The sequence below is a fragment of the Miscanthus floridulus genome, chromosome 13 (assembly GCF_019320115.1).
Source record: "Miscanthus floridulus cultivar M001 chromosome 13, ASM1932011v1, whole genome shotgun sequence".
Taxonomy (NCBI): Eukaryota; Viridiplantae; Streptophyta; class Magnoliopsida; order Poales; family Poaceae; genus Miscanthus; species Miscanthus floridulus.
The window spans coordinates 59,028,697-59,100,583 of record NC_089592.1 but is presented as its reverse complement, the minus strand read 5'-3'; the positions used below and the strand labels follow the sequence as shown (position 1 = coordinate 59,100,583).

The following is a 71,887-nucleotide window of genomic DNA, read 5'->3' as shown; positions in this document are numbered from 1 at the left end:
AGGGTCCGATCACCACTGACCGGACGCGTCTGGTTATACTTTCTCAAGTCTGGACCCTTGCTGGAGTTGACCGGACGCTGGCCCTCAGCGTCTGGTCACATTGACCTTCTAGCGTCCGGTCACACCAGACTTATCCTCCTCGGTCAAATGAACTGACCGGACCCTGCGGCCAGCGTCCGGTCGCACCAGAGCCAGCGTCCGGTCAGTATTTGACCCTCCATTCACTTCCAACTTTCGATCATATGTGAATGAAGTTTGCTCCAAAGGATCTTAGGCACTCATAGGAGCTACCTAGAGCTAGTTTTAACAAGTGTGCACCACACCTAACTCACTAGACTCAACTAGGTCAAGCTACCCATTCATACCCCCCTTAATAGTACGACCAAAGGAAAAACAAAGTCCTAAACTATTCTAAGTGTCTCTCCAACTCTAATCGACACTTAGAACTAGTCATCCTTAACCTTGTCGTCAATCCTTTGAAAACCGAAATGATTTCCATCGTAGGGGCATGACAACCTCGATTGCCCAATCGATCTCCATTACCATGACCTAACTTTATTTGCCTTTGCAAAACACACGTTAGTCATAGTAATCTTGTATTGTTATTAATCACCGAAATCCAACTAGGGGCCTAGATGCATTCAAGCGGTTTTTAAAACTGACATTATGCCATCGATTGTAAAAGAGATGCGGCCATTTTAGTGTCGAGTTTTTAATTACCCATGCAAAACTCATTTGTAGGGGTAGTTTTGATAAGAGAATCGGCTTTGTAAATTAAATTTCTAATCTGGTGTAACTGCAAGATTTTGGAGAGGGCCCTATTTGTGTGTGGTCTTTTTCATTTACGAAACCAATTAATACATTCTCTTCCTAAGTCCAAAATTAATCTCATGGAAATTGAATATGCTCACATGTCAATGAATAGAGATGTCGATATGGGTGTGTATGGTTGCCAAATGAGAGTGGCATTTGCATCGTATATCCGGATAAGGGGATACAGGCTGAGTGGAACCGTATTTCAGAGAAAGGTGTTTGGTCAGGTTGCATGAGCAGATAAAAAAATCTAGAAAGCTGTTTGGTTGCATGTATGAGCAGATGCGACCTTTATGAGCTATGAAACTGACACATGAAACCCGTACCCATCCCTGCATCCACCGGGACTGGCTAGCCAATGAAGCTCGATTCGGGCTGCTCTCTAGAGCCAGGATCCCACCATATATTGCATGAACGGAACAGGGTTGGAACAGTCAGGGATCCAAACACACTTCTTTTGGAGCATATATGGCTGAGCACATGCATGAATGGTTGAATGGTGGGAGATGGGTAACCAAACACACCCACGAAGGATAGCATCCGCCAGGTATAGGATTCCACGGGGCTATTGACTTCATTGTAAACATACATGATGATAAGTGCCTGTTCCTAAATGGCTTGACTATAATTTTTAACAGAACAACTGTGAGTGTTGTCCAACGTAATAATTCATTCCTTTTCTTACCACTGTTAGAATGAGTATATGGCTTCAACGAGAAAATCAAGAGCTAGCCAGCCGAAGTTTGGAGCATTGCATTCATTTTATAGAAGACATACTACATTTTGGATTTGGATGGTGGGCAGGATGATTATTATGGTTGCGAATTTTTCCTCCTTCATGTTCCATTACTATCAATACAATATATATACTCATCTCCATTGATGCTAAAACTGTAAAACAGTTAATGACCAGCATGCTGAAGCTAGAGTATTCATACCAAGGATTTCCATGTCCCCTTCAAGTGACATTTCGTTGCCATTCAAGTTTAAACAGAAACAATTCCTAGTAAGGCTAAGTTTTACAATAACCATAAATAAAACCCATGATAAGACCATACAGACATAGGTGTTCATCTCCCTGAACCAGTTTTTTCTCATTGTCAAGGGGTGTTTTCACGCGAGAGTACATGGGTTTTGGTTGGAACAAATAAATATACTGACCCCACTAAAAGGATGAAAAATATTGTTACATAGATTTACTAGAGTTGTGACATATGTATGTTCAATAATTTTATTTGCACTCATTTTAGATTTATTTATGTACTACCAAAACATTATATGTTTATGATATACTCCCTCTATCCTGTACATTGTATTTTAGAAATTTCAAGGCAAATTAAGAGAGAATATAAAAGACACATGTACCCTCGTTTTATTTTCTAATTAGACGGTACGTTGATGATAGTGTCTAATTAGGAAATAAAATGCGAACACTTGTGCCAAGTCGAGGACTTGAACCAAGGTAAACAAGTTCCACCGTCAGAAATCTAACCAAAATCTTAATTTATTTCTATAATATACATATGATGTTTTTTATATAACCATAAATACATATGTGTCGCACGGCATAATAATCAAAGTGTTACCGAATTGTTGACAGTTTTACAAAGAGTATTAATATTAATTAATTAAAGTGGTAAAGTTGTGCGGTGTGGCACAGAGAGATGGCATTCCCTTTTCTATTCTTTTTTGGAGGGAAGCACAGAGAGATGGCAAATACCCGATTATCTCGTCCTGTCAAGTGCACATTAGGCCCATGGAGTACTATCCATCGCCGGCTTGCAGCCAATGGGCTGAGGTGGAATGGAAATTGAACGGGCCCAATTAATCGTTCCCTCCCCCAACTCATCGAAACCTCCGCTCGCCCAATGCCGCCGCCGCCGGCGGTCCAACGGTGGGGCGGCTACCTCATCTTCCTCGGCAGCCGGAAATGAGGGCTTCATGCCAAAAGGATTTTAGTTATGTGATGTTAGGAACTTGGATCTTGGCTTTCGGATCGCTAATATGGAGGGTAGGAGATCGTCCTTGTCCCGTCCGTCTGAACTTTGATTTGAACTTCATTGCCTGGATGACATGTTTGCAGATCGATGGCAGTGAACTGCTACATGGGAAATGCTTTAATTGTGAAAGTGGGACACGATTAGGGATTGCTAAACCCCTCGTGTGGTCAATGTGCAATATAAGCTCGGATTCTTATAGTTTGTTGAAATTGTTTCTCTTGAAAAACTGGGACATCTAATTATTTGCTACTCTTACGGAGGCCGTCTCTTTGATTGTCAACTTTATGGTGACAACTACAAAAATGTCCCAAAAAAATAGTAACTCGTCTAATATTTTGCCATTTTTGCTGACGTGGCATGCCAGATCAGCCAGCCAGCTTGGGAACGGGCCGTTGACGCTCGAAGACCGAAGGCAAAAGACCATTCCACCGCTGCCGTGTATTTCTTAATAAGCGCCGTCTCCTCCCATCTGCTCAGTCCAAACGGTACGCAGCAGTAGATCATGTGTGCTGTGCTTGATGGCAGGGAAGACTATGGCTGCTGGAAAATTTTTCTTTCTAGCATCGCGGAAGAGGAGAATTTCTCCGTTTCACATTTTTGGAGGAAGACAAATATGTGCTGCAACCCCATGCTCGCATTTTTGGAGGACATGTTTTGCTCCAAAATCCTGTAATTTCCTCGAAACAATCTACCCACTTAAATATGTCTTCTCAAGAATTGCTGTGCTTCCATTGGGTAGGGATCTCATGTAACATACATTTAGTTTATATTTCCGAGAGCTTCATTTCTGGCAATACTTAGGCGAGGACGTGTATGATGTGGCCTTTTGTTTTTCATACTTTCTTGGGGATTGTCGAGCTTATTGGTGGAAGATCCTTTGATATCAGTTTAAATGTGCATGTTAATTTGCAGTTTTGCACAGGACCTTTAGACCTTTGTTTTTGTTGAAAATACAACAATATCTATTTTTTCCTAGAGCATTTACAGCAATACCAATACCATACATATGCTATTGTTTTTTTTGTACTTTTACTCTTGCAGCCTAGTAGTCTGGATGCAACTCACATTTTGATGTCCCATGGAAGCCTGGACCTCAATATTGACAGTATCAACTTCTAGCTCATGAGTTGGTGAGGAAACAGAAGATACCAAAGTGACCAAAGTAGGTGTTTTTTATAATTTTGTCATGTATTGATTATCACCGAAATCTCATGTCTATATGTCAATCCTTTCAGTTATCAGATCACAGAAATATTTTTTTCCTGTTTTTTTCATTATCTTATCCAAATCCAGTATCAGTTGATACCCACATGAGCATATTTCATCCTTGGAATGTTCCCGACTCTGCCATTTGAAATCACAAGTAATTATACTAATGTTTGTAGCGAGCATAATAACTTCTAGTATACCTATGAAGAACCTAGCTTTCACAAGAGTATATATTTTGCTAAATACCAATTATTGATAGTTGAAAGCATTCAACAACAATCATTGTTCTTCAAGAAAGACACATTTCTTCTTTTTTTTTGATAGGGTATGCAATTATTGTACAAGCATCTTCCTGCTGCTCCCTTGGGACTTGGCTCCCCATTTCTGAAAAATCCTCAGTTTTCCTCGAAGGGAGAATCCACAAAATGAATTATAATATGATAAAACCAAGAACTGATTCCATCATATTATCATATATCAGTCGATATCACTGTCATACATCGTAGGATTACAAGAATACAAGATATTACATCACTGGGGAACACACCTATTACAGAGTTAATCTTGCGGAAGACTAACGAGTGAAGGCTCCTCCTTCACGGGCATCATCAGAGTTGGCATAGTGCAGCGTAGATTCCATCTCCGAACCAAACTTAAGCGTAGGCACGAGACCTCCTAATCCTTCTAAAGTCAGCATCTCTGAGAAGCAGAAAATCTGCACACCGCCAGATGTGTGCAGGCCATAGTCAGCAACGATGAGCTTTAGTAGAAAAGATAAAACAAGGGATCTGGCGATTCTATAATTTGGCTGTGGTTTGCATCCTTAGCGCATGCAAAGAGATAAATAATATAATAATTATCAAGTTTTAACGCATTCCCTAAACCACACACATCCACATCCATCTACCAACCCATCCATCCCAAACCATCTCCACACCACCACACCATATCTCGTCTCACACACTCAGGTCGACAGGCCAACTCCCTCTCGGCCTTGTCTCAACGGCTCGCAGCCCCAAGGCTCACGACCGGAAAATACTCCAAACCCTGGAGGGAGGAAAGAAGGAGTCATCTCCTATCTAGTTTAAGCGAAACCCAGGAAAGGTCCATAGCCGACAAGTTGGCATATGTATCGATCGATCAACCATACACTCTGCAGAGGTTTCACATACCCACAAGATAGCCATCCTCGACGGTGCCCCGTCTAGGTAGATTCCGGCCGCTTGCTAGCCTAGAACGATGCCACCCTACCTCTTAGCCCTAGAACATCCCAAGTCTAGTCTGGGATGGCTGATACTGTGAGTCGTAGACAGAGCCGGGGCCCCTCTGGATGTCAAGAGCCAGGTCCACAAGGCCTCCTGAAGTCTCAGAAGGGTGTGGGGGGAAACCGCGCGCCTCGTACCTCCTTGCACACATTCGCCTAGCAGTAGTGGCATCGCTCTACCAAGTAGTCCGACCGTCCCGCACCATATAGGGCGAGTGGGATGTAAAGGATTCCCGGTGAATCTGAGTACTAGTAAGTCCTTAGGGATTGACCAAGCCAGAATATCTTCATCAGGGTTTCCATTTTACGTGCCACCATAGCACCTCCACCCTAGGCTCCTCCCATCACAGGTTCACACCCAAGGCCACCTCTAATTACCATTTACCCACCACAGGTATTCCATATCCAAGTGCCCAGGTAGCACCACATGGCAAGACTCGCCCTAGGCTCATCGTTATTCCATCTCAGTCGACACAACCCCCACTCTCCACGCACCCAAGACACACGCAGCACGCTCACACACCACCAAGTCCGGCACCCATAGCCAAACCATTCCCAGGGGTTCACCACCAGCATCACATCCCAGATTTAATGTGAAGTGGAGTTAAAAGTAAGTATAGTGGTATAATATGCAAACAAGCAGGCAAGTAAGCATATATAAGTGAGCGAATGCGCAAAGTAGGGTGACATGGTAGAGTGGGTTGCATCAGGGTAATAATGGCTCAGGTAGTAGCATGCATCAAAGCACTAGCAAGGAATAATTATAAAGCACTAGCAGTTCTAGATATTATGCAATGTCTAATAGGATTCTCTAAAAGAGGGTGCTTCCATGACACCTGCGATGTAGAGGTACAATTCTCCATCCGTTGGTGTTCAATCAGTGGGATCACCTCCTCCGGAGTCGACTCCATCCCACGTTCCTTGTCGTCGATCATGTTCCCTTGGTCCGATCGCCAGCTACTTCGTGAAGCGATACGCAAGGCAAGAGAACACTCAACACTCGAAAAGACGGCAAGGCGCTGGAAGATCCAATAACACCAACGAGACACGTTAAGATACACGGCTTAGCCCTCTCGGTGGTTGTCCGATTTCCTCGGGCTAAAGAAACAAGAGTGGTGGTTTGCTATACACAAGCTTAAGTCATGGCCAAGGATCAACTCTTTGTCATGATCAAGAGTTTCTAGCACAATGGTGTTGTGACTTTTCATCTCTTCAAGATCTTTCATGAGCTTCTCATGGTCACTCTTGAGCTTGACATACTCATCATAGTTATTGCACTCAACCACTTGCTTGCCTTTGCTACTAGATCCATGCTCAATGCTCTCATCAATTAAATCATCACATGAGGTACCTATATCAATCTTAACAACATGGTTAGTAGCAACATGTGGCTCATTTGGTAAGAATTCTTGTGCAATAACAAGGGTATCATAATTGATCTTTAGAGTTGTATATTCATCTTTTAGCTTATTGTGACTAGTGATAAGCTCATTGTGCACCCACTCAAGTTTATCATGTTTATCTTTAAGCTCTTTCTTAGAAGATTTGAGCTCCTTGAGTTTGGATGATATAGAATCATTTGTTTCTTTGAGCTCATCATTAGCCTTTTCTAATGTATCACACTTAGCTAAGAGTGAATCATTTTAGCATCAAGTTTTTCATTTGTAGCTCTACTCTTTCTAATGATCTTAGTGTATTTTCTTAATATTTTGACAAGATCATCATATGTGGGTGAATCATCATCGCTATCGCTATCATCATCACTAGCTTGCTCATCATCACTACTATCATCACTCTTAGTTACCTTGCGTTCACCCTTGGCCATAAGGCATAGGTGTGTAGAGGATGATAGCGATGGTGGCGGTGAGGATGCAAGATCAATAGCAATGGCGGCCACCTTCTCATTGTCACTCTCATCATCGGATGATCCACTTGATGAATCAATGTCCGTGAGCCAATCACCGACAATATAGGCCTTGCCACTCTTCTTCTTCTTCTTGTAGAAGTCTCTCTTTTTGCCATCTCTCTTCTTGTATGGCTTGTTCTTTTTCTTTTCATTTTCATCACTTGAATCATCTTTCTTGCCCTTGTTCTTGAACTTGTCTTTCTTGGGCTTTGTGCATTGATGAGCTAGGTGGCCAAGTTCACCACAATTGTAGCAATCCATCTCAAAGATTGGCTTTCTTCTTGAGCTAGTGAAGAACTTCTTCTTCTTGCCGTCAAACTTGATGCCACTCTTGTTTAGCTTCTTTAGCATCTTGGTGGTCTTCTTCACCATGAGAGCAAGACTTTCTTCATCATCTTCATCACTTGTGCTCTCATACTCAAGTCTTGCCTTGCCCTTATCTTGGCTAGCTTTGAATGCTAAGTCTTTCTCTTTCTTCTTTGTAGAGGATGAGCCATCTTATGGTGTGATGTGCATATACATCTCATGAGCATTGATCTTTCCTAAGATTTGTATCGGTGTAGCGGTGGAAAGATCACCTTGATGTAGCACGGTCACAATGTGCCCATATTTGTCAATGGGGAGGACACTCAAGATCTTTCTCACAACATCGGATGGTGACATTTGAGTAAGTCCAAGCCCATTGACTTCCTCTACAAGAACATTTAAACGAGAATACATTTCATTAGCACTTTCTTTGGGAAGCATCTCAAAAGAATTTAGCTTTTTAATTACAAGATGATAGCGTTCCTCACGCTCACTCTTGGTTCCCTCATGGAGCGCACAAACGTCCGACCATAGTGCATGGGTGTCTTTGTGGTTCCTTACACGATTGAACACATCTTTGCAAAGGCCTCTAAAGATGGTGTTGTGAGCCTTTGCATTCCATTTTTCATAGTTTACTTCATCGCCTTGAAGTTGTGCGGCATTCTTAGGTGTTGGGAACCCTTGAGAGGCGGCTCTAAGAATTCCAACATCTAGAGCTTCTAGGTATGCCTCCATGCGAATTTTCCAATATGGAAAATCATCCCCCTCAAAGATAGGAGGAGGTCCATCCCCGTGAGACATCTTGCTCTAAGCGGTTAAGCTTAAAAACGTGAGCACGAGGCTCTGATACCAATTGAAAGGATCAAGATGCCCAAGAGGGGGGGTGAATTGGGCTTATTCTAAATTTTCTTGCAATAATCAAATCCTACGGATAGCCCAATTAACCCCTTATGCCTAGAAAAGTGTTTCTATCAAATTAACGCACAATAGACTTGCAACCTATGTTCTAAACTTACTTTAGCATAGCAATTCTATGAATGTAAAGACAAGTATTGAATTGCTCAAAGTAAATACTCAAAGTAAATGCTCAAAGTAAATGGAGAGAGGAACGCGGCGATGTTTTGCCGAGGTATCGGAGAGTTGCCACTCTCCACTAGTCCTCGTTGGAGCACCCGCGCAAGGGTGTAGCTCCCCCTTGATCCGCGCAAGGATCAAGTGCTCTCTACGGGTTGATTCTTCGACACTCCATCGTGGCGAATCATCCAAAGCCGCTCACAACTTGAGTTGGATCACCCACAAGCTCCGCCGGGTGATCACCAAGCTCCCAATCACCACCAAGTTGTCTGGGTGATGGCGATCACCAAGAGTAACAAGCACGAACTCTCACTTGACCATGCGAAGCCTAATGAGAAGATGGATGCACACTTGTCTACTCTTGATTCACTAATGAGGTTTCACTCTTGGATTCTTAAATCACAAACACCTCACTAGGACCTTACTCTTCTTGGCACTCACAAACGTGTTTCTCAGCTGTTGGAATGAGCAAAAGTGACTCCACACACAAGTGGAGCTTCTATTTATAAGGCAGCCTGAAAAACGAACCGTTATGAGCTTCTGCGGGATGACCGGACGCTCCGATTGTTTTGACCGGATGCTCCGGTCAGTTCAACCCGCGCAACAGTTTTCAAGTGATGACCGGACGCTGTCAGGGTCCGATCACCACTGACCGAACGCGTCCAGTCGCTCTTGGATGCTTACTGTAATCGACCGGACGCTGGATACTCAGGGTCCGATCACCACTGACCGGACGCGTCTGGTTATACTTTCTCAAGTCTGGACCCTTACTGGAGTTGACCGGACGCTGGCCCTCAACGTCTGGTCACATTGACCTTCTAGCGTCCGGTCACACCAGACTTGTCCTCCTCGGTCAAATGAACTGACCGGACCCTGCGGCCAGCGTCCGGTCGCACCAGAGCCAGCGTCCGGTCAGTATTTGACCCTCCATTCACTTCCAACTCTCGATCATATGTGAATGAAGTTTGCTCCAAAGGATCTTAGGCACTCATAGGAGCTACCTAGAGCTAGTTTTAACAAGTGTGCACCACACCTAACTCACTAGACTCAACTAGGTCAAGCTACCCATTCATACCCCCCTTAATAGTACGGCCAAAGGAAAAACAAAGTCCTAAACTATTCTAAGTGTCTCTCCAACTCTAATCGACACTTAGAACTAGTCATCCTTAACCTTGTCGTCAATCCTTTGAAAACCGAAATGATTTCCATCATAGGGGCATGACAACCTCGATTGCCCAATCGATCTCCATTACCATGACCTAACTTTATTTGCCTTTGCAAAACACACGTTAGTTATAGTAATCTTGTATTGTTATTAATCACCGAAATCCAACTAGGGGCCTATATGCTTTCAAGCGGTTTTTAAAACTGACATTATGCCATCGATTGTAAAAGAGATGCGGCCATTTTAGTGTCGAGTTTTTAATTACCCATGCAAAACTCATTTGTAGGGGCAGTTTTGATAAGAGAATCGGCTTTGTAAATTAAATTTCTAATCTGGTGTAACTGCAAGATTTTGGAGAGGGCCCTATTTGTGTGTGGTCTTTTTCATTTACGAAACCAATTAATACATTCTCTTCCTAAGTCCAAAATTAATCTCATGGAAATTGAATATGCTCACATGTCAATGAATAGAGATGTCGATATGGGTGTGTATGGTTGCCAAATGAGAGTGGCATTTGCATCGTATATCCGGATAAGGGGATACAGGCTGAGTGGAACCGTATTTCAGAGAAAGGTGTTTGGTCAGGTTGCATGAGCGAATAAAAAAAATCTAGAAAGCTGTTTGGTTGCATGTATGAGCAGATGCGACCTTTATGAGCTATGAAACTGACACATGAAACCCGTACCCATCCCTGCATCCACCGGGACTGGCTAGCCAATGAAGCTCGATTCGGGCTGCTCTCTAGAGCCAGGATCCCACCATATATTGCATGAACGGAACAGGGTTGGAACAGTCAGGGATCCAAACACACTTCTTTTGGAGCATATATGGCTGAGCACATGCATGAATGGTTGAATGGTGGGAGATGGGTAACCAAACACACCCACGAAGGATAGCATCCGCCAGGTATAGGATTCCACGGGGCTATTGACTTCATTGTAAACATACATGATGATAAGTGCCTGTGCCTAAATGGCTTGACTATAATTTTTAACAGAACAACTGTGAGTGTTGTCCAACGTAATAATTCATTCCTTTTCTTACCACTGTTAGAATGAGTATATGGCTTCAACGAGAAAATCAAGAGCTAGCCAGCCGAAGTTTGGAGCATTGCATTCGTTTTATAGAAGATATACTACATTTTGGATTTGGATGGTGGGCAGGATGATTATTATGGTTGCGAATTTTTCCTCCTTCATGTTCCATTACTATCAATACAATATATATACTCATCTCCATTAATGCTAAAACTGTAAAACAGTTAATGACCAGCATGCTGAAGCTAGAGTATTCATACCAAGGATTTCCATGTCCCCTTTCGTTGCCATTCAAGTTTAAATAGAAACAATTCCTAGTAAGGCTAAGTTTTGCAATAACCATAAATAAAGCCCTTGATAAGACCATACATACATAGGTGTTTATCTCCCTGAACTAGTTTTTTCTCATTGTCAAGGGGTGTTTTCACGCAAGAGTACATGGGTTTTGGTTGGAACAAATAAATATACTGACCCCACTAAAAGGATGAAAAAAATATTGTTACATAGATGTACTAGAGTTGTGACATGTGTATGTTCAATAATTTTATGTGCACTCATTTTAGATTTATTTATGTAATACCGAAACATTATATGATTATGATATACTCCCTCTGTCCTGTATAGTGCATTTTAGAATTTTTAGACAAATTAAGAGAGAACATAGAAGACACATGTACTTGTCGGGTTCATAAACCCGAGGTCCCCAATGGACCCGCTTCCCTGCAAAACCCGGCCCAGCAGGCGGCGTAGCGACAACGCGAGCCTAGGCTGGCCCAGATATATAATGACAGGCCGGGACAACGATCCAGACCCCAACCAGAAGGCCTGGCCAAGGTGGGACCACAATCTGGCTCTGACCTCCTTCTCCGACCGAGGATACGCCAGACCCCTGCTTGCTGCTCTTTTTCGATCGACACGGTCGGGACTGACCGGGAACGACTGACCAGGGAGGCTCGCTCAGTGAGGGCCCAAGGATCAGGCGGAGCAGATAAGGTAAGGCACTTAAGTCAACCGCAATATCGAGGACCGTATCCTACCATGCCCTACGCACCTACAGGACGGTGCCACCAGGCCATGCCAGACGAGCACTATACAACCTTCCAGACGCGTCAGAGCACAAACAGTATTATAGGCGTCGACGTTTGCCATACCAGGCGAACACGGTAGAGCCTGCCAGATGCGTCTGAACATAAACAATATTGTGGATGCCGATAATCATCTCGTACCCAACAGCATATCGATAATCTCTAGCTTGTTCTGCCGATGGGCGGGACCCCATGACTAGCTTTCCCTCCTCTCCGGCCTCTCCCCGGTGAACGTCGGGAATGACAGCTCCATAGGGTTCCTAATGTAGAACCACTCACCGTGCCACACCTGGTTGGAGTCACAAAGAGAGTACGCGGGGTATGAGACTGATGGCTTCAGTCTCTTCTGCAAGGCAAACCCCCTAACCGGTGCGATTCTGGGCGGCTTCCCTTCGGACAGGGCTCGCCCGCTGAAAATCTGCCAAAAGAGGTCCACGTGTGACTCCATCCCGAGGAAGGCCTCATAGATGGTGATGAAGTCAGAGATGTGCAGTACCCCAGTCAGGTTGAGGTGCTACAACTCAAGGCCCCACTCATTGAGGAGCCCGCGCAGGAACCAGTGTGCAGGATACCCAAGCCTGCGCTCATGGAAAGCAAGGAAGGATACAACCTCACTGGCCTGGGGTTACAGAACAACCTCTCCCCACATAGGAACCCTCTAATGCGCCACCTCCTTTGGCGGGAGCAGCCCCTTCTTGGCAAAGGCGGCCATCACCTCCTCATCCACGTTGGAAGGCCTCCAGATCGACATCGCGTCTTGGATTTACGAATGAATCTATGAGTTTTTCCTCTCCCTCGCTCTGCCCTCCTCTCTCCTAGAAGCCGCCGTGACACATGAACAGGCTTGGCAAAAAGAAGGAAGGAGAAACAGCAGCGGTTAAGGAAAGGCAAAAGAATAGGAGGAAAACCCTCTCCCTTCCCCCTATTTTAATGCGGAAAGGCGTGTAGCGGGACGTGGCCCTGGCTAATAGGACGCATCCTGCCCAACGAAATGTTGCCTGGCTAGACAGGACATGGCCTATGTAGGGCCCACCACTACCGTGACCCAGACACAGGAAACGAGGTGCAACCACATGCAAACGACCCTCTGCCTTCCTAGGCAGTGTTTAGAGGAGCCCACCGATGGAATCTCCATCGAGGAGAGGCCAATGGGTCACCTAAGTCGATCGGATGGCTCGGGCAGCTACCGAGAGACAGGTGAGGAGTAGTGGGATGCCCCATACGGGCTATGCCGACCCTGTCACGAATGACAAACACGGATCCCATGTGGACATACCCGATAGAAGCTCCCCTAACCCATCACTCGAGTCATTAAGGTAACTTTACCAACCTTCATTCTACTTTCCCAATGCATGAGCATTCATTCATCCATTCTCATGCATGCATTCATACATTCAGTCATATACTCATTCATACATTCATCCCATACATCCAAGCATTGCATATGCAATTGTTGCATCACAACGCTTTGTGTCGCGTCACGAAGCGGTAGTCGTCTTATTCGATATGAGCGACGACCGACCGGGGTTTGAAGGCCGGCTCGCAAAGGGCTCAAGGCTGCCTCACGTCAAACAGAGCCAAGGGAGAAAACACAGATGAGCCCCAATGGCACTCGCCCGATTCGCTCAGAAGTGGACAGAGTCATCTCGACCTTCTCGTTCCATCCTAACCTCAAGCCAAGCCCACAGAATCTCCATCGAGGGGAGGCCAGCGGGCACCTGAGTTAGTCTCCGGAATGACTCGGGCATCTACTGGGAGACGAGTTAAGGAGCAGTGGAATGCCACATGAGGGCTATGCCAACCCCGTCATGAACAACGGACCTGGATTCCACTTGGACATGCCCATTAGCGAGCTCGCCGAGCGCGACACTAGAGCCATCGAGGCAAGTGTCGTTAGCTCAACCCCTCTGGTTGCGGAAACTATGGATTTGATGATGCATAAAACTTAGCCGACCCCTACCGAGCCTATTGGGGCTCGGGGCCTCGAGCTACGAGGTCCCTACTTAGGAACCCTACCGACCACACAGGTTGCAGTCGGAATGAACATGGGTGAACACCCCGACCGAAAGGAACATAAGAGTCTGCAACCCTAGAAAAGAGTACCAAGGTGCTCAGCCTTCGACCGACTCTCTAGGCAGCTATAGGCTCAGAGGCTACGCTCACCTCCATCTTGTCCGACCCCATCGGTCGTGCCTGACACCTCGGGTTCATGCTCTATCTTGCCTGACCCCTCGGCCGGCCACACCACGGGCTCCGTCTCGCCCGACGCCTCGGGTTCACGCTTCGTCTCATCATGACTTCATAGAAGTCCTAAAGGTGCTCAGTGGCTCATGTTGGGTTCATAAACCCGGGGTCCCCAATAGACCCACTTCCCTGCAAAACCTGACCCAGCAGGCGGTGCAGCGACAACGCGCGTCTAGGATGGCCCAGATACATAATGATAGGCCAGAACAACAATCTAAACCCCGATCGAAAGGCCTGGCCAAGGTGGGACTGTAGTCCAGCTCTGACCACCTTCTCCAACTGAGAATATGCTAGACCTCTGCTCGCTGCCCTTTTCTGACCGACTCGGTTGGGACTGACTGGGAACGACCGACTAGGGACGCCCGCTCAGTGAGGGCCCGAGGATCAGGCGGAGTAGATAAGGTGTTTACACTAGAATTTGGAAGAAGGATCTCAGAAGCTTGAGAGCTCCCAAGATCATGACAGAAGAGGATTAGTTGCGTGCAGATCGAAACTAGCTAATTCAGATGCAACGCCAGAATCGGCTTTCTTCGGATAGCGCCAGTAGATAACGACAGAGGCTATGATCGGCGCTGAGATGCGACATGTTGGACTCTACAAAAAGGGAAAGATTAGAATCCAAGTTATCTTAAATTAGGAATGTTTTCATTATGCCAAAGATTATATTGAGTCGTACTCAAGTAGGGTTCATTTTTAGACTCCGGGTATAAATACCAAACCCCAGCTATTGTAAAGGACATCAACCAATCAATCAAATACAAGTCAATTACTTTTTCCGGCTCCGGCCACCCCTTAGGAGTAGGAGTAGAGTAGATCTCGGCGAGTTCTTCGGCAAGTACGGCTGCATCGATGCGGTCGACCTCCATTGCTTGTTGTAAATACCATCATGGTTTATACCTTTGTTCGTATGGCTGCATCGATCCGGTCGACCCCCACTGTGGCTCTGGTATAAGCTAGTTATCGACTCTTGCCTAATTCAAGTATGGCCTGCGTGATTCTACCTCACACCCCACTGCTTGAATTGGATCAAGGTCAAGTTATCAGCTCTATCTTAGAGTGGCAGTCTTTGGTAGATTCATTAAGTTATCGATATTGCTTATTGCTTTCATTGTTTATCTAATTACAGCAATATCACTCTGCCTGATTGAGATTGATCTGGATCGGCCTTATATCTTGTTTAACTCATCGTTTGCTAATCTAAAACTGATCTAATCTACATCTTAAGCGATGAGTTATGTTTTTATTAGCTATTTTGCGTCAATCTTAATCGTGCATAGCGTGCGGTTAAGGCATGTTCGATCTTGAGTAGATCTATCGGTTAGTAAGAATCGTTTCATGGCCCGTCATTATGGCCTGTGGGATTCTGCCTCTTACCCCACTGTTGGCACCGTGGAGTGGGGATCGTTGGTTGATAGACCCATTCCTGAGAAGACATAACCTTAACTGTGTGCTATGCCTGAATTGACTGTTTAGCCAATATCAAATGCTTTCACGAACAGTTCACATCATGAGATCGTTGAAGTAGAGATAAGTTGAAAGATGTGTAGCCCCATGATCTTGTTATTGTATTATGGCCTACATGATTCTGCCTCATGCCCCACTGATATTAGTAATGAGTTAGGGTCATCGAGTCTATTATTGTTTCTACGGCCTGCATGATTCTGCCTTATGCCCCACTGGTCATGGCGGACCCTTTCAGCTTGCTGCATGTGTCCTCAGCATGGGATAAAATTCTATGTCGACACACATTTCTGGCACACCCGGTGGGACACCACAGTCATCATGGTGGTTCACAACAACGACAGCATCCTTATGGTACATTATGAAGAACTGCCCAATGAAGATAAGGATACCATCAACAAAGCTACGGAAGAATTTCAGAAGAAGTGTTTGTTGTCCTACACCAAAACACGTGACATCACAATTATTCAAAAATTTCCACTACCAAGAGTTCTACTACATGGGTAGACAGATACGGTCGAAGCTGAAGACAGGCGTTTCTTTACGGAAGCCATAGACAAGTCTATTCGTGATGCCATATCAAGCCGCAATGAAGCTTTCATTGACGCATTTCACAACGCCATGAAAGAGGCGATTCATGGAATTCCAGTTGATCAGGTTGGATCGACTTGTTATAATATTCCAGATCCGTTGACCCAAGGGACCAATCAAGTCGGTACTAGTCATCAAGAAGCAGCACCAACTGGTAATGGTGGCATCCAGACACTTCAAGGTTCATCTAAACAAACTCTGGGTACTGCTACAAGTTAGATACAGTACAATCCTAGACCGTCAGTACAGCATGTGCAGCAACCAGCGGGGCAAAATCAAAACTAGATGATCAATTTTGGCACATCAGGCCACATACCGTCGTCGGCTTAGAAGATAGCACCATCAATTTAAAAGATCCGTAGAGATATAGATCCTTATGTCTATAGTCAGAGACTTCAAGCAGCAAGCCAGCAAAGGACCCAACAGTTTGAGATTCCACAAGGCTATCATTATGGCATGGATTATAACACCCTCCACATGATACCAAATCTAGGATATCAAGGCACGCAGGATTTCAATCCACAGATGGGTCAGCAAGTACTGAGAAATCCAAATCCGTAGGCTGATGAGTTGCTGCTCAAGGTGACCGAGATGATGAAGAATTAGTTTGGTCTAAAGCCAAAAGGAATGACTTTTTCATACAAACGCCCATATCCAGAATGGTATGATTTGGTCGCTCTTCCTGCAAATTATAGGCTCCCAGAGTTCACCAAGTTCACTAGTCAAGACGGTACAAGCACAATAGAACATGTTAGTCGGTATCTTACACAATCGGGCGAAGCATCAGTTGAGGATGCCCATCGAGTTCGTTTCTTCTCCTTACCCCTATCAGGGCCAACCTTCACTTGGTTCTTGTCATTACCAGTCAACTCCATTGCCAATTGGGCTGACCTGGAGAAGAAGTTTCATACATATTTTTACACTGGGACTAGAGAGAAGAAAATAACTGATTTGACAACTATGAGAAAGAGGACTAATGAATCGGGCACTGAGTTTCTTTAGAGATTCCGAGAGACTAAGAATCTGTGTTTCTCATTGAGCTTGGCTGATGATCAACTAGCTACTTTAGCTGTCCAAGGAATGCTGCTAATGTGGAAAGAAAAGCTGCTAGGACAAGAGTTTGATAACTTGGGATAATTGGCTCAACGGGTAGCAACACTTAATAGCCAATTCCAAAGCATACGCAGAGATACCCGATTCCAGAAGACTACCTCAGTGATCGAAGCTTACGATCCATATTCAGTCGATGATGGCTATGAAGATGAAGAAGAAGAGGTTGCTGCAGCTGAATGGAATTGGGGCAAGAAGACAGAGATGGTGCCAAATCCTTGGGGAAGTGGAGTTGAGGAGAGTTATGACTTTGATGTTACCAAATCGGACAAGCTCTTTGATTTCTTACTTGAGAAGGGGTAGATCAAGTTGCCCGATGGTCATGTCATGTTGCCCCCTAATCAGTTGAAGAACAAGAAGTTCTGCAAATTCCATAATGCTACTTCTCATTCCACTAATGAATGTAGAATCTTCAGGTAGGATATACAGAGAGCTATTCAACAAGGGAGGCTCAAATTCGATACACCTTGGAAGATGAAAGTCGATGATAATCCTTTCCCAGGAGATCAGAACATGGTTGATGCTAGGCTGTTCAAAGGAAAAACCAAGGTCCTAACATCGACCAAACCAAGAGAAGCTGGGACAGTCGATCCCGAAATGCAAATATCGGCTAATGAGTACAGAGAGATTAGAAGACGTCATGCCGAATAAAAGAGCCGATACAAGCAGAGGAAGACGTCGAAAGTAGAGATGTCAAAGCTACGGGTCACATCTCGGATTCTGTTGAATAAATGGCAGCAGTAGAAGGAAAAGGATTATCAACGTTGGTTAAAAGATCAAGCATACCAGCATCAATTAGAAGAAGAGAGGTATGAAAGGGAACAAGCTGAATTACATTGGAATTGTCCCTTCCTTAGGCATTGCTGGAATGAAGGTTTGAAGTTGCCTACCAGACATGACTGTCCAGAATGTAGCAATCAATATTGGGAGTATAGGCAATCTCGAACCAACCACCGGTCTATCCATGCTTAAGATTCATATCATCATAACAACATGGATCGGCGCTTAAAAATGAAAGTGTTCGTGATCGGTTAGGAAAAAGAGTCATTGGACAGGACTAGGCTGATCATGAAGAGGAAGGCACTGAAAGAAGATACACGTGGCAAGAAGGCCAGTGGTGCCCAGGAGATTTGACGAGAAGCCAAAAGAGGAGGGTACAACGCCTAAGGAACAGAGAGATGGAACAGGCTCAGGCACCCGGTAAAACTCAAGTATGGCGTACCAAGCAGATAGCTGATAAGAAGCAACCATCAGCTAATATCAAAATGGCTTTTCTGTTACCATCAGAATTCAAAGCTCTGATAGATCAGGAAGTTTATTCAGACTTTGATGAGTCAGAGTATGAAGAGATGGTTGCCAAGTTAACGGTTGTGCAGCAAGCAATATTTGATAAGCCAGTCAAGCATCGGCACTTAAAGGCTTTATATATGAAAGGTTTTGTTGATGGGAAGCCGATGAACAAGATGTTGGTGGACGAAGGTGCTTCTATCAATCTTATGCCATACACCACTTTTCATAAGCTTGGCAAGGGACCAGGAGATTTGCTTGAGACTGACATGATGCTTAGAGACTTCGGAGGAAATACATCCAAGACCCGGGGGGCAATAAACGTTGAACTGATAATCAGGAGTAAAACTCTGCTCACCACGTTCTTTGTCATTGATGGGAAAGGATCATACAGTTTACTCCTCGGTCGTGATTGGATTCATGCAAATTGCTGCATATCGTCGACCATGCATCAGTGTTTGATTCAATGGCATGGAGATGATGTCGAACTGGTTCGTGCTGATCAATCCGTAAGCATCACAATAGCCAATCCAGTCTTTTGGGAACTATAAGATTTCGAGTGTTTTTCTGGTAAGTCATGGGAAGGAGGCTTCATTAAGATCAGCAATAAAAGCCAATAGCCGATGCAGGCGATCGGCTCTGAGAGTTTGTTTTAGTAGAAAAGTCACAGCTTCACGTCGGCCGTTGGATCAAAGGAAAAATAAGTATTATGTCTTGGAGATGGGTTTAGGCTGGCGTATGTGAAGGCTGAGTTAAAGTGTGAATGCGATTCAGAGTTAATGGATTTCTTAAAAGAAGTTCTGTTTCGCTTTATAGGACGCTTGACCTAGGTTAATTACTCGTCTAACCTTTGATATTGAAAGTTCTACAAGACGTTATCCTGGCATTTGATCAACATCTGATAGCCGATTCATTCTCGGCTCTAATAGCTGGTACCAGAAGGGTATCGCCTCTAGTTCAAAAAATAAAGATCTTCGAAGGCGTAAAAGCCGATACGATGAATATCGCCTCAAGAGAAAAAAAACAAAAAGAGCAAGAGACATTCACAGTCATGCACGAAGGCATCACATTGAAACATATTCATGAAAGAACAAGAGTCATTGTTCATCAGATTACCCTAAACACAAACTAACCAAAGACCTTGTTCGCCACATCCTAAGCCGATGTGATGTCTACTACGGCCTCCGCTGCCATGGTGAATTCTTCAAGCAGGTCCTCATGCTCCTTAGGGCCATCGCCCATTGGGAAACCTGTTTCCATGGTGTGAAGCTCGTACCCAGTTCAGACTTGTTCTATGGTCAACACCACCGCCACGCCATGACGAACGCCATGGAGGGCGATCTCTCGAACATGGACCGGGACGTCTTGGAGACGAGTGTCGATGGAGGAACCCCGAGCATTGACAGCATCTATGGCCATGTTCGCCGCTAGTAGGGGAGATTCCAACTATGCTATCAGGGCTGACAATCACAAGAACAAGAAGACAGTCAAGATGAAGATAATGGAAGTCAGAGTAAAAAGCCTTCATGGGATTCATCTTACCCGCCACCATGGCGTTGGATTCGGCTAGCCACGCTCGGACAGTGCTGACCTCCTCCTCAGCCATATGAAGGGTGGCCTGAGAAACCCTGAGGCGAATCTCCAATTGGCCATTCTCCCAAGTCGCCTTAGAATAACGATTCTGGGCCATCCTCCACTCATGAAGGTAGCACCGAGCGTCGTCTCCATTATAGGAGTTGGAGGAATCCGACGACGAAGCCGGGACGGAAGATGCGGCGTCAGAAGGCCCACCGGCCCTTAAGAGAGGACGAAGGCTGTCATTCACAACAAACCTATAGGTGAGTCAAAACTATTCATCATCATGAACAAGAAATGTTGATCTCACCTCATGCGTCAGAGACGCTGATTCATTGGCATACTCTCCTCCGGGATTTCCTCTGCCACGCGCTTACCTCGGTTATCTTCACCGGCCATGGAAGAACGATTGGATCTACGAAGGGGAGAAAGAGAACCACTATAGGGTTTCGACAGGTAGAGAAGAGCGGAGAAACAGTTGCGAGTAAGGATGTATTCGAGGCCAAAACCACCAACCGGTATTTGAAGACCTAAAGCAAAGGGACAGGCGCCTTGGGATGTGTAAAAGGCAACCGCAATTAATGGAAGGTGAAGTGCCACTTCACTAATGCCAACGGAAATACAACACTGAGCAACTGAAAGGCAGGAAATCGAAGGGTTCTCTTAATAAAAGCCATGTTTTCAGACTTGGTTAAACCAAGGGCCTAGATCGGCTATATCAAATCGGCTCTTTAGCCGAAGAAGGAAGCATGAGTAAACAATGGAGAATATGATCGGTTCTACACAAGATCCGCGATGACATGCAGATCTCAAGCCTAGGGCACCATGGGTCGCTCTCGGTATTTCTAGTCAAATGACATAAGCTCCCGCAGGCTATTGACTTCTCCAGCTGATCTAAAAATGCTCTCAAAGACACACTTATGACGACCAAAAAGCGAGACAGCCAGTATGGTCGCCTAATCAGGGGAAACCTTATCGGCTCAGACATTGCGCGCCTGGTATATTTTGGAGACGTGGGGAGAAGGAGAAGGATTCAACAGATCAATAGGAAATATTTGAAGGAATATTACCCTAATGTTTGGATTAATACTCAACGACCAATTCGCTCGACTGACAGCTCTAATGGCCGATACCAGAAGGGTATCGCTACTGGTGCGAAAATAGACTCAGAAGAGTAAAAGCCGGTACAATGCATATCATCCGTGGGGGAAAAGCAAGCATAAACAAAAGTAATGCGCACGGTGTCAAGACAAAAAATTATCCGCTAAATATCAACTATTACAAACTATGGGCCGAGGAAAACCTTGCCTACTATGTCATCGACCAAGGTATTAAAAGCTACAGAATTGGTGGCGCTCATGAAATCCTCAACCAAGCGCTCCTGCTCCCTAGGGTATGCTATGTTTGGAAAACCATGGGGAAGAAGCTGAAGATTTTGGCCCAAACGGGCTTGGGCGGCAGCCAACGCTGTGGCAGTGCCATGACGAACGCCATGGAGAGCAACCTCCCTAACACGATTTGGGATGTCATGCAAACGAACCATCAGAACGACACCCCTAGCATTGACAAATCTCGCTGCATGATCCACAGCTAATCGAAGGCTCTCCAGTTGGGCAGATAGATCTAAAAGATTCAAAGGGGAGGTGATCAGAGTCTCGGAGACAAAGTTGAAAAGAAAGCAGAGGTTATGACAAGTATCTCACCCGCAATTCTGGCCTCGGCCTTGGCCAACCTATCCTCCACCGAATCAACCGTAGGAGGTGATCGGCATCGAACCATGGCCAGGGCTAATTCTATGAGGGATAAACACTCAACGAGACTCTAGCCATGTCGATCAATGGAGGCAAGCAGATCATCATTATCAATCCACCTCATTTGATGGCAAGGGGGCTGGCGACAAGCCGTCGACGAGGAAGGCCCTGAAGGCCAAATGGAGTCGGTCCTATTCCCCAAGGCAGCGGAGGCATCATGAGATATACCCTCCTGACGACGAAGGCACTAACGCGATGATGCAGACCCGATGAAGACCTTTTTAGGAAACCTCTTGTTGTTCTCCATGATCTCTGACCTACGGAAAAGCAGAAACTATGCTAAGGGTGCAGAAGGTTTGAGGCAAAGTGAGTTATCCTTAGATCAACTACCGAGGCCCGTTTATATAGCCTAGGAAGGCGAGAAGATAGATTTCACCAGGGGTGTGAGGTTGGAATCAGAAATGGAAATGGGTCGGCACTCCAGGAATTAAGGGGACAGATAATGGAAGGATAACAAATTCGAACTTATCATTTCCCCAAATTATGAAGCATCATGAGACAATACAAAGAATCTACATTGACTAGAGATCTACCCACCAAGGCTTCTTTGGATTGAAGGGAGTCTGGATCCCCATAAGGCCAAGGGTCATCATGAACCAAGTCACGTCGGCCCATTGATAAGATTGTGCAAGAGAAAGGGAAGAGCTGCCTGCCTAACAGATACCCGGCTAATTCCTCGGTGACTGGGAGACCGCTAGAAAGAAGCTTGTGGCTTTCCCGATAGGCATTTGATGGAACAAACAAGGGGAAGGTGTCCGCATATTCTAGCCTTCACAAAACACTAAAACGGCTTTGTGAGCATGGAGAAAAGACTCAGGTGATGTCACAAGAGTTCTTCTAACCATGATGGCTGGTCTTCTTGCTCAACGAAGCGCTAGAATAAGTGACACAATCACCCCATGCATAAGAATTCTTCTAACCACTCAAGATCTACATAGCAAAAGGATAAAACCACGGAGGATCCAGCGGGATCGGAAACACCCAAGGAGGCAGATAGAAGTGGAACATGGCTAAATCGTTGAGTTTGCCCTCGCCAAGGTTGGATAGCCATTTTTATAGCCGGCTTGGAAGGATGAATCCAAGACGCCTGTGAAGCAATAATACTCTGAAAAAGTTTTGAAGCATGGGCTCATGAGTTGATATGGACGGCAATGAATAGTAGACCCTAGGTCAAGATTCCTTGCTCGTGGCTACGGGCCTATCGGGAGCACAAACATGGTAATTTTGGAATAAAATTTCTTTTGTCCCAAAATTGGGGGGCATGTGTTTACACCGGAATTTGGAAGAAGGATCTCAGAAGCTCGGGAGATCCCAAGATCATGACAGCAAGGGATCAGTTGCATGCAGATCGAAACCAGTTGATCTAGATGCAACGCCAGAATTGGTTTTCTTCAGATAGCGCCAGCAGATAACAACAGAGGCTATAATCGGTGCTGAGACAGGACATGTTGGACTCTACAAAAGGGGAAAGATTAGAATCCAAGTTATCTTAAATTAGGAATGTTTTTATTATGCCAAAGATTATATTGAGTCGTACTCGAGTAGGGTTCGTTTTTAGACTTCGGGTATAAATACCAAACCTCGGCTATTGTAAAGGACATCAACCAATCAATCAAATACAAGTCAATTACTTTTTTCGGCTCCGGCCACCCCTTAGGAGTAGGAGTAGGAGTAGGAGTAGAGTAGATGTCGGCGAGTTCTTCGGCAAGTATGGCTGCATCGATCCAGTCGACCTCCACTGCTTGTTGTAAGTACCGTCATGGTTTATACCTCTGTTCGTATAGCTGCATCGATCCGGTCGACCCCCACTGTGGCTCTGGTATAAGCTAGTTATCGACTCTTGCCTAATTCAAGTATGGCCTGTGTGATTTTGCCTCACACCCCACTGCTTGAATTGGATCAAGGTCAAGTTATTGGCTCTATCTTAGAGTGGCAGTCTTTGGTAGATTCATTAAGTTACCGATATTGCTTATTGCTTTCATTGTTTATCTAATTACAGCAATATCACTCTACCCGATTGAGATTGATCTGGATCGGCCTTATATCTTGTTTAACTCATCATTTGCTAATCTAAAACTGATCTAATTTACATCTTAAGCGATGAGTTATGTTTTTATCGGTTGTTTTGCGTCAATCTTAATCGTGCATAGCATGCGGTTAAGGCATGTTCGATCTTGAGTAGATCTATCGGTTAGCAAGAACCGTTTCATGGCCCGTCATCACGGCCTATGGGATTCTACCTCACCCCACTGTTGGCACCATAGAGTGGGGATCGTTGGTTGATAGACCCGTTCCTAAGAAGACATGACCTTAACTGTGTGCTATGCCTGAATCGGCTGTTTAGCCGATATCGAATGCTTTCACGAAGAGTTCACATCACAAGATCATTGAAGTAAAGATAAGTTGAAAGATATGTTAGCCCATGATCTTGTTATTGTATTACGGCTTGCATGATTCTGCCTCATGCCCCACTGATATTAGTAATGAGTTAGGGTCGTCGAGTCTATTGTTGTTTCTACGGCATGCATGATTCTGCCTCATACACCACTGGTCATGGCGATAGATGAGATCTAACATGCTCATTAGATCTATCTTTATTAAATAATTAAGTGATGTTGAATTGTTTCTTTATATAAAAAGGAGTTCAGTTACTCGTAATCATTGGCTCAGTATGGACCGATCATCATTGATATCTTATTGCCATTGATTAATATTCGTTTAAATGATGTTTATCCTGAATGATAACCGATTCTCTTCACGCGACCCCATGAGCTCTAACTGACTTATTCTCATGAATATACTGGAATTGGCTATTTAGCCGATTTTCTTTCATATCGGCTCTCACAGCCGTACATTCAGGACTGTCTGGTAACACCGGCAAGTTCCGCCCTTAATTACTGATAAACTTTCTCTCCTTGTCAGTTGCAGGGTCAAATTGACTGGCACACCTTGGGAGGATTGCGTAGGATCGACCACCCCTGCGTTAAAGCTAGGCGGATCTACTCCATCGAGCGGACCCTTCCGGCTTGCTGTGTGTATCCTCGGCACGGGACGAAATTCTGTGTCGACATAAGGTAAGGCACTCAAGTTAACCATAATATCGAGGACCGTACCATGCCATGCCCTGCGCACCTGCAGGATGGTGCCACTAGGCCATGCCAGACGGGCACTATACAACCTTCGAGATGTGTCATAGCACAAACAGTATTGTAGGCGCTGACATTTCCGTACCAAGCGAACATGGTAGAGCCTACCAGATGCGTCTGAACATAAACAGTATTGTGGGCGCCGATAACTGTCTTGTACCCAACAGCGTGGGCAACAAAACTAGGTCATACAAGTATACACTCTCACTCTCTCTCTCTCTGACTTGTAAGGCTATCTCCTTTAACTATAAAAGTGGATGAGCTCTCTCCTAAAAGCTCTCTCTTGGAAGAAAAAAAAGGCTAGACGACTCGAGGACTCGGTAACCCGAGGACTCGAATAGCTCAATAGCCCTAGAACTCGACAGCTACATAGAGCATACGCTCCAATACTTAGCGCACGTTAGGGCACCCGTTACTCTCGGCCATTCGGTTCAGTGTCCGACCGGGCATTTAACACCCCTTCTCATTCCTACTCGTTTGTAACCCCACAGCAAACTCGAGCACCTGGGCTTAGGAATAAAGTCACTGACCGACTGAAACTGGACGTATGGCACGTTGCCTGAACCAGTATAAATCCTGTGTCATCGCGTGCTAGGCCACATCCAATCACAACGCACGGCAAAACTAAAAATATTTACTTATTGGTCACTTTTCGCACCGACATGTACTCTCATTTTATTTCCTAATTAGACGGTACGTTGATGATAGTTTTTAATTAGGAAATAAAATGCGAACACCTGTGCAAAGTCGAGAACTTAAACCCAGGTGAACAAGTTCCACCGTAAGGAATCTAACCACAATCTTAATTTATTTCTATAATATACATATGATGTTTTTTATATAACCATAAATACATATGTGTCGCACGAAATAATAATCAAAGTGTTACCGAATTGTTGACAGTTTTACAAAGCGTATTAATATTAATTAATTAAAGTGGTAAAGTTGTGCGGTGTGGCACAGAGAGATGGCATTCCCTTTTCTTTTCTTTTTTGGAGGGACGCACAGAGAGATGGCAAATACCCGATTATCTCGTCCTGTCAAGTGCACATTAGGCCCCTGGAGTAGTATCCATCGCCGGCTTGCAGCCAATGGGCTGAGGTGGAATGGAAATTGAACGGGCCCAATTAATCGTTCCCTCCCCCAACTCATCGAAACCTCCGCTCGCCCAATGCCGCCGCCGCCGGCGGTCCAACGGTGGGGCGGCTACCTCATCTTCCTCGGCAGCCGGAAATGAGGGCTTCATGCCAAAAGGTCGTCCACACAAGTGCAGCTGTGCCGCCGCGACCGACTGCGGTCCCTGTCAGAAAGAGGAGGCACACTTTTATGCGTGGAAAAAGTCTACTTAACCCCATACCTTTCATACCTGTTCTACTTCACCCCTAACTATCAAACCGTCTGTTTTGCCTCTGAACTTTCTAAAACCGTCTATTTTACCCCTATGCGGTTTTCAGCGGTGGTTTTGCTACAGTAACAGCGGGTCTGATACAGCGATGATGGGTTTGCTACCGTGCCTGTGGTTTTGAATTATTTATTTATTTATTTATTTTCGGGGAATTTTTGAAAAATCATAGAAAAATCATAAAATAAAAAATCTAATTTTATTGGACTCCACATGAGTAGATCTACACAGTAAATATATAATACGGTATGTTTTAGTACAATTTTTTTTAGCTTTAGATTAATTGGAAAATCCAATTTTATCTGTAATTAATTAGAATTTATCTATAACTAAGTTATACATAGTCCAATGAGTACAAAATTTTTATTATAGTTCAAGCATACAATAATTAGCGTACCATAAAAATTTCACCATAATTGGACCATAGAAGCTGCAGCTATGAATTATTCCAATTAATTACAGACAAAATAGATTTTCCAATTAATCTAAGGCTACAGTAAAAAATTTGTATTAAAGCATACCGTATTATTATTCACTATGTAGATCTACTCATGTGGAGTCCAACAAAATTAGATTTTTTATTTTATGATTTTTCTATGATTTACTGTGATTTTTTAAAGATTCACCGAAAATAAAAAAAAAAGAAAATTCAAACCCACTGTTACTGTAGCAACACACTGTTACTATAGCAAAACCGCGGTAAAAAAACCACCCGGGGGGGTTAAAATAGACAGTTTTGGAAAATTCAGGGGGTAAAACAGACGGTTTCATAGTTGGGGGTGAAGTAGACCATATATGAAAGGTGGGGGTTAAGTAGACTTTTTTCTTTATGTGTCGGTTTCCGCGCCTTCTTCAGATGTGTTCTCTTCTCTCCTTCATGGATTTTAGTTATGTGATGTTAGGAACTTGGATCTTGGCTTTCGGATCGCTAATATGGAGGGGTAGGAGATCGTCCTTGTCCCGTCCGTCTGAACTTTGATTTGAACTTCATTGCCTGGATGACATGTTTGCAGATCGATGGCAGTGAACTGCTACATGGGAAATGCTTTAATTGTGAAAGTATGCTTTGATTGTGAAAGTGGGACACGATTAGGGATTGCTAAACCCCTCTTGTGGTCAATGTGCAATATAAGCTCGGATTCTGATAGTTTGTTGAAATTGTTTCTCTTGAAAAACTAGTACGCAGCAGTAGATCATGTGTGTTGTGCTTGATGGCAGGGAAGACTGGCTGCTGGAAAATTTTTCTTTCTAGCATCGCTGAAGAGGAGAATTTCTCCGTTTCACATTTTTGGAGGAAGACAAATATGTGCTGCAACCTCATGCTCGCATTTTTGGAGGACATGTTTTGCTCCAAAATCCTGTAATTTCCTCGAAACAATCTACCCACTTAAACATGTCTTCTCAAGAATTGCTGTGCTTCCATTGGGTAGGGATCTCATGTAACATACATTTAGTTTATATTTCCGAGAGCTTCATTTCTGGCAATACTTAGGCGAGGACGTGTATGATGTGGCCTTTTGTTTTTCATACTTTCTTGGGGATTGTCGAGCTTATCGGTGGAAGATCCTTTGATATCAGTTTAAATGTGCATGTTAATTTGCAGTTTTGCACAGGACCTTTAGACCTTTGTTTTTGTTGAAAATACAACAATATCTATTTTTTCCTAGAGCATTTACAGCAATACCAATACCATACATAGGCTATTGTTTTTTTTTTGTACTTTTACTCTTGCAGCCTAGTAGTCTGGATGCAACTCACATTGGGATGTCCCATGGAAGCCTGGACCTCAATACTGACAGTATCAACTTCTAGCTCATGAGTTGATGAGGAAACAGAAGACAGTACAAGCATACCAAAGTGACCAAAGTAGGTGTTTTTTATGATTTTGTCATGTATTGATTATCACCGAAATCTCATGTCTATATGTCAATCCTTTCAGTTATCAGATCACAGAAATATTTTTTTCCTGTTTTTTCATTATCTTATCCAAATCCAGTATCAGTTGATACCCACATGAGCATATTTCATCCTTGGAATGTTCCCGACTCTGCCATTTGAAATCACAAGTAATTATACTAATGTTTGTAGCGAGTATAATAACTTCTAGTATACCTATGAAGAACCTAGCTTTCACAAGAGTATATATTTTGCTAAATACCAGTTATTGATAGTTGAAAGCATTCAATAGCAATCATTTTTCTTCAAGAAAGACACATTTCTTTTCTTTTTTTTTTGATAGGGTATGCAATTATTGTACAAGCATCTTCCTGCTGCTCCCTTGGGACTTGGCTCCCCATTTCATTTTCTTTTGGGTTTCATCTTCATAAGACTGGCTGGGTCAATGCTGCCTCCTCAAGCCTATTGCACCATCCTTACCCAGTCTTGAGGCCAACTGCATTGAGAAAGGTCAATATAATGACTATAACAGTTGGATTCACTTCTATTTTCACTCTATTAGTTTTGATCTGTTGAAACTAAAACTAATTTCAGTATCTTCTTAAACCACTGTTTATTTAATTATGATTGAGAGATCTGACTTTTTTAGAACAAGTAATACCTATTTGACAAGTACTTGCCAGGTAATGAAATTCTTTTTTTGTGCCTGTTTGAAACGAATGAACAATAGTGAATCTATAGTAGCCAGCGTTGAATATACAAAACTGATGTTCGAAACAGAAGTCTAATTCTATCATACAAACATATGATCCATGAGGAAGGCTGATCATTAGCATGGCGTTTGGCCTTTTTCTTGTCATGCACAAAAGCACTCAAGCAAATGTGAAATACTTACTCCAATTCATGCCTTCTGGAGTGGTTTCTCAGTGACATTGACTCATGGGGAATTCATCAAAACTGATATTCCGTGATCTTCAGCTGTCCAGTAACTAAAAAATTAAAAGTGAGCATATAGGTCTTACATATATCACACAGATTCAAATTACTACTGGCAGGAAACCGCATGCAGGTTATAAACTAAATCTAGTTACCTCGTTGAACCCGCATCATAAAGCTCTGTTTTCACTTGTGGAAATCCTTCTTTATAATAACATATGACCTTGATGCGGCATATGCTTTCGTAGTCTTCATTCCCTTTTTGTATTTTGAGAAGGAAGGATTCTGGCATGTCGAATAGATGGAGCTCTTTAAGTTCATTTAGATGCTCAATTCCCCGAGGGACTGATGTTAGCTTGCTGCAGTTCCTTATAATCAGTTTGCAGAGGTTCCTCAGGGATCTTTGCACTTTCATCTCAACCAAGCTATTCAATTGATCAAGATCTAGTATCTTCAGATTTGGAAATCCATCCTGCTGGAAGTTTAACTCTTCTGTGTCTAATGCTCAGATCAAGGCAAGTTCAGCAAGGTTAGGCAGTTTCTGCAGCTCGTTGAATAAATTATCACCTAAACATGATCCTACTAGTCGTAGTCTCACAAGGGTTTGAAGAGATGGAAAGAAATTAGCAGTCACATTTAACCTTCCCCTTAAGTACAATCTCTCAAGTTTTGGTGGTATTCTCACTATGTTTTGAAGGTTGATAGGCTCATTATCTGATGATGTTAATGACATGGAGGAAAGTTGGCTCATCTCTGAAATTGCTGTGCATAAATCTGGTCCATCATCACCTTTGAGCTTGATAATCCCCAACCTCTTCAGCTTTTTTAATCTGTGGAGTTCTTTAACTGTTCTTCTGTCTTTGTTTGCTTCTATGATCGAGAAAGTTTTCAGATCTTTCAGATCACCAATTCCTTTTGGCACTTTCACACCATAGATAATGTCTGGCTATCTTTCAGGTTTTTTCTCCATGTCATATCTGTAGGCGAGAAGATGCTGAAGCTGTCTTACTTTCAGTATTTCCTTGGGTAACTCTGCTACTAGGGTACCTTTGAGGATTAAAGTTTGTAGGTATATCAGATTCCCCACAGATGATGGAAGCTTGCTTATCTTGGTATTGCCCAAATTGAGATATCTCAAATGAGTCAGCTTGCTAATTTCTTTTGGGAATACTTGAATTGTTTCATCTTTCAGACTCAGTATTCTCAGTGATTTTGTGCTGGATAAGAGTTTCGCTATGTGAGATGTTCTGCTTAAAATAAACAGAGAGATAACATTGTGCAAATACACATTCCATGGAAATTCTTTTACTGTGACTTGAACTAACAGACGTCGAATCTGTTCAGGGGAGTTGTTTAGACTCTCCATTGTTGTATAGAAGTTCTCTTCCTCTGCTTTTTTTCGAAGCTCATCATGCATGAGCCCGTTAAGCTTGTAACTCTTTGGTCTTCCATACTGGTAATGCTCTGCAACCTGAACAATGTGACGTTCAATGAGAGTATTGAGGTATTCTGTGGCAATTTCTTCCTGTGTCCTTCTTCCCTGGACATGTATAAAACCTTCAGCTATCCACAGTCGGACTAGCGTGTTGTGTGTAATTGTAGAACCTTTTGGCAAAATGCTAAAGTAGTTCAAGCACTTTTTTATGTTTGTCTGTGCCATATCAGACAAGTCATTGATATCATTGATGCTCCTTTCTAATATTTCTGTGTAACCATGTACTTCCAACTCGTCAATGATACTGCTCCATTGGCTTTGTGGAATTTGGGAAAGGAGGCCTCCTAATAAATCTATGGCCAAAGGTAATCCAGCACATAGGCCAATAATTCTTTCACGAAGGTTGTCCACTTCCAGTTCTAGACGAAATTCTGTAGCTGAAAATGCTTTCTTGCAGAATAGCTCCCAAACTTCTGGTGCAGATAGTTGTTCAACATCAACTCTGTATGCATTGTTGCAGGCTCCAGCAACATCTAGATTTCTGGATGTGACTGATTCTTCCAAAGTTCTGACAATTTGTGTCAGGAAGTGCAATTTGAGCTGTGCTCTTGCTGATATGTGATCCATAACAACAACATACCTCTGTGCCTCTTTTTCCAGAAAGCATGCTATAACAGATCCAAGCATGTCATTGTCCATTTGGTCGATCGCCCTTGGAGTATTCAAGTTTGCTTCACTGTACAATCTTCTGATTATGCATTTTAAAGGGTCACTTGTTTCAAATGAAGCTTCCATAGGAACCCATGCATGGCAGTTGAAATGTCCTCTCACAGTGCTGTTTTCATAGATATGACGGACAAGAGTAGTCTTCCCAGCTCCATGCATTCCAACTACAATGGCCACCTGTCGTTGATTCTCTCCTGTCATCAAATATTTGAACAGAAAGGCTAATGGCTTCTCCATTCCTACAAAATCAGCTCCAGTGAGGATAGATGCAACATGGCTGTTTTGAAGTCTTGCCTTCCCTGCAGGACCATCATCTTTACTCACAAATAGTTTCATGATATCTAGCAATCGATTAATCTGTAGCCGGAGCTTGGCCATCTTATTAGCTGTTTTCCATAGAGGAGTGTGCCATATGTTATGGCCATATTTAAGACAAAAGCTGAGGAGGCTGCTTGGATGATCATACCTTGAAAGATGTTTTGCATTATCAAGAATTGCTTCTATTTCAGTATGCAAGTCCTCTGCTTGCTCTCTTGCTTTCCTAAGCAAGTGACTGCTGCTTGTGCAGTTGTATGTATCCCATTGTGCCGCTTCCAAGAGTGCTGCTTCCTTTTTCATTACTTCAGTAGCTGTATGTTTACCTCGCATTAGTTCAATCCATTATGCCACACTGTCAAGTGTTGGCTTTGCTAAGCCTGAAGCCAATCCCTTCACAGCCACTTCTTCCATATTGCTATCTTTGAAGCTCAAGCTTCTGAGATGGTGTCGCTCTATTCTGTAATTTCGAAGTGTTGGAGGAAGTGCTGCTGCGTCTTCTGGCTTTTGTCAAGTGTCAAGAGGATTATCATTCTAACTCATGTTTGTGGCTGGGGTTGTTTGCTTGCATAGTGAGCCTCTATGATTGATCAATTCATGGTAAGAGAATTTGTTGCTTAAATACGGGGAGAGGTGCTTCTACCTTCTTTCCTAAAAAAAGGCAAAAGAAAAAAAAAAACTAGAGGAAAGAAAGAAGTGTGGGACTTCTATTAATTTACCTTGTTGATCCTCTCATATCAAGGAAGTTCAGAAGACATTATCAGTAATCAATTGGTTGTTTTTGTTTATTTTGGCATCCAATGTAGTGATGTAACTGACCCTTACTGAATGCCAGAAGTACAATTTGGTTAGACAATCCAATCCAATGTAGTGATGTACCTGCCCCTTACTCAATGCCAGAATTTCATTTAGTTATGCCTCTAGGATAGTTGTATTTGAACTGAAAGCGTAACTGCTTATTTTGAAATCTTCAAACATGGTTAGCTGATACATCATTGCTTATGTATGCTTTGAAGAAGTCATATTGTCATTGAATTTCTTCGCGAAGTGATGTGCAATTATATGATTGGTGATAGTAGTATATTCTGCAATTGGATTTAAAACTGATAGTTGCAGAAGAGATTAGCTGTAGTTTTTGCTTGTTTAACTGGTTTGGTAGTCATTTGTCTGCCATGTATCCAGAGTATTGACCAGATGCAGCATCATTACGATTAGTGTTGTGCTTGATAAGAATCCTCTGAAATGTTTGGGTTACATAATGACAAAAGGGATTTGAATGCTTGAGATATACCTAATGTTTTCAGATCATATTATCGAGGCTAGTCGTATGACCACCGATCAGACGACTAATCGCGATTAGTCGTCGATAAGGGTCGATTAGTCGGTCCTAATTGGTCTAATCGGCTAGTCGGACATTTAGTCGTCCTTGTGCCTAGATGGCCTGATCGACCATGTATATACTATATATATGATGTAATACACAGCAGCAGAGTAGAGACAATAACCTTTAGAGGAGGCAGAGTGGCGGGATTGGTGGCTCATCTTGATGCTTGAGGCCTCCCGTGTCCGTCCTCCAGGCGTCGAGGAAGGAGCCTCAGAGGCGAGCGGAGCTACTGGGTCCCGGCAGGGGAGGAGACAGGAGCGAGCAGAGGTGGAGGCGCGGGCGGAGCTGCGGACGGAGCTGCGGACACCGACGAGGGGCGCGGACGGAGCTACGGACGCCGGCGAGGGAGATCAAGAGGTAGGCCGCCGGCGGCTGCGAGAGAGAGAGGCAGAGAGCAGCGGGAGCTGGAAATGTGCCGTGCGGCTCCAACTCAGGTCACTCACTCACTCCTCTTCTTACCCTAATGGACTAGCTAAAGGTGGGCCGAATTCTTTAGCTGGGCCAAATTCTCCCTCCCCCGAACTAGTCGTCCGGCTAGTCTGATCGGACGACTAATCGTGATAAGTCGTAACTTATCGGACGATAAGTTTTCTAATCGGTCTAAACTAATCGAGGGCCCTTATCGAGCACCTGGTTACGATAAGGACGACTAATCGCGATTAGTCGTCCGATCTGAAAACACTGGATATACCTAGAGATCTATGTTTGAATAGGAGTACTTAGAAATCAGCTATTAAAGTGCCTAAATCGTAACTTGGGGCTCTTGGTGGGTTTCAACTCTAGCCTACCCTAACTTGCTTGGGACTGAAAGGCTATGTTATTGTTGTTGTCGTCGTCATTATGTATATGTATTTGTATGGCTATTATATTTGTAATTTTTTTTCCTACCTGGTTTGGTACTATTCTTTCTCCTTGCTCTAGTTTGAACGGAACTGAAAACCAATTACCTTCGTGGACATCCAGGCACAATTTATGTTGTTCCATACTGAAAAGAAAATGAAGGACACCATTTAAGGATGAAAACAGAACGGAAATATCCCGAACCGAACCGCATCGTTTTTTTATATTTAATCCGATCGAATCCGCATTTTCTTGTCCGACTTTACCGTTTTCGCTTTCGCATTTCAGATGTTTCGTATTTCAAATGTAAAAGTAGAAAACGGTTTAGACATTTTTCTGACCGTTTTCTACTTTTCTACTTTTAATTTGAAATATTCCGAATTGAAAATTCGGTTTAAACCGAATTTGGCCAACTGCACAGGTCATACAGCCCAATTACAGGTTGTTCACCACGCAGCTGTGTTCTTTCTACTGGTGGCCAGCTGCCCTCTCTTATAGACGGCGCTCAGCCTCGTCTCTCTTCACCTCATGAGATGGTGCTAAATGTCAGGAAACCGGCAGCATCTACACGAAAGCCCACCTGGGCCATAGCCCATCAAGCTCATCGGTTTAACCCCCACCTGCAAAGTCAATCATTTGATAGTTTTTGCATCAGCCGAATAAATCTTTGTTACTCAAAAGAAAAATCTGAATAAATCTTTAAAATAAAATACTACATCTATTCTAAAAAGATTAATAAAATTATTCTGACTCAGTTCGAGTTCATGTTTCTATAATATGCACTTGTTAATTATTATATGCACTTGAACTTGATCATGTATGCACTTAGTCATGCACTTGGTCTACGGGTCGGTATTCCGTATTGAGTTTTCGTATACCGACCATGTTCGATATAATTCCGCTCGAATTGTTTCGTTTTCGAAATTCTCGATATTCCGTAAGTTCGTGTTCATTTTCGTGTTCGGTTTGTCCGCTTTCGTTTTCGTTTTCGTATTCAAATGTAAAAGTAGAAAACGGTTGAGGAGTTCTCCGTTCGATTCCGTCCGTTTTCATCCTTAACACCATTACCCTTAGCCAGTTTAAATCAAACAATCATATCATTTTTCTAAGTCATATCAAACTGGTATTATTTTGCCAAGGTTAACTTTTCTGCAATGCTTCTCTTTATGCAGGTATGGCTAGGCTATGAAGGGTCATGTGTAGCTTGGCGTGACCATTGCGATGTCATGTACAATTTCACACTCCATATCAGGGTTCCTGATTCACATGTTTGTCTAACTTTTATGTAATTGCACATGGTAAGGCACTGTATACTCCATGATTTTTCTTAATTATGTGCTTTAGATCTGACTGATCTGCTCAGTGTACATACTCTCTGTTGCTTGTGCGGCTAAAATACGAGCATATGAGGGAAAAGGTACTAGAATGAATCAGCATATTATTAGCATCTTTAGAGAACTCTGATACTACCCTTATTTCATGAGTATAAAAAATCAGGATGTTATTAGCATCTTTGAAGAACTCTGATATTGCTCTTAGTTTGACCTGTAAAAAATCAGCATGTGATTAGCATATTTGAAGAACTATTATATTACCCTTTTTTTACCTTAAAACCTAGGGTGCTTACATGATGCAATATAACTCCGCCTATGGTGGGGCGTCTTTGGTGTCCCAGCATAGCAGGTCTCAAGCCCTAGTAAAGGAGGAGATTTGTGTTAGACGTGACGAGCCAATGTAAAAACTTAGCCACTTTTATAGAGATGAAATCCAAAAGAATCCCGTTGGGGCGTAACCCTCTTAGCGACGCGCCATGTCGAAACCCAGGTATGGTGTTAAATGAGCAAGGGCCGGGTCGTCACCCCCGTGACGCGCCGTGTCGCAATCTAGGCACGGTGTCAAGTGAGCAAGGATCGGGTCGTCACATCCTTAGTGGCGCGCCACATCGGCGCTCAGATGTGGTGCAAAATGAGCAAGGGTTTTCACACCTACCTCGGTGGGTGCGAAGGGTAAGGAAGCTAGTCGAGCCAACTAAGATCCGTTTAGGTAGCTAGAATGTAGGGTCCCTTACGGATAAGTTAAGAAAGTGTGTGGACACAACGGTTAGGAGGCGTGTAAATATCTTATGCGTCCAAGAGACTAAATGAAAGGGGCAGAAGGCAAAGAAGGTGGACAATACCGGCTTCAAGCTCTGGTACATAGGGACAACTTTAAATAAAAATAGAGGAGTTTTGATTGATAAGAGCCTCAAGGATGGTGTGGTGGAGGTGAGAAGACAAGGAGATAGGATCATCTTAGTTAAACTTATCATTAGTGATATGGTCTTAAACGTAATTAGTGCGTATGCCCCCAAGTAGGCCACGATGAGAGTGCTGAGCGGCTTTTCTAGGAAGACTTAGATCGCTTGGTTAGAGCTGTCCCTAGTAGCGAGAAGCTCTTTATAGGAGGTGATTTTAATGGCCTTGTAGGTACATCAAGTGCAGGTTTCGAGGTGGTTCATGAGGTTTCGGATATGGTAGTAGGAACCAGGAGGGAGAGGAAGTCTTAGACTTTGCTATAGCTTTTGATCCGATGATAGCTAACACTTTCTTTCATAAGAGACAGTCCCATTTAGTGACCTTTAGTAGCGGCCAATACTTTAGTCAAATCGACTTTATCCTTACAAGGAGGGATAAATGAACATGCGTGGATTGTAAGGTGATACCTAGAGAATGTGTGGTCGCTCAACACAAGCTGGTGATGGTGGACTTTCGCTTTCTGGTGCAAGCTCATGTGAACAAACAAGCTAGGGTTGCTAGAACGAAGTGGTGGAAATTAGAAGGGAAGGCATCAAAGGTCTTTAAGGAAAAGGTCATTGAAGAGGGCCCTTGGAAGAATGAAGGCGATGCAAACAACATGTGGGAGAAGATAGCAACATGCATTCGGAAGGTTGCTTCAGAGGTGCTTGGAGTGACCAAAGGGAGCGGATGAGGTTAGCAGGAACATACAAGGGGATATCCCTTGGTGTATGTTGTTCACTGATGATGTAGTGTTAGTGGACGAAAGTCAGACGGGAGTAAATAGAAAATTAGAGTTATGGCGACAGACCCTTGAGTCTAAAGGTTTTAGATTGAGCAGAACTAAAACTGAATATGGGATGCGACTTTGGCGGAGCTGCACAGGAGGAGGGAGATGTGAGTTTGGAAGGTCAAGTAGTGCTTAAGAAGGATACCTTTTCGGTATCTGGGATCAATGCTACAGAGGGATGGAGATATTGATGCGGACGTTAGCCATAGAATCAAAGCAGGGTGGATCAAGTGTCGACAAGCTTCTAGCATTCTCTGTGACAAGAGGGTACCACAAAAGTTAAAAGGCAAGTTTTATAGAACAACGATTAGACCGGCTATATTGTATGGAGCAGAATGTTGGCTTACAAAGATTCGACATGTTCAACAACTGAGTGTTGCAGAAATGCGTATGTTGCGATGGATTTATGGTCACACAAGAATAGACCGAGTTCGGAACGATGATATACGTGATCGCCTAGGGGTAGCACCAATTGAAGAAAAGTTTGTCCAACATCGGTTGAGGTGGTTTGGCCATGTCCAAAGGAGACCTCCAGATGCACCAGTGCATTGTGGAGTCCTAAGCCAAGCTAATAATATGAGAAGAGGTACAGGAAGACCGGAATTGACATGGGGGAGGTAATAAAAAGATATTTGAAAGTTTGGGATATACCTAGAGATATATGTTTGAATAGGAGTGCTTGGAAAGCAGCTATTGAAGTGCCTGAACCGTGATTTGGGGCTCTTGGTGGATTTCAACTCTAGCTTACCCCAACTTGCTTGGGACTGAAAGGCTATGTTGTTGTTGTTGCTGCTTACATGGTGCAATATAGCATAGATACAATTTTACAAGGCTGTCATAATTGAGGTCTTCATTACTCTAGGTTGCTGTACTTAAGGTTGTAGATCTTAAGTCTCATTATTATCCTTAAAAACAAGATATGCAGACCATGTTCAGTGTTCGTAGAGCCAATGTTCCAAAATAAATTATCTATTTTATTGTCATTGTGAAGAAAAAAAAGTTGTTGACGTGCCTGAACCATGCCTAGAGATCTTTGTTTGGATAGGAGTGCTTGAAAAGAAGCTATTGACATCCATGAACTATGACTAAGGGCTCATGTTGGGTTTCAACTCTAGCCTACCTTAACTTGCTTGGGACTAAATGGCTTTGTTGTTGTTGTTGTGAAAAAAAAGTTAAAAGAAACTAAAGTGCTAGACCAATCTATGAGGTACTAGGCAGTGTCATATTAAGATAGACACCCAAATTTTCCTCACCAGAACTTGAACTTGGTTGGTTTAGGTTTATATCCACGCCCTAAAAAAATCCAATGGACAACAAACTTCTCAGGTTCTACATCTGAGATATAGGTGATGGGTCATCCTAGAAGAGCAACATTGGCTTCCTATAAGTTTTTGGTGTGATAGCTGAAACTGATTCAGAAAATTAGCAAGATGATTAATAAGAAGCCAATTTTGTGCATAGGCTTTGATATTTTTCTATAATTTATTTTCCCAACTTTTTAAAGGTTTTTGTACACAACTTATATCACTTTTAGGAATGAGCACAATGTACAGCTTCATTCTTTCATTTATAATGATAATTGTCTGCTCATTAGGGGGGGTGTTATTGTGACAAGAGGTGGGGTATCGATGGTGGCAATTAGGTATGGAGCTCATCAGCCACTACCATGTGATCGGGGTGGTAGGTGTGGCTGGCAGCAGATGGTAGGTGGGCTGGAAGCAGCAACAACTAGGTTGAAGATCAAATTAGAGGCATGTTGGTCATCGAGGCTAGAGATGGCTGGGAGAGTCAGCAGAGAAGAAGGTTGATGGGGAGTGTAGAAAGGATATGGGAAAAACACCTCACCCCTAATGAGGGGGTGACCTCTATTATATAGCCAATCAGGCTTGATATATATGGAATACAATCAGTGTACATGGAAGGAACGAACAAGCTTCCTAATACACATATATACTTCCTAATACCCGCCCGCAGTCGTAGCGGGAGGATCACGGACGCAAAGACTGGACCGAAACTAAATGAACAGTGGAGTTGGAAGGCCCTTCGTCATGATATCTACGAACTGGTGAGAGGACGGCTGAAAGGTCCTTGTTTGGTTTTGGTAATTGAGTGACAACTTAGGTGGACTAATTGTGTTTATGTGAGATACACAGGTGATTAGTCCACAGGTACATGTGTGTGAGCAACATATGCCATGAAGGTGAAAATGGCTTGGAGATGTTGCAAAGCTCACACATGTGATGATGAAGGAGCTTAAATGCACATGAGACATGACATTGAGTCATGTGATCAAGGCGGAGAAGATCAAGACAAGACTTGGCTTGATGGACCGGTTGCAAGCGTGAAGGGCAAGTCGAAGGCTTTGGAGTGATGGACCGCGTGGCGGTGAAGCTTGAGCAAGACTTGGCACCGATGGACGATGGCAACGGTGAAGAGCAAGTAGAGTCAAGATCGATGAACCAATATGATCATGTGATGATATGAAGTGGATCATATCATTGTTGATCGTGTTGGTGCATGTGTTGCATCGACTTTGAAGGAGATGGAATGGAATGTGCAAGGCAAAGGTATAACCTAGGGCATTTCATTTCACCGGTCATAGGTGTGTAGAGAAGTTTATGACCGAGTTTAGGATAGATGGCCGTACTATCAAGAGGGGCAAACTTGTTTGCATATTGGTCATCTAGTGCCACTCGAGTGATCTAACTTTGCATTGTCGCTAGGATCGAGTGGCGTGGCAAGTTGAGTGGCTAACATCCTTTGGGAAATGATTGTGAAAAGCTAACACACATACACATGGTGGTGTATACTTGGTGGTGTTGGCACATTTACAAAGGAGGTGGTGTTTGCAGGGGTGAGATGGGTTTTGGGTCCCTCTCTCCCTCTCGCCGAGCTTGCGAGGCGGGATTCGGCGCTTTCGGGAAAATGGAATGCCTATTTTCTATTGCGCCGGATGCAAGTTCTTGGTGGTTAGCACATTGGAGCAAGGGTGAAGAAGTTAGAAGTGAAAATGAGTTGGTCGCGAAGATGTCGGCGTCGGTCAACTGACCGGATGCTGGATCTGAATGCACCGGACGCTGGAAGGCTGTGTCCGGTCAGGCTGACGTACGGTGACGCAGTAGCTGGAGAGTGACCGGACGCTGGCTGCGTCCGATCGTGTTCGACCGGACGCGTCCGGTCATGCTCGGGAGCTTACTGGAAACGACCGGACGCTGGGGGTTCAGCGTCCGGTCAGTTGAGTGCTGCTGCGTCCGGTCAGGTCAAGTGACCGTTGGAACTGGGACACGTGGTCGTCTGTGAGCGACCGAACGCTGAGGTCCAGCGTCCGGTCAACACGACCGGAGCGTCCGGTCGGCCCGACCGTTGCCCAGTGAAGGGGTAACAGCTAGTTTAGCCCTTGGGGCTATAAATAGAAGTGGCCCTCGGCCATTGCTGGTGCTGAGCACCTCAAGGGACTTAGTGTCCATGCTTGTGAGTGCTTGGGAGCCCTCCATCACACATATACTTGATAGTGATCATTCGATTGTGTGAGTGAGCGATTCTAGTGCGATTGCATCGTGAGGTTGCATCGAGTGGCACTAGGTGATCGAGTTGCAAGCCGGTGGTGCTTGTTACTCTTGGAGGTTGCCACCTCCTAGACGGCTTGGTGGTGGTCTCCATCGAAGCGCGCAAGAAGCTTGTGCGGCGCTCCAGAGAAGTGCTTGTGAGGGGCATTGTGCTCGCCCCGCGGGAGCCGCGAAGAGAAACTCTAGTAAAAGCGTGTCATTGAGCTACCCTCACTCAAGGGGTTGGTTCTTGCGGCGCCCGATGTGCGGGCTTAGCGGGTGATGCTAATTAGCCACCGAACCACCAAGTGAGCGGTCGACACAACGGGGACTAGCGTGTTGGCAAACACGTGAACCTCGGGAGAAAAATCATCGTGTCAACCTTGTTCTTCCCGTTGGTTTGCATCCCCGTTACACAAGCTTGCGTTTACATTCATATACATTATGCTTGTGTTGTTGCTCTTGTAATTAGATAGCTTGCGTAGCTTGCTAATTACCTTCTTGCTTGTGTAGCATAGAAGTAGCTCCCTTGCGTGGCTAATTTGGTTTTAGTAACCTTGTTAGTCACATTGCTTAGTTTGTGTAGCTAAGTATTTGAGCTCTCTAATTAGGCATTGGTTGCCTTGTTATTGAGCATTGCTAGTGAGCATCGTTAGCTTTGTGCTTTTGCTTACTAGCATGTGTAGGAGCTTCCTTGTTGCTTAAAGTACTAGTGGCATAGGTTTGTGTAACCTTGCTCCTAGAATTGTTTAGGAGAGCTCTAACTAGCCCGGCACCTTTGTTGCATAATTGTTATCTTTGCAAGGTGCTAGTGAATATATATAGTGGGGTATAGTCTTGGCTAGACCGATAGTTTTAATTCCGCATTTGTATCGGTTAGCCGACGCGATTAATTTTAGAAAAGACTATTTACCCCCCCTCTAGTCGCCATCTTGACCCTTCAACGGCACATGGAGGACCCGGACCTCACCCAAGGCCACCTTCTCACGGACGAAGTGGATGTCAATCTCGATGTGCTTCGTGCGCTGATGATGTACCGGATTGGCTGTCATGTATACTGCACTCACATTATCATAGTAGACAACAGTGGCCGAAGCGAGCGGGACATGAAGCTCCTAGAGAAGTTGGCGCAGCCAGCAACATTCGGCCACAGCATGAGCTACAGCACGATACTCCGCCTCAGCACTGGATCGAGACACCGTGGTCTGGCACTTGGAGGACCAAGACACTAGGTTGTCGCTGAGGTAGACGCAGAAGCCAGGGGTGGAGCATCGAGAGTCCGGGCAGCCAGCCCAGTCGGCGTTGGAGTAGGCAGTCAGAGACTGAACAAAGCCTGTGCCGATGTGAAGTCCGGAGGAGAGTGTGCCCTTCACATAGCACAGGATGCGCTTGATTAGGGCCATATGGGGCTCCCGCGGATCATGCATGAAGAGGCACACCTGCTGAACCACATATGCCAAATCTGGTCTAGTCAGGGTGAGGTATTGAAGGGCCCCAGCAAGGCTTCGGTACTTAGAGCCGTCCTAGAGCTTGGCGTCGTCCTGTGCCGAGAGCTTGGCATGAGTGTCAACGGGAGTCGCTGTAGAGTGACACTCAGCCATGCCAGCACGCTGAAGAAGATCCAGGGCATACTGTCACTAAGACAGGAATAGACCCTGGGAAGAACGCGTCACTGAGATGCCGAGGAAGTGATGCAGGGCTCCAAGATCTGTCATGGCAAACTCGGAGTGCAGGCGGCCCATGATGTGCTAGAGAAGAGTCATGGATGACGCGGTGAGGACGATGTCATCAACATATAGCACCAGATAGGCGATGCTCGGCCCCTCTTTGTAGACAAAGAGGGACGTGTCAGAGACAGAGGCGACGAAGCCGAGCTGTCGAATGTAGGAGGCAAACCGCTGGTACCACACCCTTGGTGCCTGCTTTAGTCCATACAAGGACTTCTGGAGGAGATAGATGTGATCTGGAGTGGCGGGGTCAATGAAGCCGGGAGGCTACTGGCAGTAGACAGTCTCAGCAAGATGGCCATGGAGAAATGCATTCTTCATGTCCAGCTGGTGGATCGGCTAGGCGCGAGAAGCAGTGATGCTGAGGACGGTCCGTATTGTCGCTGGTTTGACAACCGAACTGAAGGTTTCATCGTAGTCGATGCCGTGGTGCTAGGAGAAGCCTCGGACCACCCAGCGCGCCTTGTGCCGGGCGAGTGACCCATCAGCATGGTATTTATGCCGAAAGATCCACTTGCCTGACACGACATTGGCACCATGCGGTCATGGGACGAGACGCCAAGTGTCGTTGTCCATCAGAGCCTGGAACTCGTCGACTATGGCAGCACGCTAGTTGGTATCAGCCAGAGCACTGCGATAGTTTGCCGGAAGCGGAGAGGGCGACGATGGCGAAGCCATCAAGCCCTGGTAGGACACCCGCGGAATGGCCCCGTCACAGTCCGAGTGATAGGCCGTGTAGGAGTAGGAGGTGGCAACGGTGCCAGGACTGTGGGCGCCTGAGGTGCTGTAGGCGCAGGTGGCGGCAGCAGAGGTGTGGGCGCTGGGGCTGCTGGTGCCAAGACCATGGGTGGTGCTGCAGGAGGTGCCGAGGCAGATGCCGCAGCCGCCGATGGCCGCCTGGTGTAGTGATGAGGCAGGGGTGGCACCAGCGGTCTGGTAGGCGTCAGGCGGCCGGTGGAGCCCCCAACTGTAGGAGTAGGGACGACGTCCAAGCGGGCTGGTTCTGCAGTGGAGGAAGAGGGCGGCGTCTCACCCGCAGACGGAGCGTGGTACACTACTGGACCACGTATCAGAATGGCGGGATCATCGTCAGGAAGTTCCTGCAAAACAACGGGTGATGGCCGCGGCTGCGCAACGTCCGAGGACGGAGCGACCGAAGCAAGAGTAGGAGCAGTAGAGAGGCTCGACAATAGGAAGTCAAGCTATGACGGGTGAGTAGGGTGGGAGGAGAAAGGAAAAACGGACTCGTCAAAGACAACATGGCGAGATATGATGACGCGACGGGTGGATAGGTCAAGGCAGCGGTACGCTTTGTGGGATGAAGGGTAACCAAGGAAGACATAGGCTGTAGATCGAGAAGCAAGCTTATGGCATGCCGTGGCAGAGAGATTAGGATAGCACAGACAACCAAATACATGCAAGTGAGAGTATTCGGGGGGCTGGGAATAGAGTAGTTGGTAGGGAATGTTATTCTGAATAGCAGAACAAGGGCGCCTGTTCAGAAGATAGGTGGCGGTGGCGAGTGCCTCGGCCCAGTATGGGGTGGCCATGGAGGCATGAATCAACCGGGTGCGAGTGACATTATTAAGGGTGCGGAGGACACGCTCAACTTTTCCATTTTGAGGAGAGGTGTAGGGACAGGAGAGGCGTAGGTGGATGCCCCGAGAAGTCAAAAAAGATGTGAGAGTCTTATTGACAAACTCGGTTCCATTGTTAGCTTGGATGCTGTGAACGGGAAGACTGAACTGTGTAGGGGCATATGCATAGAAGTCTGTGATGTGTTTGGTGACTTCAGATTTGTGAACAAGAGGAGTCATCCAGCAAAAATGGGAGAAATCATCCAAAATGACAAGGTAGTAGTGGTAACCAGAAATACTAGGTACTGGAGAAGTCCAAACATCATAATGGACTAACTCAAAAGGAGTGGAACTGTGAGAGTTGGAATTAGAGAAAGGTAACCGTACATGTTTTTCTAATTGACATGAATGACATAGAGTGTGACTGTCTTTATTACAAGAAATTGATGCTCGCTGTCTAAGTGTAGTGATGGCAGCAGGACCGGGATGACCGAGACGGAGATGCCACAAACTGGATGAGATGGCGAGACCGGCGTGGGGTGCTGTAGAGCTGGCAGCTAGAGGAATGGTGTAAAGATCATCGGTGCTATTGCAGCGAAGAATCTCGCGTCTGGTCGGAAAATCCTTGACACAGAAACCAAAGCGTCAAACTCTATGGTGCAGTTATTATCTTTAGTAAACTGACGAACAGAAATCAGATTACGAATTAATGAAGGGACAACAAGGATGTTAAGCTGAAAACTGGAGGTGAGGGTGCTGAGGGTAGAGTTGCCACGGCACATGACTGGAAGGGTGTGTTCATTACCTACAGTAATGGAGGAGTGAGATGGAGGGAGGCGGGAAAGAAGAATACCATCCGTAGATGACATGTGACCGGAGGCTCCTGAGTCAACGACCTAGCCACCATTGTGCAGCGCCATCTGGTTCAAGGCAGCGACGAGTCCTGCTTGATCCTAGGTGGGCGCCTAAGGGGGCACCTAGGCGGGGACGTAATCAGCGTGGGCCTGCGGGGGTTGGCCTAGAAGACTAGGGGCGCCAGCCCCCACTACCCTGACTGCCGGCCGGCTGGAAACCTGGAGCGCTGTAGGAGTTGCAACCAGGACTAAAACAGAACCACGGTCCGGTGGGGCGAGGATTGCCGGATGGGGCCTGGAAGCCGCTGCCGCCGCCCTTCTTTTGCTGCCACCGCTTCTTGTTGGTGCGGCCGCCGCTGTGGCTGCGGCCACCACCGGGCAGAACAGGTCCAGCAGGTGGGCAACACCCGCCTAGACAGCCGGAGGAGGACGAAGCATGGCCGGCAAGTAGGGTGGTGGAGTTGGAGACCTTCTCCTCGTTAGCGAGGCGAAGTTCCTTCAGAGCCAGCATGTCCCGTGCCTAGTTGAAGGACGGGAAGCCGGTGGCGGAGTTGGCGATGTCGTCGGCTATGGTGGTGAAGCAGGGGTTGAGGCCGCGGAGGAGGTTCAGGACAAGCTACGAGTCCTGAATGGGATGACCGACGTCGCGGAGGCCATCGGCGAGGGTCTTCATGCGGCCGCAATACTCGGCGATGGTGGAGTCGCCCTGCGTCATGGAGTGGAAATCATGGCTGAGGAAGATCGCCCGGGACTGCCTGTTGGCGCGGAAGAGGCCCTCAATGGCGAGCCAGAGGTCTCGGGCGGTCTGGTTGTCGTCGGTCATGGTGAGGTCGAGGACGGAGTCGTCGATGGAGCCAAAGAACCAGGAGCGGACGCAGCAGTCCGCCTGATCCCAAGCAGGATCCTGGGGGCGAGGTGGCATCGTGCCATCGATGTGCGACCAGAGGCCGAACTTGCCGCACAAAGACTTGAAGTAGGACGCCCATCTGGAGTAGGCAGTAGACTTCATCGTCAGCGTCACGGGAATATGGGACTTGACGTTGACAGTGGCATATGGTTGGACGGTAGGGGAGATGAAGCCATCGCTGTCGGGCGTGGCGCCGATAGGAACACCAGAGAAACTGCCGGTGGTAGTGGGCGGCACAGAGGTGCCACCATTGGCTGCAGGAGGCGGCACATGACCAACAGCAGGGGCTGTGGGGGCGGTGGCCATGGCACAGCAGGCCAGAAGAGGAGGGGAAGGCGCAGGGAGGAAGGGGAAGAGGGCGCAGGGAGAAAGGAGAAGGCTCAGGATCTAATTAGCTGATACCATGTAGAAAGGATATGGGAAAAACACCTCACCGCTAATGAGGGGGGCTTGATATATATGGAATACAATCAGTGTACATGAAAGGAATGAACAAGCTTCCTAATACACATATATACTTCCTAATAGGGAGGACAACCAATAGTGGACAATTTCTTTTTTTTAATATATATATATATATATATATATATATATATATATATATATATATATATATATATATATATATAAAATCCAAGACCATGTCCTCAAGCGCGGTCCACCTCCATAATCTTGCATCACTGCTACCTCTGACTTTAGGGCAATAATTCATCTAAAGGAAATGTTACGTCTCTTCTCTGCATTCTTTTTGTTCTGCAGGCAACAGTATTCATATATTACTACCAACTTGGCATGAGTATTTTAGCATATGTAGGCCAGCTTTTGTGATGCAACCTTCACTCCTTCAGTACACCTGCTGCCTATGATGCTCTTGCATGCATATATCTGCACTTACGAAGCTGAGAAGCATATAGCACCATAGTGCCTTGGCTATGTTCTTTTCTCATGTCCACAAGCTCCATTAACCTCCTTTCTGTCTATCACACAACTCTACCTTCTCGTGGTCCTCTTTCTGTAGCGGGAGCAGCCAAGCTTATCCACCTGGACGAACACGATCAAAGCATGGCCTTCTCCGAACCATGTACTTCCTGAGACTGACTACCCTATTACTTTCGTGTAGTTTCTTATTATCATGCCTTAGAAGTGTTGAAAACTTGAGTTGGCCAACTTCAAGTTTCGTCTGAAGGGCAGCAAATTTGGCTTCAAGCTTCGTCTTGAATTGGGATGTGTACATAAGCACAACTTTAAAAATTCTGAATGATAACTTGTGCCACCGTCTTGTCTAAAAACAAGAAACTGTCTGTCCTTAAAGAATGCCAACAGGAAAAAAGAGAGAATTCTGTTTGATTGAGGTTGAGAATGATATGATGCACTGCTTATTTTCTTCTCTAATGATATGATACGTAGCTCTCCTACATATTCAATCAAGGAAAAAAAGATGTACTGGCCTTTGCTTTTCATAATGTTACAAAATGAAAGAAATGAAATACTGAAACCAGGTACCTTGTGAATAAGTTCTATTATACCTGTTTGGACACATTTTCTCTAAAAAAAGGTGTCAAGGTGATAGGTGGTTATTGCTAGCAAGTTCTATTTAGTAGGGATGGCAATGAGTGGCATAATCTTCTCCTGGATGCATGTTTGGAAAAGTGGGATTGCTATGCATTTTTTGGACTAGAGAACTCAATTTCCCTTCTCTCCAACCATGGCCCAAATTTTTTATTTGCATGTATTTCCTATTATTGGATTAATTTTTTTCTGATGCACTCAATTGTTTGGCCTACAGCTTGCTTCAACCTCAGCATCTTCCTGATGAACAACTTCCACTAGTATTTGCTTCCTTGTAGCGATGTAACTTCTCCAGCACCGGTCGGCATACAGTCAATTGACTGGTACCATTTTCTCTCAACCCTATTTGTGTTTTTCATGTGCTTCTCTTGGCTTCCTATCGAGTCTTATTGTCCGGTGTGCCGTGGAGCAGGAGGAACCATGGCGGAGATGGCTGAGCACTCGCCTCAGCAGAGGCTGATCGCCTTGCCCTCCAGCAAGCAAGAGATGCTCCGCAGGATGCCATGGGGGAACAAGGACAGGGTTATGGAGCCTTTCTGGTCGGTGAACGCCGAGCTGACTGACCCAAGCATTGTGAATGGTGCTGGGGACGTCATCAAAAAGTAGGTGCAGCAGGTGACAGAGATTAGCCGTGACGTGGAAGACATGCTGGAAGAGACCAGCTCCAGCTCCAGCAGCAGCAGCAGCCTATCCATGATAGCGCCGGCAATCAACATCTTTTTTGCTCGCCGCCGGATGGCCAAGCAAGTCAAGCATATCAACTCCCGCATAGATACCATCAAGCTAAGGTTGTCACTCCTCACCAACCTGGACGACAGGGAGTCCCCGGCGAATGCCACACAGTACCGGATGGATGACCGGCAGCTGGACCCTCTCTCTGTCATGTGGGGCCGGACCTACACCAGGCGCCGACGCACCAGAGATGTGCGACGCGCCGCGGCACGCGCTGATCGCGCGCGGGAGGACGAGGACGGGCCACTCACCAGTGGCTAGGAGGAAAATAGGATTAGTTGCTATTTTGGATTAGTTGCTATTTTTATTCCCTAATTCTAGGAACAAATGGCTCACGTCAGTTGGAGGCCTTAGGCCATATATTGTAACCGAGACATTGAGGAAGAAGGCAAGCAAGAATTATTCCCTAATCTCTTTCTCTCCAAAACCTAAGCCTACGGCAGAGGGGCAAAACCTCGCCAGAGAAGACGGGTCGCGACTATGAGTTACGTAGTCGAGGTCCAGCTACCCGAGGGTTTGAGGCCCTTGACAACCTGGTATCACGATCCCGGCGATCCTCGTCGTTCCGTCCCGCCTCTCCCACAGCCGCCGCATCCTCTTCATCACCACCAGCAGCTGCCGCGCCTTCACCATCTCCAGCCGCCGCACCAGCCCCCACTGCATCATCCTCAGCCGCTTCGGGTCCAGCCACCATGGGGGACAACGACGCCAACCTCCGGCATCCGTCAAGGCCCTAGCCGCCGCCATCGAGACCCTCCAGGCCACCACGGAGGCCAACGCCAAGGTGATCGCCGCCCTCTCCACTGGCCCATCGTCGGGCAGCAAACACTCCGGCGAACACCATCAAGATCGGCCTCCGAAGTTCCAAAAGATGGACTTTCCGCGGTACGATGGCAAGTCCGATCCGCTGATCTTCATCAACCGCTGCGAATCCTACTTCCACCAGCAGCGCATAATGGAGGAGGAGAAGGTATGGATGGTGTTGTATAATCTTGAGGAGGGCGCCCAAATGTGGTATATGCAGGTCCAGCAAGATGAGGGCACGCCTTCCTGGCGGTGTTTCACTGAGTTGTTGAATCTGCGATACGGCCCGCCGCTACGCTCTGCCCCACTGTTCGAGTTGGCGGATTGCCGGCGCACGGGCACCGTGGCGGAATATCAGGACCGCTTCCGGGCCCTCCTGCCGCGTGTCGGGCCGCTCGTGGAGGCGCAGCGCATCCAGCTCTTCACGGGAGGGCTCCTGCCGCCGCTTAGCCTGGACGTGCAAGTCCAGAACCCGTAGTCCCTCGCGGCCGCCATGAGCTTGGCGCGGCAGATGGAGTTGCGCAAACAGTACACCGCCGCCGCGGCTCCACAAGGCCGGCACTCTCCCAGGGCGCCCCTCCCTGCCCAGGCACAACGTTTGGTCCTAACGGCAGGCCCGGCTGCCAAGCCTGCCGCCCCGGCCACGGTCAACGTCGAGGGGCGTCAGATCAAGCGCCTCTCAGCCACGGAGCAGGAGGAGCGCCGCCGCCTGGGCCTCTGCTACAACTGCGATGACAAGTACACCCGCGGACACAACAAGGTGTGCAAGCGCCTCTTCCTCCTGGAGAGCGCATTGGAGGATGATGACGCCGAGGACGGCGATGCCGCGGAGGATGACCAGACGGTGGAGTCACCGGCCTACTCCCTCCACGCCGTGGCGGGTGTCCACGCACACGACACTCTCCAGTTCCGCGTGGTGGTGGCGGGCGTGCCCCTGATCGCCCTCTTCGACACCGGCTCGACGCACAACTTCATATCGGAGGGTGCCGCGCAGCAGACCGGGCTGCCCCTTCAGAGTCGCCCATGCCTCACCGCGACAGTGGCCAATGGCGAGCGTGTCTTCTGCACCGGCGTCCTTCGTCGCGCCGCGATCACCATCGAGGGTGACCAGTTCGCCACGGACCTCTTCGTCATGCCGCTGGCGGGCTACGACTTGGTGTTGGGGACCCAGTGGATGACTAGCCTGGGCCCCCTCACCTGGGACTTTGCCGCCGATACTCTGTCCTTCACACGACAAGGTACGGCGACCTGCTGGAAGGGCGTCGCGGGGCCGGACGGGCCTGCCCTCGCCACGACCAGCTCGGGTGCGCCGGCCTCTAGTGCACCAGCCGAGGGCCACCTGCTGCTCGACGCTGTCCTGGCCTCCTTCGCCGACGTGTTCGTAGAGCCCCACAGACTACCGCCCTAGCGTGGCCACGACCACGCCATCAATCTTCTGCCGGGCGCCCCACCGGTGGTCGTTCGCCCTTACCGGTACCCGGTTGCGCACAAGGACGAGTTGGAGCGGCAATGCGCCGCCATGATGGACCAAGGGCTCATCCGCCGTAGCACTTCGGCATTCTCGTCCCTGGTCCTCCTCGTCAAGAAGGCCGACGGGTCATGGCGCTTCTGCGTCGACTACAGAGCCATCAACGCCATCACCGTCAAGGACGCATACCCGATCCCGGTGGTTGATGAGCTGCTGGACGAGCTACACGGCGCCAAATTCTTCACCAAGCTGGACCTCCGCTCGGGCTACCACCAGGTCCACATGAGTCCTGCCGACATCGCCAAGACAGCGTTCCGCACGCATGACGGCCTCTACGAGTTCCTGGTGATGCCTTTCGGGCTATGCAACGCTCCCGCCACGTTCCAGGCCCTGATGAACGACATCCTGCGCATCTTCCTCTGCTGGTTTGTCCTTGTGTTTTTTGATGACATACTCATCTACAGCTCCACTTGGGTGGATCACCTGCGCCACCTCCGTACCATGCTCCTCGTGCTCCGACAGCACCGCCTCTTCATCAAGCTCTCAAAGTGCGCTTTCGGCATCGACTCCATCTCCTACCTCGGCCACGTCATCAGCGCGACAGGCGTTGCCATGGACCCGGCCAAGGTATAGGCAGTCTTGGACTGGCCCCAGCCACGCTCGGCGCGTGCGGTCCGTGGCTTCCTTGGCTTGGCGGGCTACTACCGCAAGTTCGTCCACGACTACGGCACCATTGCCGCGCCCCTCACGTCCCTCACCAAGAAGGATGGCTTTCGTTGGACTGAGGAGGCCGCCGCAGCGTTATAGGCGCTCAAGCACGCCGTCACCTCCGCACCGGTCCTCGCTCTGCCGGCCTTCGATAGGACGTTCGTCGTCGAGTGCGACGCTTCCACGCACGGGTTCGCGCGTGGTGCTCCTACAGGACAAGCATCCGCTGACCTTCTTTAGCCGGCCTGTGGCACCTCGTCACCGAGCTCTCGCCGCTTACAAACGGGAGCTGATCGGCCTCGTCCTCGCCATTCGCCATTGGCGGCCATACCTCTGGGGACGCCGGTTCGTGGTGCGCACCGACCACTACAGCCTCAAGTACCTCCTCGACCAGCGCCTGGCGACCATCCCGCAGCACCACTGGGTGGGCAAGCTCCTCGGCTTCGACTTCAAGGTGGAATACAAGCCGGGCGCCTCCAACACGGTGGCTGACGCCCTGTCACGCCGCGACACGGAGGGGGCGGTGCTAGCCGTCTCGGCACCCTGCTTCGACTACATCGAGCGCCTTCGTCAAGCCCAGGCCACGGATCCCGCCCTCATCGCCACCCGTGACGCGATTCTGGCTGGTTCCCGGGCAGCGCCTTGGGGCCTATGCGACGGCATGGTCACTTCTGACTCTAGGCTCTACATTCCGCCATCATCCCCGCTGCTCTAGGAGGTGTTGGTTGCCATACACGAGGACGGCCATGAGGGGGTGCAGCGCATTCTGCATCGACTACGCCGTGATTTCCACTTCCCCGACATGCGCCGTGTGGTCTAGGACTTCGTCCGCGCGTGTGACACGTGCCAGCGGTACAAGTCCGAGCACCTCCACCCCGCCGGCCTGCTCCTGCCCCTGCCGGTACCGACGACAGTCTAGGCGGACATCGGCCTTGACTTCGTGGAGGCCCTCCCTCGCGTGGGTGGGAAGTCGGTGATCCTCACGGTCGTGGACCGCTTCAGCAAGTATTGTCACTTCATCCCGTTGGCTCACCCCTATACTGCAGAGTCCGTGGCGCAGGCATTCTTCGCGGACATTGTTCGGCTCCACGGTGTTCCCCAGTCCATGGTGTCGGACCGGGACCCCGTGTTCACCTCCACGTTCTGGAGGGAACTCCTGCGGCTCATGGGCACCAAGTTGCACATGACTACTGCCTTCCACCCCTAGGCCGATGGCCAGACCGAGGCGGCCAACCGCGTCATCGTCATGTACCTCCGTTGTTTTACCGGTGACCGGCCTCGGCAATGGGTCCGCTGGCTTCCGTGGGCGGAGTACGACTACAACACGGCCTACCAGACGTCGTTGCGGGACACGCCCCCGCCCGGTTTCTTATGCAGTGGGCGACATGGTGCTCCTTCGTCTTCGTCATCGTGCCCCGGCTTCCTTGCCCCAAGTCACCAAGGGCAAACTGAAGCCCCGCTTCTTCGGGTCGTACCGCGTCGTTGAGCTTATCAACCCCGTCGCCGTCCGCCTCGAGCTTCCTCCACGCGCCAAACTGCATGATGTGTTTCACGTGGGGCTCCTCAAGAAGTTCATTGGGCCAGTACCGGCTGCTCCACCTGCCCTGCTGGCCATTCACCACGGCGCTATCGAGCCCGAGCCCGAGCGCGTCGTGCGCTCACGTCTTGCACGTGGCGTCCAACAAGTGCTAGTCCACTGGAAGGGCGAGACTGCGGCTTCAGCGACATGGGAGGACCTCGACACCTTCCGGGAGCGCTATCCGGCGTTCCAGCTCGAGGATGAGCTGGCTCTCTAGGGGGGAGAGATGTCATGTGGGGCCGGACCTACACCAGGCGCCGACGCACCAGAGATGTGCGATGCGCCGCGGCACGCGCTGATCGCGCGCGGGAGGACCAGGACGGGCCACTCACCAGTGGCTAGGAGGAAAATATGATTAGTTGCTATTTTGGATTAGTTGCTATTTTTATTCCCTAATTCTAGGAACAAATGGTTCACATCAGTTGGAGGCCTTAGGCCATATATTGTAACCGAGACATTGAGGAAGAAGGCAAGCAAGAATTATTCCCTAATCTCTTTCTCTCCAAAACCTAAGCCTACAGCAGAGGGGCAAAATCTCGCCGGAGAAGACGGGTCGCGACTACGAGTTACGTAGTCGAGGTCCAGCTACCCGAGGGTCTGAGGCCCTTGACACTCTTCTTGGAAGTCGAGGCGCTGGGCGTCGACTCAAGCCAGGAGAAGGTAAAACTGTGGCCGTTGGGTGCTGTGCCAGGGCTCACAGTGGTTTCTGTCGTGGGCACGGCCGGCGTTGGCAAGACCACTCTCGTGAGGAGTGTCTACAATGAGCCCCAGGTGAGGGGCCGGTTCCGCTGTCATGCATGGGTCACCGTCGGTGCAGCTTTCTCAGCTGCTGTTCTCAAACGAATAATGCTACAAGTCTTCCTGGAGAGGCCGGAGATGCCTGCCAATGCTGACTCCATGGAGATGCAGCTGGCTGACACGGTGGGCCGCTACTTGAGTAACAAGCCATACCTGGTTGTCCTGGATGACTTGTGGAGCTCCGACGTCTGGGATTACCTGAGCGTCGCGCTGCCGGACAATGGCCTCGGGAGCCGGATCATGGTGTCCTCCCGTGTGCCTGATATTGGGAGCCAGTGCCGGTGGGCGTCGGCCGTGCAGTGCAGGTCCTCAAACACAGCCCACTCGACCGCGATGACTCCCTGCGGCTCTTCCGTCACGGAGCTTTCTGGTCGACCCACCCTCCGGAGCTGGAGGAGATCGTTCGTGAGTGCCATGGCCTGCCCCTCCTGCTCGTTGCCATGGGCGGGCTGATGTCCACCAAGGAACAGGCCGTGCCAGCATGGAAGGCTGTTCTTGAAGAGCTGCACAGGACCAAGGACCTTCAGCTCACCCTTCCCTTTGTCCTATGGTTCGCATACAAAGACCTGCCGCCGAGCCGTCTCAAGGCATGCTTCCTCTACTTCGTCCTGTTCCCCAGAACATACTGTGTCAAGCGCACTGCACTAATCCGTCTGTGGATCGCGGAGGGCTTTGTCCAGAAGGAAGTCGGCAAGACACTGGAGGACACCACCGAGGAGTATCTCAAGGAGCTCATCAACAGGAACCTTGTCCAGGTGACAGACTACTATGACTACGGCAAGGTCAAGAGCTGCAGCGTTCATGACATGTTCCGCAAGATCATCATCCATAAGTCGGAAGAGGAGAACTTCGGCGTCTCAGTTACCAGAGATGTTGATAGGATTGGTGCGAATGTGCGCCGTATTTCGATGATGGATCCCAAAGAGGACTTCCTCAGCGACGTCAAGGCAAGCAATGTCCGCACACTATTCATGTTGGGCACAAGCTCAGCGGCCACGTCGTCCTTTCTATTATCCATCTCTGGTTACAAGTTGCTGAGGGTCTTGGACCTCGAGGGGGCACCCATTGATCACTTGCCTGAAGAGTTGCCTGATGGTCTCTATCTGCGATATTTGAGCCTGAGAAACACCAGGATCAGTAAGCTGCTCAAGTCGGTGAAGAAGCTAACTCAACTGCAAACTCTGGACCTGAAAGGAACGTATGTCTCAGAGCTTCCGCCAGGGATCTCCAGGCTGCAGAACATCCAGTCATCTTCTTGCAGTACCGGTACTATATTGGACAGCACCCACCATACTACTACGCGCTCGGTGTCACACTGCCTCAAGGCATAGGACAGCTGAGGGAGCTGCAGAAGCTGACCTACGTAGAAGCAACACAAGAAAATGGCATGCTAGTAGAGCTCGGCAACCATGACACAGCTCAAGAGGTTGGGGATTGTCAAGCTTAGAGAGGGTGACGGCCCACGCCTTTGCTCCTCTGTCTCCCAGATGACTGAGCTACTGTCCTTGTTCGGCATCATCGATCTCCTTGGATGAGCCCCTCGATCTCCGCTCACTTAATCCTGCTCCTCAGAGGCTGAACGACTCTACTTGAGGAGTCAATTGTTGAAGCTACCGAAGCTGGATCTTCTCCCTCCGCAATCTTGTGAGGATCCGGCTCCGGCGGTCCAAGTTGAGCGAAGACTCAGTCAAGGAGCTCCAGTCTCTCCCTGTGATTGAACTTGCACTGATTCAGGCATACGATGGGGATTCCCTGCACTTCAGTGAAGGTTTCAGTAGGCTTCAGATACTAGAGATTGACCACTTGACCAATCTTGAACACATATGCTTCAGGGAAGCAATGCCCAAGATACAAAAGATGTCCATCAGGTCTTGTGAGAAGCTAAACACCATACCCGACGGCATCGAAGGCCTCAAACAGTCTCAAAGAAATTCACTTATTTGCCATGCCGGAGGCGATGGTGTCAAGCTTAAAGGAGGGAGGGGCAGACAAGCACAAAGTCGAACACGTACCAGTCATTCGAATCTACAATGAGCACCGGGACATTTCTTCCATAATTCTCTGAGTCCTTCGTGCTCAGACTTCACAAAATTTTAGTAGACATGCAGGTAACGTCTCTGATCATGATGAAAACATGTAGCATATATGCATTGCTTTTTTTTTTCTTTTCCTCAGCTGCTTAATTTTCTTAACATCGCAGGATTGGGTATTCGTTTGGCTTTCTCCCGGATGATGTTCAGATATCTGTCAGGAACGGAAGACCGTCACCGAGCTATTAGCATGTTAGCTGCTACTATAAGGCATACTTATGTAATAAATTTAGCGTTGAGCAAGTATATTTTACAGCACACATCTGGATGCCCAATTAAGGCTTTAGACTTTAGATACGAGGTTCATGTGTCCATAGGTGTGCGAAATCTTTGCTGGCTTGTATTACTGAAAAGTTGTTCAGTTCTTTGTTTGTGTTTCTGGTAGCTTGTGAGGTTATGTAAGTTTGTGGTGATGTCTAGAGTAAATGGTTTGAAAAGATGTCGCAGTGACGATGCGTGAAATCGTTTTACTTTTGTTTTTTGTAACTCTTCATTCACAGGTGATGGCGCCATCACCCGTGACAGAATGCTTGGGTCTTATGCTTGTTGACAGAACCACTGGATACGAGGGAACTGCTTCCATTTGGAAGTGTTTTGGAACATTTGCCAAGATTTAAACTAAGGTCCCCATCGGAACTTCTGTTTTCTGCATTTTTTTTCCTGTAAATTGAACTGAACTGATTCCTGTGAATGAAGAGTTCCAGAAGGGGCCCAAAGTAACAAGGTGGCGGAATTGAAGTGTGTAGGTGAAGGAGATAGGGATATCTGGAGCAGTTCTGATGTCTCATGTTCAGATTCTTTGCATTACACAAACGGACAGGTATTTTGAACATACTGAAGGCCTGATGTGCGGCCGCTTCACACTAATTTTGGAATGATTGTCATCATTTTCACAAGCAATCACTCTACAGCAGCGAAGGCTAAGCACTCTACAGCTGCTGGTAGGCCGTAGCTGATTAATCGCTGAATTAGCATCTGAACGAACAACCACCTACAAACAACATACTCTGCACGTACGACGCCTTACCCTGCAAGTGAAACCACTGCATGAATAGCATACAGCGTGGTCTATTTACACTTAGCTTACACCCCAACAGACGCTAACCTCACTGCCTATGCTTGCGTCGATCAGCTAGCAGTTCGATGGCCGATTGTAGGTGGGCGGCGCCGAGGGGCAGTTCTCGTTCATGTTGGCGTAGGGCTCAATCGTGTTGTACTCGGGCAGGTCCATCTTGTACTCCCCGAGGATCTGGCAGAAGGGGAGCCTGTCCGCCGCCGCGTTGCACCAGCTGGGCAGCCTCGTCTGGTTGTCCTCGAAGATCTTGAGCATGTACGCGTCCCGGATCTACCACGGATAAAAACCAGGGATTTTATTTGTCACTTGAACCGGATGCAGCAGAACAGTGCAGGAAATGAAACGTGAAATGAATGAAAACAAATAAGAGTGCTCATCAGTGCTGTGTGTGTAGTCATTTTCCTGTCAGGAGAGGCACTTACGGTGAATTCAGTGACCTGGATTGAGTCCGTGAAGGGCGCGAAAACGCCGGCCGCCTTGTACATTGACAGAATGAAGGCAACGCACGTCGTTGATTTGCCATCGCTGTATTCCCAATCATCTCGTTCAGGTATGGTGAGCAGCTGGTTGAAAGACAAGCCGCGTCTCTCTGTCTCTGTAATGATCCCATGAAGGTCCAGTTTCTACATCCAAGCATAGATACTATGTTTTCTCAGCCAATTGATTGAGCTTTAGTCACTATGAATACTTCCATCGTAGATATAGCAAATAAAAAGGGATGAAAATAAACTAAACTACTTGCTTCACAGAAGCAATGCAGTTAACTGGTCAGAAGTCAGGACAAGCCCCTGTTTCAGGCCAGAATAACCACAGATCAATACCAAGTTCACAATGAACACCCCAGCCATCTGGTTTACTGTAAAAGCTGCAATAGAATAATGCATACCAAGATGGACTACTGAAACAGAACATAGAACTGAACTCCACATGGATAACTACATGTTAGAAACAAACTGTAGAATCGTCATCAAGTCCCCATCAGCTCAAGTGTGATGTGCTATGACATTGATATATACCTCAGTCCCAAGCCGTTTATTAAGGGCTTCATTCCACATGTTAGAAGCATAGCGTGGCTGCAATCTGCTCCACATGGACATAATAGCCATTACCTGGGATTAATGAATATCATGAACTGAACAGTGCAGCACAACAATAATATGAACAGATGAAACTATGTGGATAAAAGATATGTCTAGGACAAAATATATTAGTTTTTTTTTAAATAGAAAAATCTTAACCTAGGGTCAAAATGGAACTTAGTCTTAGTATTTATCTTGATCTCAACAATGAACAAGTTTAGCACTTGTACATAAGATCTCAGAGTCCGAGCACTGTACTTGTTTAGAACACCACACATTATACTTACATTGTTAATTTCTTATTGCTCAAAACTTATTTAGAAACCCATGTATATGCAATATTTATCTCTATTCAGTCTCATATTGCTCATGAATGAATGATACCAAAAGAAAATTCACCTAGGCTCTGTATAGGAAGTTTTTCAATGTCAGCAAATGCTTAGCAATCTACAGCGGTGTCAGCAAATGGCTTGTCTGCTTGTGAGTTTCAGGTAAATTTAGAATGCTCATATTGAAGGTCCCGGGTTTGAGTCGCGGTCTCCTTGCATTGCACAGACGACGGTAAGGCTTGCCACTGACACCCTTCTCCAGACCCCGCACAGAGCGGGAGCTCTCTGCACTGGGTACGCCCATATTATATATCAACTTTCAATTCAAGTTTATAAAGTGGGTGTGGTTCATAAGAGGAATTCCTGTTGTACTTCAGGGTGATAATGTTGGTAATGCACTTCTAATATGTATCCATGTCATCTTAGAAACATGACAATGTGAAATACCAACATGAATAAAATTATGGACATGGCAGAAGGAAAGCCTATGATGAAAAAGGAAACTGAAAAGAAGGAACCCAAACGTGAGTTTTAACAAAGATAAAGCAGTACCAGGTTAGCGTCAAGAGGAGGTGGATAATTATCTGACATTGTATCAATCCAACTAAATATCATATTATGATAACCATAGGGTTTTCCATACATGCTTTGCGCAAAATCCCATGCAGCACTCTCATTGAATCTGGCCCGTACATCAGGGTGCAATGGCAGAAGTGCTATCTGAGGATTTGAGTCATCTTTAAGTGCCATTCCCCACCATTCATCCCATGGAGTCATACTAATGATTTCATCACCCTGCCATCATTGCCAGATATCGTTAAAAAATAACAAGTACTAATATGACGAAATGCTTATAGATTTTAAGCGCATGAAGCTCTAAGTACTAAGGTTTGACAACAGAGAGTATAATTTCAATTTTCCATAGCACTAACAACTGATCTGAAAGCTCCATTCTCTACCATAGTCTTTTACTCTTTTATAATGAGGCGACGCATAGCCAAACTCTACATCAAAAGTCTATCTACCAACCGCCTTGTTTGGGTTAAACATAGGTGTAATCAAGTCTGGTAATAGTATTCTTAGATTCGATTCAACTTCTAACTTGGTGGGATAAAAGAAGATGGTCTGTAATGGGACCTTTCATCAATCAAATCAGTTCTAGTCTTCTAGAGAAAAAAGAATGCCAAGACCTTGCATTAGCAGAGTTTATGATTATGTGAAAACTAAATATCCAAAAAGTGAAAAACAAATGTTGAGAATTTTATTGGTGGGCTAATATCATTTCACTACACCGAGAAAACAGGAAATCTCACCAAATATTTGCTGCGTAAAATAGCTAATGCTGAATCATATTTTGTATTTGTCATTACAATTGTCCTTAAGTCATATAGGTCAAAGTCCTAGGTTATCAACTGAACTAAGAATTTCAGAGAAATACTACCTTTTTATTTTCATAGCCTGACTCTGCAACCCAGAGGGTGCCATTCTCATCTTTCAAGAAAACTGCAGTATGCCCAGCAAATGCGCCGGTCACCCATTTCTCCAATGTCTGGAATCCACCCCATCGCCCTCGGATTTTTGAAAGGGCCAAAAAGTCACCCGAATGTACATCTTCTCTCCTTATATTTGCAGACCAGGGCTCAGAACGTTTCTGAAATGAAGTTCCCATATGCTTCTGAAGAAATGCCAAGTTGGCATCCTGTCCCCAACCGGTGTTTGAAAACAAAGGTACAACATCAATCAAGGATAACAATGTCCCAAGCATTCCAGATGGCATGAGAAAAATGGCAATTCCATGCTGCTTTACCTGGTGCACACATTGAGTATTAGGATTACTGGGAAACACCGAGCGGTATTGCCCAAAGTAAAGAGAAGTCAACCTTCAAAAGAAACGTACATATTCCATTTCTGCTGCTTCCTCCCACGCTTTAATCTCAAAGGTGTGGTTTTCATTTGACCTCATATAGTAATCCCAGGCTATCCTGTATGGCGTCGCAAACACATACAAATCCATGCATGTCCAGCTCTGAGGCGAAGCAGTCTACATTGTTCCACAAAGAAACATTTGGAAAGATAAAAATTGTCATAAAGCATGATACTAGTGTTAGCACTCCCTAGTTCCAAATCGTAAATCGTTTTAGGTTTGTACTAATTCAAGTTGTCATAAAGCATTTGACCTCATATAGTAATCCCAGTCTATCCTATACTATGGAGTATAAAGAATGCCTGTTTTTGTTTACTCGCCCTACAGTTACAATACACGGCTGGTCTAGTACCGGCTTTTTCCCGCTTGTTTCAGCTTATTCTCTCTCACAGCACACTATTGAATCATCCAGAACCATCCAAAATCTACTGTGCATGGCACCAGCCGAACGAGGTGGTCTCCAAAGTGAAAAAGTGTACAACAGCCGGTACAAAGAAAAGCAAAAACAAAACCTAGGAGCCATGCTTCATATTTGTCACTACAGGACAGAGTGACACGGACGTGCAGACTGGCGATTTGGCATTTCTATTGTTTTGTTTGCCACCGACCGGGTACCAATAATGTACAATAATCAGCGGCCATTCCCATTCTATTTCTATCCGTGTTCCAAACATGTGTGTTCTTTTGTCTTGTTGTACTACTATTAAATTCAGGCATCCAAAATTCGTTTGTCCCTCTTACAGTCCCAGTCAAAATTCACTCGGATCACACAATTAGCTAGCCAATGTGTCCGCTTTGCTATTGATCGAGAAGCCATAATTCAGCCAAAATATATATGTGATTTAGAGTCAGGATTACGGTGGAACGGAATCTAAAGAAATAAATCAGTCCGCAGCTGAAATGTCACTAGTTGCTACTCGTAATGAGCTTGCGTGCTCTGGGCAATGTGAGCGTGAGGGAGCCCTCACCTTGAGGCGGAGGACGGCGCCACCGAGGCCAGAGGTGGTGCTGTTGAGTCCCCCGGCGGTCCCGTTGCGGCCGGGCGCGCCGCCGGAGCCGGGGGTGAGGCTGAGTACGGCCTGGTTCTCCGCGAAGCACGCGCCGCGCCAGGCGGCGGCGGGCCCGCCCGGCGCCACGGCGGCAACGAACGACGGGAGCAGGTCGACGGCGCTGTGGGCCGTGGCGCCCATGAGCTGCCACGCCAGCCGCCGCGGCAGCAGCGGGAGCAAGTCCCTCGCCCGGAACGGCGCCGCCGCCGCCGCCCCGCCGATTAGGACATGGAGCAGCGCGAGGAGGAGGGGCGTCCACCGCGGCAGAGCGGCCATCATCGGCAGGCCGATCTGGCCGCCCGTGTGCCGCGCCCGCGCGCTTAACTAAGCTCCCGGTCCCGGGGGCTTTGCTGCGCCCCGTGAGCTTTGTTTGCTTCGCTTGCTTGGCTGCTTGCTCTGTGTGGCTCGTAGCCCGTGAGGCCGCACCACCACCAGAGATCGGGCGGCCGCGTCGAGACGAAATACGAATGCTCGGCCCGCGCGCCGCGCCGAACGGGCTCACTGTATTTTTAAGAGCCGCCGCCAGCCACCGGCGTGCGTGTTGCGTAGGACGGCGCACGGCGCGCCGGCGCGGCAGATCAGGTCCCGGGTGCAGGTGCGGACAAACTGGCGCCGGGCACGGGCCACCGGCGGGCAGTGGCCTGGGCTCTATTTGAAGCGGGCGGGCAGCCGCCGACCGAGAGCTGGAAAGGATTCGGCGACCCGTGCTTTTGCTGCCCTTGCACGATCACGAGGCTGATGACGTCTTTGAGTTGGAAGTTTGGAACGTAACGGTTGCACTGGCTTGGCGGCCAACCAACTGACGACACGGTCGGGAACACCAAAATTGTCTTCTGTCCCACTCGGATTGATTGAAGCGTGTTCTAAGGCCGTCTCAAGGAGACCCGTTGCGGTGGGTCTTTAACACAATATTTATAGCTTCCAACATAATACTTATATAGAAGACCAATTTTAGATGTCAGAAAAGACATAACTTAAATTTGAGTATCCTCTCTCCTTGTAGAAAGAATTATTTCTTGGGTCTTGTTGTTGGAGAAGATAAAAAATAAGCATTAAATCATTTACCTGTAACGCTCTCCAAATGATAAATGTGTCTTGTATTTTGGGTCACGGTTGTTGGAGACAATCTAAGTTATTCCCTTTCGTTTGGGAAAGAATGCAATTTTACCTATGCAGTGTCACGTTTTAGAATCTTACGTTGACTAATTATAGATAAAAAATATTAATATTTATAATATTAAATAAATATCATTAGATTAATTACAAAATGTATTTTATAATGAATTAATTTAGAGTCATAAATGCAAATAGTATTCACTAAAAACTTGGTTAAATATAGGCTACTTTTACCAGCACGCAATCCCATAGTTGCATTCTTTCCTGAATAGAGTGAGTATATTTTTTTCTCGCACATATAAGTCCAAATTAACGGAACTAGCAATGACATGGTCCTAACACGTGAGACCCAATGAGTAAATTTCATTATCAATTCTTAAGGCATGGTTTAGTTCCAAAAAATTTTCACCCTAAACTATCACATCGAATCTTGCAACATATGCATGGAGTATTAAATATAGACGAAAAAAATTAATTGCACAATTTGGTTAGAAATCGTGAGACGAATGTTTTAAGACTAATTAGTCCATGATTAGTCATAAGTGCTACAGTAACTAGCATGCGCTAATGATGGATTAATTAGGCTTAATAAATTCGTCTCGCAGGTTTCCAGGCGAGCTATGTAATTAGTTTTTTATTAGTATCCGAAAACCCCTTCTAATATCCCCGAAACATCTGATGTGACATCCAAAAATTTTCATTTCACGAACTAAACACATCCCTAAATTATCATGCGTTCTCGTTTAGGTCTTGATACTCTTAAAATGCACTTTGAGCACCTAAACTGGATAATAATATCACATTAGTACTTGAACCTAATTAAACGAGAACACAATGTTAGAATTTTAGACAATTTTAGTAATAATTTAATCCAGAAAATAGCAATAATAAAAGGTTTGTGACATCATGTATGTGCTTGTGTGATCTAAGCATGAATAATATGTAGATGATACTAACCAGCAAGATATTGATCGAAAGCTTTACTGGAAACTTCCATCATCAAATTGCCAGGTAATTAAAAATGGAAGAAACTTCCATAATTATGTGATTTAATTGGCAAAACCTAGCCCCGTCCGTCCGCTCGCCTTCCTGCCACAGCCTCGGCCCAACCGTCGGCGGTGGCAGCGCGCGCGTGTGGCATACCAATATACTTTTCTCAGCTTCTCAATATAGATAGACAATGTCCAACCATATAAACTGAGTCAACGTCTAAGTTAAAATTCCATATGGTATTAAACCATATATCGCGCATTAATATGGGCCATAGAGTTTATTTGATTTATTAAATATTATATTGGCCAAGCCCATAATATATCCAACAATCTCCATTAAATTGTAGGGTTCGTAGTAAAATAGTCTTAAAACCACAAATATTTGATATACTAGAGTTTCGACGGAGACTATTAAGTTGAACATCCATCTAGAACAGAGACTCTACACATCCACAACTGAACAATAGGATTATGACTTAAATTGATAGTTTTGTGCGAATTGAGTTTCACCAAAGTTCTTTCATGATACTAGGCTGCTACAAGCATTCCCCTTTGTTTTCAAGCATATAAGTCACACTTCCATGCCTTTCATGAGTATCTAGAGATTACCCACATCTCATAGAATTGTGACTAGCAGTCGAACTCATATAGGGGTTTTCCTTCTAATGACTGTTCTATAGGACAACATCTCTGCTTCAATAAGCCACTCTGTAAGTGCAATCAAGCCCTATTGTGAGTTTTGGTGATGATAACGACATATTTAGAGGACTAATGAGATTTATTAAGTTGATAAGCAGGTAAAATGAAAAGGAGGATAATACATGTGTTGGTGAAGCCCTCAATTACCAAAGGATGCGGTAATCGACTCAATGGCATTTAAATTCATTTTTATTTCAAATTTGAGTTTAGGAAAAGCCGCACTATAAAGGGGATGCAATGTATAAGCTTCAATGTGCAACCATGTGCTCAAATACCCACCAAAATATCCTCAAAACACAGCTAAGACAGCAAGCTCTGCAATCTCGTCTTTTGAGCTGTCTAGGCAGAGCGGCACTGTTGCTCAAGCAAGCGGCACTGCCACTCGAGCAGCACTGTCACTCGGGCGAGCAGCACTGCCACGAGTTAAAAATAACAGTTGGCTGAGGGGATATTTTACCTCTCCCTCATCCCCTCTAATGGTAACCTCGCCCATTTTTCCACGACTCAGCGACTAGAGCAGCTCCTCTTTCTCCATTGCAAGGCTCCCAAGCTTCTCTCCCTGGATTCCCTTCCAAATCTTTGGGACATTGAGCCTCAAATCTTCGATTGAGAGCTGCTCCAACTGATCTTCAACTCCTAGAGCACGTGGTTCGCGTTCAAGCCAGGTGGATTGCATCTGTTACTCTTGGAGCTTGCTCCTAGTCGGCTAGAGCATCACCCGTGGAGCTTGCCAACTTGTGTGGTAGCCCCGGGAGGTTTGTAATCACCCCAATCATCTGTGCGAGCGGTAGTGTCGCGCGAGTGAGCGGCAGTGCCGTCCAGAGTGGCAATGCCGCTGCATCGAGCAGCAGTGCCACATAGAATTTGATAGTAGTTTTTAAGTTTTGTCTTGATAGGCCTATTCACCCCCCCTCTAGGCTAGCCAGTGATCTTACAAGTGGTATCAAAGCCGATTACCTTGTTTGAGCTTCACAGCATGAGGTATGGAGCCCGGAGGAGGAGCCGGTGATGTGCAAGCCATGTACGTTGACCCTGAAGATGTGGAGCTGCATGATACAGATAGCAGTAAGCTAAGTGCATCAATAGCAGGCACTTCGCTTCCCGCTGTTGTCCTCTTCAATGAAGAGAAGGCCAAAAGACTAGAAGAAAAGATGTAAAGAAAAGAAGAAGAAAGAAGAAAGAAAAGGGAAGCAAGGCAAAAGAAGAAAGAAGCTTAGCGAAAGCTTGAAGAGAAGATGCAAAGAAAAGAAGCTAGGAGGCTGAAGAGAGAAGCAAGAAAGAGAAGAGAAGAAGCTAAGAAGAAGAAGAAACTTGAAGAAGCGAAATCAAGCAACACTTCATGAAGTGAACTATCAAGTAGCACCGAAGATGGACATGATGATGAGTCCTACCAAGTATCCAAGGGTGGGAAGAAGGAGAGCAAGGGAAAGGGCGGTGACAACAAATGTGCAGCTGTATCCTTTGATTATTCTTCTGTGACTAACAATGATCGTAGATCTTTCATCAATGTGCTCGTGGGCAAGTTGCCCCGTTTTGATGGGACCAACTTTGCCAAGTGGAAGTACTTGATGAGAGCCTATCTTGTAGGTCTTCACCAGGGTATTTGGGATTGTATGCAATGGTGTTGAGCCACCGGTTGATCCCAAAAATCCAACTCGAACTGAAATTTGTAACATTCATCTAAATGGTCAAGCCACAAGTGTGTTGCTAAGTGCTTTGGATGGTGATGAGTACAATAGGGTCATGGGAGTTGATGTGGCCAAGCAAATTTGGGATACTCTACATCTTGTACATGAAGGGGTTGACAAAGTAAGAAATGTAAGAATTGATTTGTTGCAAATTTAGGATACTCTACATCTTGCAAATTTGGGATGCTAAGTGCTCTCTACAAGCAAGTCTAAGTCCAACAAGCAAGCATCAACTAGCAAGCCCAAAGCACCAAAGCAAGTCAAAGAGGAAGTGAGACAACATCATCATCAAGTGAAGATGAAAGTGATAGTGAACAATATGAGAAAGTAAAAGATGTTGCTCTCTTTTTGAGAAGGTATCAAAAGGGGCTCAAAAAGCAAGGCTACAAGGTAGTGAAGAGGAAGTTTCCAAACAAGAAGAAGAGGCTATGCTATAACTATGGAAGCACCAAACATCTCATTGCTCATTGTCCTCATGAAATCAAAGACAACAATTACAAGAGAGACAATAAAGCGAGCAAGACCACTACAAAAAGAGCAAAAGGCACATGGGAAGAGGCTCACATTGGACATGGATGGGACTCAACAAAAGATAGCTCAAATGAGGAGGATGAGAAGATTGCAATCGTGGCTATTCACAAGCCATCCTCCACACCAAGGCTCTTCAACAATATGTCCGATGATGAACTACTACTCCCCTCACATTTGTCTCATGGCAAAGGGTGAGAAGGTAAAACCCAAATCAAAATCCAAACCTCCTCCCCCTAGTGACATCTCTAGTAGTGATACAAGTGATTACTCTAGTGATGATGTATTTAGTGATGAAGAAGTTGATAACATAACTAAAATTTTGGATAGCAAGACCAAATTGTTCATCACTAAGCTAATGAAGGATTTAGAGAGTGTTCAAGCTGAGCTAGAATCTAGAGAGGAAACTCTTATCAAGCAAGAGTATCTCTATATTGCTAGCAAGGAAGCTCTTGCATTAGAGAGAAGTGAGGTGGAATCCTTGCGCAAGGCTTTGGCCAAAGAGCAGGAGGACCATGCTATCACAAAGAAAGCACATAATGCTCGCGAGAAAAAAATATTGTAACTTGGATGAAAAGCACAAAGAACTTGAGCTACAATATGGTATTTTTTGGGACAACAACTCACATCCTTCTAAGGCAAAGGAAACCTCTAATCCCTCCACTAGAAGGTTGTAGAAAATATTATAATCTTGATTTAAATACTTATTCCACTAACCTTGCTAATATGGAGGCTATGAGAAAAGAGATTGCTAGGCTCAATGAGATCATAGCAAAAGGGTGCATGGATGAAAAAGCTCATCATGGTGGAAAGAAGGTGGAGGAACCAAAAAGGCCACAATACAAGAATGGAAGGCATCCCTCAAGCAAAGATGGGCTTGGGCATACAAAAGGAGCTAAAACCAATGAGAGAAAGTTGGTAAATGGATTTGAATGTGTGCAGTGCCGTGCAAGCGAGCGACTAGTGTCACACCCCATAGAAAAGGGAAGGCTACCAATTGGGCTCCCAATCAGACTAATCCCATGAAGATGATGCCTAAGCAAAAGCAGGCTCCCCAGAAGCAAAGAAATCCATGTGGGTGACTCCAAACAAGTATGTGTATCAACCAAAGGCCCATGCACCCCCAACAAAGTTTGTCATCATGCTTTGTGTTGAAATGCAATGGCTGTGATAAAGTTATTGCAAGATATGTTGGCAAGGAAACAAATGTATATGTGAATACATCTATTTGGTTTCCTAAGATACTTGTGACTAACATGCAAGGCCCCAAGTCTAGTTGGGGACCTAAATCAAGGAACTAAATTTATTTTGCAGGCATACTCCTCCGATGGATCAAGTTGGGTGCTTGATAGTGGATGTACAAATCATATGACCAGGGAAAGGAGTATGTTCTCATCATATTCCCCAATGCCACACTCAAATGAGAACATTGTCTTTGGAGACAACTCAAAGGGTGATGTGATTGGTCTTGGTAAAGTTGCTATAACCCTTGAGCATTCAATTACAAATGTTTTACATGTTGATTGGTTGAGGTAGTTTGTCCGTTTCTCAATTATGTGAGATGGGCTACAATTGTCTCTTTACGGATAAGGGTGTGGAAGTTTTTAGAAGGGAGGATTCCTCTATTGTCTTTATAGGTCGATTAAAGAACAAGCTTTACCTAGTTGATTTCAACAAAAGTAAAGCTAAGCTTGAGACTTGTTTAGTGGCAAAATCTAGCATGGGTTGGCTATGGCACCGCCGACTAGCCCATGTTGAGATGAGGAACTTGGCCAAACTTTTAAAAGGTGAATACATCCTTGGACTAATAAATGTTTATTTTGAGAAAGATAGGATTTGCAGCGCTTGCCAAGCCAGAAAGGAAGTAGGTGTACCTCACCCACCAAAGAGCATTATCGTCACCAAGCAACCATTGTAGCTAATTCATATGGACCTCTTGGACCGGTCGCCTACCTTAGTATCAGGGGGTAACAAATATGGTCTTGTTATTGTTGATGATTATTCCTATTTCACTTGGGTGTTCTTTGTGTATGACAAGAGTCAAGCACAAGAGAAAGTGAAGATATTCATTAGAACGGCACAAAAGGAGTTTGGGTTCCCAATCAAGAAAGTGAGAAGTGATAATGGAACCGAATTCAAGAACACTCAAGTGGAAGAATTTCTTAATGAAGAGGGCATCAAGCATGAGTTTTCAACTCCATGCACCCCTCAATAAAATGGTATAGTAGAGAGGAAGAACCGGACACTGATTTACATGGTAAGAACAATGCTAGATGAATACAAGATCCTAGATATCTTTTGGTGTGATGCCATCAACACCACTTCCATGCCATCAACCATCTCTACTTACACAAGATGTTGAAGAAGACTTCATATGAGATTGTAATTGGTAACAAACCAAAGGTGTCTTACTTTAGAGTGTTTAGGTGCAAGTGTTTTATACTTAACAAGAAACCCAAAACCTCTAAATTTGTGCCCTAAAGTTGATAAGGTTTTCTTCTTGGTTATGGATCAAATGAGCATGCCTACCGTGTTTTCAACAAGACCTCCGGGAGAGTTGAAACTGGGGTAGATGTGTACATTTGATGAATCTAATGGCTCTCAAGTAGAGCAAGTTGATACAAGTGTTGTAGGTGATGAGGAACCACCTTGTGAGACAATCAAACAAATAGCCATTGGTGATATAAGACCATAAGAAGTATAGGCTATAGAGGTGGAAACTCCTCAAGTTGCTGCTATTCAAGAATCCACTGACATACCTAATGCAGTAGTGCTACAGAGCAACAGTGCCGCACCACCTCAAACAGTAGCAGCTGATTCCACTCCAATTCATGCACAAAACCTGCAACCTTTATTTGAAGAAGATGAAGATGAAGGTCCAGAAGACTAGCAAGAAGTCATTGATCACCCAAGGCTAAGGCAAACTATACAACGGGATCATCCCATTGACAATATCCTTGGGAGTCTTCGAAAGGGGTATTGACTCGTTCACATTTAGCAAATTTTTGTCAATATTACTTGTTTGTTTCCTCTTTGGAACCTCTCAAGGTAGATAAATCACTTGGTGATCCGGATTGGGTGATGGCCATGCAAGAAGAGCTAAACAACTTTGAGATAAATCAAGTTTGGACCTTGGTGGAAAGACCCAAAACCAATATGATTGGCACCAAGTGGGTCTTCAAGAACAAGCAAGATGAGAATGGTGTGGTAACAAGGAACAAGGACAAGACTAGTTTCTCAAGGCTTCACTCAAGTAGAGATCTTGGATTTTGAAGAAACATATGCATCAGTGGCTAGGCTTGAAGCAATCCGAATGCTTTTAGCCTATGCTACTCACTATTATAACACCCCTGGTGTTTGGCTTCCATATTTGCACTTGCATTTCATGAACATGAGCATCATGCATCCATTCATGAGCTTATATTGCATGAAACATGTTTTCAAAACATTGCAACATATTGTTATATTTCATGTGTGTTGGTTTTATGAAATGAATAGTGTGCAAAACTTAAGTGCAACATGTGCAACTCACTTTAGTGAAACATGGTTAATTAGTACTATGCAACAAAATCATAAAACATGTGAAACATGACTTTGAAACAAAGGTAACATTTCACTTATTTTTCCTTGTTTCAATGCATGTGATGCTTGATTTTGGTGTGACCAATGTGTGGTGTGGCTAATTATCCTCTTAAGCAACTTAGTTATACTTAGAAAGTCATTAGGAACAATGTTCATGTTGATCATTTTGCCTAATTAGGTTTCCAAGTCATGGTTTGACCATTATGGACCCCTAGAGCTCCTGAGTTTGACTGTTTAAAAAGTATAGCTTATAGTGTTTGCATGTCTGAGCACCCTAAAGCAAAGTTGTAGCAAATTTTATAAGGAACAAACTTTGTTTAGAAGCCAAGTCATGAAAATGTGCACAATATGCTCAAAAAGGTCCCACAAGTCAGTTTTGGGGTTGTATTCAACACTTAGAAATTTTCTAAGTATGAAGACTGGATTTCAGTTTCATTTACACAACTTGTTAGACTTGTAGCTCCAAAACCAAGCTGAATTAGCTTGAGCTCCAATTGTAAAAGTTGTAGTTCACATGTCGATGTCCAACTTTGTCAATTACACTAGAGCCTAGATCATCTCGGATTGTGAGTTTGAAGCTCGCCAAGTCACGTTGTCAGGCTCGATCGGTTTCACTAAAACACGTCTATAGTGCCGACTGGCAACAGAGCGTGAACGCCACGTGGTGCCAGTGCATCAGCTGGCTGCCTTGACCACGCAGGCCATGCGTCATGGCCAGCCTGGCACCTGCTGCCCGCTGTCCACTGCAAGAGCCCACGCCCTTCTGCCCTCCCAGCTCACATTTCCATTTCCTGCTCTTCCTTCATTTCCCACCGCTAGCCAAAGCGGAGCCACCGCCCCTACCATTGCTGCCGAGCAAGCCGCCATCACCTAGCTCACTCGCCACCGCAAAATCGCCACCTCTAGCTAACCCACAGCTCCATCATGTCCTCCTCTACCTCATCGACCTTCTAGCTAAGCCAGACGAGCCGTAGGTGAGGGCCTTTGGCCATTTTTCCTGACGCCGTCGCCATGGCCGTACCTCGCCGGAGTTGGCGCTTGTCGTGGCCGGCCACCTTCGAACCCTTCCTGCCTATTCTAGTGCGCTGCATGAGGAACCATCTGAGCCATAGTGTCTACCTCGAAGACGTAGTCCTAGGATTCACCGCCGTTGAGCCAGAACACGGCCGCGCGCTGCTGTGTGCCATGGCCTAAGCCATCGAGCTCCGTGGTCGGGGTACTTAGGGGTCGGTAGAGTTGGTGGATAGGGTGTCAATCGACGCGTGAGGTTTAGGCGGTCACGTTGGTGCCGTTCTCGTCGCAGGTGAAGCCACCATCGGTGAGCTTCACCGCTACCGCGCCGTCGCAAGCCTGCCTCCCCTGTTTCCTTTCGCTGACCGGTGGGGTCATCTGACCCGAGGGCCCCGCTTGCCAGTGACCGTTGAGCAATAGGATAGTTCAAATATTCTAGTTTTGATGCTATTTTGTAAAATGTATATCTCCAAATTGGTAGATCCAAATGGGGTGATTCCAATTTTGTTAGGATAATAGTGAAGTCTAGTATTTAGGAAAAATATGACATGAACACTTGTAGTGGAAATTTTGGATGAATTAAATAGGAACTTGAAATGTGTTTTTAAATGCATGCAAACTTGTTTAAATTATATCTTGAGTTTTTGTCCTCCAAAAATTATGAAATTTTGTTGGTAAGCTATTCTTGCTTAGTAGAAGCTCTGGTAAAAATTTGAGAGTCATTGCATGTATGGTTTTTGAGTTATAGATTTTCCTTTTATCATTGAATGATCCTTGTGTGAATTTTTGTAAATTATCTAGGAATCCAATGACCATGAAATTTTGTGGGGAGTATCCTAGTACCTTAAGGATGCTAGGAAAAATATAAAATCTGTTGCTTGACACTTTTCACTAAGGTTTCCTAATTATGTCATTTTAAGCCATTATGTCTTATCATTTTTGTGTAGGCTGTTATAATTGCTCAAATGATGTGAAATTTTTATAGTAGTCTACTTGGAGCATGTAGTACATACTGTAATTTGTATAGATTAAATGGTGTAGTTCTCATATATGTTTGTTATTTCTCTTAATTAATCAAATAAATTAAGAAAGGCATTAAAAGAAATGAGTTGATGGTGAACACCTTACTTTCTGGTGTTCTTGTGACATGTGTGATGAGTGAGTAAAGCTAGTTTTGTCCAATTATATGTTTGCAACATAAGTTAATAATTATTTTTCTGCATCGTGTCTTTCGGGATAGTTCTGGGGACTTTACAAAGTTCCCCATGATAATTTAGTTTTCTAGGAAATTGGTGAATACAAAAGTTGTAGAGAACGTATGTATCTAGCTCTTGTTAAAATTTGGTGGCATTTGGCCTAGTAGTTTAGGAGTTATA

The 71,887-nt window shown here is 45.9% G+C and overlaps 3 protein-coding genes and 1 pseudogene across 4 annotated transcripts; 1 reads left to right on the top strand and 3 right to left on the bottom strand.

Moving 5' to 3' along the window:
• Window positions 1-41,546: 41,546 nt before the first annotated feature.
• Window positions 41,547-42,029, bottom strand: LOC136499886 (uncharacterized mitochondrial protein AtMg00810-like). The gene is made up of 2 exons (XM_066495384.1): window positions 41,768-42,029; window positions 41,547-41,671 (listed from the first exon to the last, which is right to left on the bottom strand). Exons 1-2 carry the CDS (start codon window positions 42,027-42,029, stop codon window positions 41,547-41,549), a joined length of 387 nt encoding a protein of 128 aa, XP_066351481.1.
• Window positions 42,030-45,400: 3,371 nt separating this feature from the next.
• LOC136499885 (uncharacterized) lies at window positions 45,401-45,997 on the bottom strand. Its single transcript, XM_066495383.1, has one exon. The coding sequence runs from the start codon at window positions 45,995-45,997 to the stop codon at window positions 45,401-45,403; it is 597 nt and encodes a 198-aa protein (XP_066351480.1).
• A 1,683-nt stretch (window positions 45,998-47,680) lies between these two features.
• LOC136501092 (disease resistance protein RPM1-like) lies at window positions 47,681-55,589 on the top strand (annotated as a pseudogene).
• An 81-nt stretch (window positions 55,590-55,670) lies between these two features.
• Window positions 55,671-61,524, bottom strand: LOC136501093 (uncharacterized). 2 transcript variants are annotated; one of them, XM_066496585.1, is made up of 8 exons: window positions 60,815-61,524; window positions 59,820-59,963; window positions 59,364-59,729; window positions 58,475-58,717; window positions 57,531-57,623; window positions 56,937-57,137; window positions 56,545-56,784; window positions 55,671-56,467 (listed from the first exon to the last, which is right to left on the bottom strand). In XM_066496585.1, exons 1-7 carry the CDS (start codon window positions 61,172-61,174, stop codon window positions 56,572-56,574), a joined length of 1,620 nt encoding a protein of 539 aa, XP_066352682.1. In that variant the 5' UTR covers window positions 61,175-61,524; the 3' UTR covers window positions 55,671-56,467; window positions 56,545-56,571. The 2 variants fall into 2 exon arrangements, with proteins under 2 accessions (XP_066352682.1, XP_066352681.1); XM_066496584.1 differs by having other exon boundaries at window positions 55,673-56,784; window positions 60,815-61,523.
• Between the last annotated feature and the right edge of the window lie 10,363 nt (window positions 61,525-71,887).

What these genes read in the sequence shown, in the direction of transcription:
- LOC136501093 (XM_066496585.1), bottom strand. Translation starts at nt 61,174, where the DNA reads ATGATGGCCGCTCTGCCGCGGTGGACGCCCCTCCTCCTCGCGCTGCTC. An exon ending in CAGGCTATGAAAATAAAAAG is followed by an intron (nt 58,718 to 59,363) that starts GTAGTATTTCTC and finishes CAATGATGGCAG; the next exon opens with GGTGATGAAATCATTAGTAT. An exon ending in CTCCTCTTGACGCTAACCTG is followed by an intron (nt 57,624 to 58,474) that starts GTACTGCTTTAT and finishes CATTAATCCCAG; the next exon opens with GTAATGGCTATTATGTCCAT.
- LOC136499886 (XM_066495384.1), bottom strand. Translation starts at nt 42,029, where the DNA reads ATGGCCCTAATCAAGCGCATCCTGTGCTATGTGAAGGGCACACTCTCC. An exon ending in AGCTCATGCTGTGGCCGAAT is followed by an intron (nt 41,672 to 41,767) that starts GTTGCTGGCTGC and finishes TATACATGACAG; the next exon opens with CCAATCCGGTACATCATCAG.
- LOC136499885 (XM_066495383.1), bottom strand. Translation starts at nt 45,997, where the DNA reads ATGGCCACCGCCCCCACAGCCCCTGCTGTTGGTCATGTGCCGCCTCCT.